Source organism: Nicotiana sylvestris, chromosome 10, assembly GCF_000393655.2.
Source record: "Nicotiana sylvestris chromosome 10, ASM39365v2, whole genome shotgun sequence".
NCBI lineage: Eukaryota > Viridiplantae > Streptophyta > Magnoliopsida > Solanales > Solanaceae > Nicotiana > Nicotiana sylvestris.
The window spans coordinates 59,785,971-59,858,059 of record NC_091066.1 but is presented as its reverse complement, the minus strand read 5'-3'; the positions used below and the strand labels follow the sequence as shown (position 1 = coordinate 59,858,059).

At 36.5% G+C, this 72,089-nt stretch overlaps 4 protein-coding genes across 4 annotated transcripts; 1 reads left to right on the top strand and 3 right to left on the bottom strand.

The window, feature by feature from the left end:
- Nucleotides 1-4,846: 4,846 nt before the first annotated feature.
- LOC138879401 (uncharacterized) lies at nt 4,847-7,937 on the bottom strand. The gene is made up of 4 exons (XM_070159011.1): nt 7,677-7,937; nt 7,169-7,630; nt 5,915-6,406; nt 4,847-5,170 (listed from the first exon to the last, which is right to left on the bottom strand). The coding sequence occupies exons 1-4, from the start codon at nt 7,935-7,937 to the stop codon at nt 4,847-4,849; spliced, it is 1,539 nt and encodes a 512-aa protein (XP_070015112.1).
- A 4,727-nt stretch (nt 7,938-12,664) lies between these two features.
- LOC138879400 (uncharacterized) lies at nt 12,665-13,279 on the bottom strand. The gene has a single exon (XM_070159010.1). The coding sequence runs from the start codon at nt 13,277-13,279 to the stop codon at nt 12,665-12,667; it is 615 nt and encodes a 204-aa protein (XP_070015111.1).
- A 24,372-nt stretch (nt 13,280-37,651) lies between these two features.
- On the top strand, nt 37,652-42,564 carry LOC138879399 (uncharacterized). Its single transcript, XM_070159009.1, has 13 exons — nt 37,652-37,787; nt 37,863-38,533; nt 38,617-38,763; nt 38,853-38,951; nt 39,526-39,667; nt 39,758-39,997; nt 40,078-40,306; nt 40,354-40,526; nt 40,645-41,047; nt 41,643-41,772; nt 41,875-42,105; nt 42,195-42,385; nt 42,468-42,564. Exons 1-13 carry the CDS (start codon nt 37,652-37,654, stop codon nt 42,562-42,564), a joined length of 2,889 nt encoding a protein of 962 aa, XP_070015110.1.
- A 1,944-nt stretch (nt 42,565-44,508) lies between these two features.
- LOC138879398 (uncharacterized) lies at nt 44,509-46,209 on the bottom strand. The gene is made up of 3 exons (XM_070159008.1): nt 45,434-46,209; nt 44,918-45,115; nt 44,509-44,851 (listed from the first exon to the last, which is right to left on the bottom strand). The coding sequence occupies exons 1-3, from the start codon at nt 46,207-46,209 to the stop codon at nt 44,509-44,511; spliced, it is 1,317 nt and encodes a 438-aa protein (XP_070015109.1).
- Between the last annotated feature and the right edge of the window lie 25,880 nt (nt 46,210-72,089).

Genomic DNA, 72,089 nt, shown 5'->3' with positions numbered 1-72,089 from the left:
AATGGGGTGGGTTGTGATATGGTTACTTAATATAAAGGGGGGACAAGACAAAATTTAGTGGGGGGAATCTTGCATTATTTTATGTTAGGCATGAGGGACAAAATATAATGGGGTGGTGTGATATGTTTATTTAATATAATGGGGATGAGTGGGAAGATAATGGGTTGGGTAGAGAAAAAGTATTGATTTAATTGATTAAAAGATTTATGGGATGGGATTATATAGATGAAGTCTTGAACACAAGACAAGGGAGACAGAAAAGAAAAAATACACATACGAGAGAGAGAAACGAATCTGAAGATAAGAGAGAGAAAAAAAGGGCTGAACATTTAAGAGAAAGAAAAATTCCGAAAAATATTTAAGCTTTCAAAATAAAAATAAAAACTAAAAAAAATCTTCTGCTTTCTTTCTTTATTTGAAATCAGTATTAATTGTTGTTGTTTCATTCAAAGCTTAAAGCTTTTGTTTTTGGGATTACTACTCCACCGGTCTGTTACTGGGTTGTTACTGTTGCTGGCAGTTGTTGCTGTATTGCTATTACTGTCGCTGATTCTCATCATCATTTTCTTTTGCTTCCAATATCAGGTACATATCTGTAAATTCATGTCATGAAAAGCTTCAACATGGCAAGTAAATGAAGTTTGGAATTATAAGGATGTCTTCTACTCATTTAAATTTTATTAGTTTAAGTTTCAGTTTTGTTTTAATTGGTTAGTATAGTATTATACTTGACATGATAAACTGTTAACTAATTAACCTTCTGGAGTAGTAAATTCCACGATAATCTTATATGTTTTGAGGACTAGTGATGACATTTACTGTTTGAATTGATAGGGAACATTGCAGAAAATTGGCCATTAATTAAATCTTGTGATATTGTTAGCTAAGTAAAGAATAGTACGGAAATACCCAGAAATTACATTACTAGCTTATTTTGTCAAATATCCAATTTTGTTTAAGGCTAGATGATGTCGTCTTATTAAATCAATTGGTAGATTAATTCTCTTTCTTAATAACAAATGGCATAGTTATTTTAGGAACGCGATCAACTCATTTCTTTTAATGTATGAAATAATGTCGATGATTTTTTTTACAAAATATAGAGTTAGTGTTTGCAAATATTCGCATAGGCAGAGAATAAGAATTGGTTTATTTATCTCAAACTCAATCTTCGTAATCAAAAATTAACTAAATAATTATAACTTTGGACTAAAAACAAGTATATGAGAAGGATATGGGATTTATAAGCACGAATTGCAACATTTTATGTCAAGGACATGTAGAAATAGAGTTCGCATTAAATATAACAATGAAAATTCTTCAGAAACTATTAATTTGTTTATCAAATTAATTCTTTTTCCAGTTTTATATGCGATTCGATTTTTGGATATATTAATGTTGTATCCACGATAAAAATGGTAGTATTTTTAGTTACATGTTGTTTGTTTCTTTTTCATATCATTAATTCTTTAAAATTTGAATAGTTTTGAGGTATATAATTCATACGCGTAAAATAAGACTTGCGGTCAACACATAATAACTTTGGAATTCTTTTCAAGAAAATATAGAGACGTCTAAATCAATGTTTCTCTATGGCTTTCATATAAAAATAAGTGGATGCAATAAACAATTTGTAGAGAATTTTATCAAGAATATTTTGTGAAATTAGGGATACGTTCGCGTGGCCTAAATTACATTTTTAAAGGCAGTTCGGATTATGCGTTCGCGCAACTTTGAGCCAAAATTTTAATTCGTCGGGGGATATTAAATTAATTTTATAAAACCCGAGATGTGCGGTTCACTATTTAAGAAAGGCGAATGTTCTTAATTTTATTTTTAAACACAATTTCGAAAAAATAATTATTTTTATAATAAATATATTATCAATATCATTGTGTACACGTACGCGTGACACGATTTCTCACGTTAAAAAATATATAATATATAAAACGAATACACGTACGCGTGATTCGATTCGAAGAAGGGTCTTTAATTATAAACAATCTAAACAGAAGCGGTAACAAAATCATGCAATAAAAATGTAAAATCGAGATAATTAAGCCAAGAATAAAAACAGTTAAGCGACCGTGCTAGAACCACGGAATTCGGAAATGCCTAACACCTTCTTCCGGATTAACAGAATTCCTTACTCAGGATTTCTGGTTCGCAGAATAATAAACAGAGTCATATTCTCCTCGATTCAGGGATTAAAATTGGTGACTTGGGACGCCTTAAAATTCCCAAGTGGCGACTCTGAAACAAACAAACAAATCCCGTTTCGACTGTCTTTTAATTGGAGAAAACTCCCTTGTACCCTCTCGGGTATGCGGAAAAAGGAGGTGCGACAGCATCAACTCAGGGATTAGATCCCTAATGTTGGCAAAAGGCGACTAGGGAATGGGGGCCTTATGTCTAAAAAGCATCAACTCAAGGATTGGCGCCCTAATGTTGGCAAAAGGCGACTAGGGAATGGAGGCCCTATGTCTAAATTCTCAACTTAGGGATTGGATCCCTAATGTTGGAAAAAATGTGACTAGGGAATGGAGGCCCTATGTCTAAAATCTCAACTTAGGGATTGGAGTCCTAACGTTGGCAAAAAGGTGACTAGGTAATGGAGGCCCTATGTCTAAAAGCATCAACTCAGGGATTGGAGCACTAATATTGGCAAAAGGCGACTAGGGAATGGAGGCCCTATGTCTAAAATCTCAACTTAGGGATTAGAGCCCTAATATTAGCAAAAGGTGACTAGGGACTGGAGGCCCTATGTCTAAAATCTCAACTTAGGGATTGGAGCCCTAATGTTGGCAAAAGGCGACTAGGGAATGGAGGCCCTATGTCTAAAAGCATCAACTCAGGGATTTGAGCCCTAATATTGGCAAAAAGGCGACTAGGGAATGGAGGCCCTATGTCTAAAATCTCAACTTAGAGATTGGAGCCCTAATGTTGGCAAAAAGGTGACTAGGGAATGGAGGCCATATGTCTAAAATCTCGACTTAGGGATTGGAGTCCTAACGTTGGCAAAAGTTGTAAAAGATTGAGATTAGGGATTCTAAACTATCATTTTGTTCTGATTTTCTTCTTCCCTTCTCTCTTTTTTTTCCATTTTCCTTTTCATTTCTTCTATTTCAATAAAATAGCAGGAAAGAATTTTGGAGGAAAACTTCCCTTTCGGATTGATTGTTTCTACGAAGCTGTTTCTAGCTTTTGTGCAGCTTTTCTTTTGGCTGCACCTACTTTTGCACGGTTGCCTTGGGTTGCACCTGTTCCAATTTTAAACAAAGAACAATTGTTATTTTGAAACGGTGGTTGGTTTTGTGATCTTGATTGTCTCGATCACTCGATCTCGGCCCGAACCTTTGTTGAGAACCTCTGTTGTTTAGTGGTTTTCTGAATATTAATCTATCTTTCAAACCGAGGGACTCAGCTTTTAAGATTTCATAACGGCTTACCCACATGGGGCTTAGACCCTTTCACTTTATTCCGCCTTTAGGCTTTTGCCTTTGGCTTTCTTTTCCTTTTCAATAACTTTGATTTCAAAGCATCAGCCATCATGGCCAGTCGGGATCGACTTGATGCACCCACTGAGGCTGGGTGCTTTTCTTTAGCTTTTGTTAGGCAGAACCCTGTAAAGACGGTCTTGCCACCTTTTCTTTGTACTAGTTTCGGAATAAAGTTAGACCGAAAGGGATTCAAGGAAAAGTAAATAAAGGACAAGAAAATGAATTTAAGGAGAAGTGTCCCTTTCGGGGAGGAGAGAAGGACTTATCTGGGGTGCATGTAGACTTCAAAAGACATGACATGCTTCTTGGACTGGATACCCGATCCGCATAACTATCCAACTTCTCACATACCCATTGCGACCTATGTTTTTAAACTGAGAAACCTTGACAGGACTCTTGCAATACCAATGGTGGTGAGGGGTTTCTTCTTTTCGATCGATAGTTCCCTTTTCGAGTTTTCGCCAATCGACCTCTCTCATTTCTCTTCTCACTGTCGCCTTATAGTGCTCTTTACGAGTTTTCACTAGCAAGACTCTCTCGGTTTTCATTTCTCTGCTTACCATCACCTCATGGTGCCCGTATGGGTTTTCACCAATAAGACTCTCTCATTTTATTTCTCTCGTTTGATTGCATCGGATCCAAACAACTGCGTTCTCCGATTTTGAAAACCTTTCGCCGATTGATCGAAAGGATTTGAACAAGGTTTGGGGTAAAAGAATTTGGATTGAATTACAACTTTGGAAACGTCCAAGCGGGATCATCGCCGAACCATTATAAAATTTGTCCCAGTTTAACTTTTAGGAAACTTTGAATTTTTATTTTGGTGTGACTGAACCCCAGAGAGGCTGCCTATGTATCCTTTCGGAATCAAGTTGGGCATAGTTCAGGAAAATATTTTGCTTTTGTTGTTGTTGTTATATATTTTTTTGTTAAGTTCCAAGGAGGGTAATGAAAGAAAAGTAACCGGCTCAAAGGGTTAGCAAAAGGACTGGAGTGTCTGGGGTAGCGAGAATGAAAGCCTTCGTCATCCCAATCGGATAGTGTTATTGCTGCAGAAGGGCTAGACATAGTACCTTTTTACCACATCTGCGGTCATAGCTGCCTCAGGATCATTTCCTTCAATATCTCCCAAGTACAATGCTCTTCAAGGCAATATCTTTCTGATGATGTATGGGCCTTTCCAATTGGGAGCAAACTTCCCTTTTGCTTCCTGATAATAGGGAAGAATACACCTCAGAACGAGTTTCCCCACTTCAAAATTTCTAGGCCGCACTTTCTTGTTGTAGGCACGGGCCATTCTTTGTTGATACAACTGCCCGTGGCAGACTGCGGCCATTCGCTTCTCATCAATCAGGGTTAACTGCTCCAGGCTGGCTTTTGACCCACTCACTGTCTTCAATTTCAGCTTTCATAATGATCCGGAGAGAAGGGATTTCAACTTCCGTGGCTATTACGGCTTCAGTGTCGTAAACCAAAAGGTACGGGGTTGCTCCGACTGACGTGCACATAGTAGTGCAATACCCCAACAATGCAAAAGGCAACTTTTCATGCCACTGCTTGGAACTTTGAATCATCTTTCTCAAAATCATTTTGATGTTCTTATTTGCTGCTTCAACGGCACCGTTGGCTTTGGGACGATAAGGAGTAGAGTTTCGATGTGTTATCTTGAACTATTTGCATATCTCCCTCATCAAATGACTATTCAAATTTGCAGCATTATCCGTAATGATAGTTGCAGGAATACCAAAACGGCAGATGATGTTAGAGTGCACGAAGTCTACCACAACTTTCTTGGTGACAGATTTGAGAGTAATTGCTTCAACCCATTTAGTAAAATAGTCGATGGCGACCAATATGAATCTATGCCCATTCGAGGCTTTTGGCTCGATTGGCCCAATGACGTCCATGTCCCAGGCGACGAATGGCCAAGGTGTTGACATGGGATGCAGTTCTGTGGGTAGCGCATGAAACAAATCCCCGTGCACCTAACACTGATGACACTTCCGAACAAAACTAAAACAGTCTATTTCCATGGTCATCCAATAATAGCCCACTCGGAGGATTTTCTTTGCCAAAACATACCCGTTCATGTGGGGTCCGCACACTCCTACGTGTACTTCATACATGATTCTTCCAGCCTCTTCGTCGTTAACACATCTTAACAAGTTAAGGTCCGGGGTCCTTTTGTACAAGACATCGCCACTCAAAAAGAAACCACTTGCTTGCCGTCTAATGGTTCTCTTTAGGTCTCCACTGGCTTGCTCGGGGTATTCTTTGGTTTTCAAAAATCTTTTGATGTCATGATACCATGGCTGAACATTTGGCTCTGCCTCAACTGTATTACAATAGCCATGCCTTTCCCTGATTTGGATTTCCAAGGGATCAATACGGGCATTGCCTAGGTGTGGCAATACCGAGGCCAAAGTAGCAAGCGCATCGACCAGTTCATTATGGCAATGAGGGATATACCTGAACTCTATTGACTTGAATCGCTTGCCAAGATCTTCCACATGTTGTCTATAAGGAATAAGCTTGACATCTCGGGTTTCCCATTCTCCTTGAGCTTGTCGGATAATCAGATCTGAGTCTCTCATGATTAACAACTCTTCGACATCTTGGTCGATTGCCATTTTCATACCTATAATGCAGGCTTCATACTCGGCGGTGTTGTTTGTGTAGAAAAACTGAAGTTGGGCTGTGGCGGGATAATGCTGGCCGGTGGGTGAGATCAAGATCGCCCCAATTCCAACACCTTTTGCGTTTACCGCCCCATCAAAGAACATTTTCCAAGCATGGGTGTCTTTAGATATTGGCTTAACTGAATTTACCTCTTCATCTGGGAAGTAAGTGGTCAAAGGTTGGTATTCATCATCAACCGGGTTCTCAGCCAAATGATCTGCTAACGCCTGTGGCTTTCATTGTTGTGCGAGTGACGTAGACTATGTCAAATTCCTTGAGCAATATCTGCCACTTTGCTAATCTACCTGTGGGCATTGGCTTCTGAAATATGTATTTTAAAGGATCCAACCTCGTCATGAGGTAAGTGGTGTAAGCTTGCAAATAATGCCTCAGTTTCTGAGCGACCCAAGTTAAAGTGCAACAAGTTCTCTCCAATAAAGTGTAATTGGCTTCATAACTGGTGAACTTCTTGCTCAGATAGTAAATGGCCTGCTCTTTCTTTCCGGTCACATCATGTTTCCCGAGGACACAACCGAAAGAATTTTCCAAGACTATCAGATACAAGAACAGAGGCCTCCCTGGCTCAGGTGATACCAATACCGGCGGATTCGACGGATATTCTTTGATTTTATCAAAAGCCTCTTGGAACTCATTTGTCCATTTGATTGGCGCATCATCTTCAGCAATTTGAATATGGGTTCACCCGTGGATGTTAACTGAGTAATGAATCGGCTGATGTAGTTCAATCTTCCCAACAAACTCATAACATCTTTGTTGGTTCTTGGAGAAGGCAAATCTCGAATTGACTTTATCTTTGCTGGGTCCAACTCGATGCCCCTCCGACTGACTATGAATCCCAAAAGTTTGCCGGATGGTACCCCGAATGCACATTTGGCCGGGTTCAACTTCAAATCATATTTGCGCAACCGCTCAAAAAAATATCTCAAGTCCCGAACGTGGTCGTCCTGAGTTTTGGATTTGATGATTACATCATCCACATACACCTCTATCTCTTGGTGCATCATATCATGAAAAATGGCAGTCATGGCTCTCATGTAGGTTACCCCGGTGTTCTTCAGACCAAATGGCATAACTCTGTAACAGTATGTACCCCAAGGTATGGTAAAAGCTATCTTTTCTGCAACTTCTTCATCCATCAACACCTGGTGATATCCTGCGTAACAATCGACGAAGGACTTTATCTCATGTTTGGCGCAGTTATCAACAAGGATGTGGATGTTCGGCAAAGGTAAGTTATCTTTGGGACTTGCCTTGTTTAAATCTCTGTAATCCACATACACTCGAATTTTCCCATCCTTCTTTGGCACTAGAACTACGTTGGCTAACCATGTGGTGTATCGAACCAATCGGATCACCCCCGCTTTTAACTGTTTTATGACCTCTTCTTTAATCTTGTCGCTGATATCGGTTTTAAACTTTCTTTGCTTTTGCTAGACAGGGGGACAAATGGGGGTAAGTTGGCAACTTATGAACCACCAAATCAACACTTAGTCCTGGCATGTCATCGTATGACCAAGCAAACACATCTTTGAACTCAAATAAAAGTTGGATCAATGCGTCCCGGGTTTTCTCATCTGTGTAAATGCTTATCTTGGTTTCCCTGATTTCTTCAGAAGTTTCCAAATTAACCGGCTTAGTATCATTTAAGTTTGGCTTAGGTCTATTCTCAAACTGTTCCAATTCTCGATTTATTTCCCTAAAAGCCTCTTCTTTATCATATTCCGGTTCTTGGTTCATTACTTTACAATTAGACAGCGTGTTTGGATTTGGGCACGATGTCCGCAAGCATATCATGTTATTTAAAGCCGCATTATTAGAACTAAAAGAAGAAATAAAGGAGAAAAACTACCAAATTAGAAAGAATAAAAAAGGATGAATGATGAAATATTGATTTCATTTCATTGAATTTGAAGATAACAGGGTTTACATTGGAAATTAAAAGACAGGAAACTAAAGGAAAACATCCGAGTTACACCCTGGAATAACTCGTGATGCAGAAAAAGTGGCAGGACAGGTCTACCGGGACTCCCGCCTGATTGGGAATGGCGTAGCCTTCCAATTCTGCAGTTTGGCATTAGGTCCCATATATAGCACCTCAGCGGTGCTTGAGCCTTCCCCTGGTTGAACCATGTGGGCTTCATATAGTATCTTCCTTATGGCCCCACAGATTTCTTCGATTTCTTCAGCCGTAAAGGCCTTACCCTCCTCTTCCTCATTGTATTTGGCTTGACAAATGTTTTGTATAGATGCGGCACTGGCTGAGGCAAGACCCAACCATCATTCTTTCTATCATTTGCCCATCTTACATCAGCTGGAGTGGGTCGGAAGCCTACCCCAAAGAACTTTTCACTGGCGGTCGGGGTGATAGGTTCAACTATTCCTTGCAACGATTTCCCAAGCCCTTTCCCAGATTTATAGCTGCGCCTGATCAGTTCTTTGGCCACCATTATTGATGCATTAGAAAGGAAGGGTTGAGGACAAGGTTTTCCTTCTTCGTACTGATCAGCGACCACGATTTCAAAGGCCTGATAGACTATGTGCTCACTTCCTTCTCTTGCTTCAAGATACGGGACTGACGGGTCCCGATAAATCAATTGCTCATCTTCCCTGTAAACTACAATCTCTTGATCCTCATGTTCGAACTTCACCATCTGGTAGAGAGTAGAAGGCACAGCCCCCGCTGCGTGAATCTACGGCCTTCCCAAGAGAAAATTGTAGGACGTGTCCATGTCTAGAACCTGGAAGGTTACTTCAAAGTCTACTGGGCCGATGGTCAGAATTAGATCAATCTCTCCAATTGTGTCCCTTTTGATACCATCGAAGGCACATACACAGACGTTGTTGGGTCGGATTCTCTCGGTACCAATTTACATACGCTGCAAAGTTGAGAGTGGGCAAATGTCTACCCCAGAACCTCTGTCCTACATAACCTTTTTCACATAGTACCCCTCGCATTTGACTGTCAGGTGCAGGGCTTTGTTATGTGCGGCCCCTTATGGGGGCAAGTCATTTTTGCTGAACGAGATCTGGTTAATTGCGAAAAGTCTTTCGGCCATTCTCTCCAACTGCTCTACAGAAGTCTCAACGGGCACATATGCTTCGTTAAGGGTCTTGATCAATACCTTTTGATGTTCGGTGGAATTCATCAACAGAGATAACAAGGAGACTTGTGCGGGAAATTTTCGAAGCTGGTCGATCACCTCATAATCCGCCATTTTCATCTTTTGAAAGAAGGCCTCCGCTTCTTTGGCACTTATGGGCTTCTTAGATGGGAAGTGCTTTCTAGTGGCATTGTTCACCTCTTCCAATTGCAATACTTTTCAGCGGGGTTATTTCCTTGAACTTCTCCCGAAATTTCTTTGCCTTTGTAAGTCACCACTGATTTATTGTAGTTCCAAGGCACAGCGGTAGGATCCGTCATGGGCTTTTGTAGTGCGCGGCCAATAAGCACGGGCTCACTCAGCCTTGGTAGATTAATTGGCCCCCGCATCACATAAGCTCATTTGGGCACACACATTTGGGTTATCTTATTCAATTCGAATATCCTGGAAGGACTCAAAGCCAACTGCTTTTCCTTGCGGCCTCGAGGGACATAGAGAACAACATCTTTGGGAGGCATTGCCCCCACTTCCACTTCAACTTTCTTTTCTAACTTTGGAGGGGTGGTTTTGTTCTTTTTCTCCCCTTTGTCTTGCTTCGGGGCAGCTTTTGGTTTCTTCTCTACATCAGCGATGGCAATGATGACCTTCAATGCTGGGTCAAATTCTTTGTCCTCACAAATCATTCTGATTATCGGCCCATTATTGTGGGCCGGTAGTGGGTTGTTAGTCACATTGGGAATATCTTCATCCCTTAGCACTATCTTCCTTTGTTCTATCAAGTTTTCCACGGCTCTTTTCAGAGTCCAACAGTCATTCGTGTCATGCCCTTCTGCCCCAGAGTGATAGGTGCATCGAATACCGGCTCGGTAAGCGGGTGATGTTGGGTTTTGCCTAGTTTGAGGAACAGGCTATAGCAGGCCCATTTGAACAAGCTTTGGTAATAGGCTGGAGTAGGGTTCGCCAATTGGTGTAAAATTTGGACTCTTGGGTGGTTCATGAGGGTGGAAATTGTTTTGTGGAGGTCAGGGGTTATAGTGGTTTTGGTAAGAAGGTTGGTTTCTAGAAAATGGAGCTTGGTTCCGGTTGGATTGTTGTTGTGACCGGACATAAGGTTGAGCATTCATGGTCGGGTATGGCTGAGGAGCATAGGTTATGTCTTGGTGGGGGTAGTAGTGTTTTGGGGTCCTTTCTGAGAAAAAGGATCTGGGAGTACGGTGTTTTCTTGCACCCGACGCAGCCATAGATGTTTCTTCCTTTTTCTTGCCCTTCGCCACTCCTCCAGACCCACCCTGAATGGATTGGGAGGTAGCTCTGATGGCGGATTGGCTTAGAATTCGGCCCGTTTTCAACCCATTTTCAACCATTTTGCCAATCTTGATGGCTTCAGTGAACGGTTTACCCATTGCGGACATCATATTTTGGAAGTAGTCAGCTTCTTGAGCTTGGAGGAAAACTGTGACCATTTCAACCTCATCCGTCGGAGGCTTTACCCTAGAGGCCTATTCACGCCATTTAACTACGTACTCTCGGAAGCTTTCTGAGGATTTCTTCTTCAAGTTTGTCAACGAGTTCCTATCTGGAGTGATATCAATGTTGTACTGGAATTGCCTGACGAAATCTCTAGCCAAGTCATCCCAGATGTGCCAGAGGGATATATCTTGGTCCATGTACTACTCTGATGCGATGCCGACCAGACTTTCTCCAAAATAGGTCATGAAGAGTTCTTCCTTCCCACCGGCTCCTCGCAACTGGTTGCAATATCTCTTGAGATGAGCAATAGGATCACCGTGTCCATCATACTTCTCAAATTTTGGAGTTTTGAATCCCGATGGTAGATGCACATGAGGGAACATACATAAGTCAACATAGGATACATTTTTCTGTCCACTTAAGCCTTGTATGCATTTGAGACTCTGTTCCATACTCCTCATCTTCTTCGCAATCTCTTCTTGCTCAGGAGTTTTGGTGATCTTTTCTTGCCCTACAGTGAATTCATGTCGGGGTGGTTGAGAGTAAGTATAAGTGGGAAACTGAGGAGGTTCCATTGGGAATGTGGGTGTTTGGAAGGTGAAAGCCGAGGGGTCAAAACCAGGCCTGGGCAGTGTAGGTTGTTCCGTGGCCGAGCAAGGTGGAGCAGTGAAGATATTTGAGGCTGCACCGAACATTAACACCTGGGGGCGAACCTCAGAAGGTGTTCCCACAAAACGGGCCGAGATAGTTGGGTGTCCTATTGGTGTGTTTGGATAGTTTATGGGGATGTTGGAGATCCCATTTGCCCTGGGAAAAAGCTCGGGAAATCCAGGGATTGTACTTGGTGGTTCTCTTCCATTTTCCCAGGCATCCCACATTTCCATCATGCGGAGACGCAGTAGCCTGTTTTCCTCGGCAACTGCCGATTTTGAAGTTGGGATGCCCGAGACCGGACTCTCATCTGCAATAGGAACTATTGGAAGAATCATTTCTGAAGGCATTTCAATGCTTCCCTTCGACCTCGTGAAGTATGGATGCGAAGCTAGACTACCACAAAACCAACCACTTTTCTATAAAACCTGAGCTAGGTGTAACATCAGCAAATGGTTAGTTTGGAGCAAATAACAGACAGGTAATCACACGTTGGGGGTATGATGCACCTATATAGTTAAATGTATTTCTACATGTTTCGCAACGGTTGCATGCTTCATTCTAGCTTTTCTTTTTCTTTCCCATTTTCTTATCTCCACTCCCACTCTTTCCTTTATCCCCCCCCCCCCCTTTTCTTTTGTTATGGTCGAATCCTATGGAGATTATCTACGTATCATGACCCCGTATGAATCAGATCGGGCGTAGTTCTGGGGATAACAAACAATAAAATATTTTGGGATTTTCAAATTCTTCATAAAAAGAAAATGCTTTGATTACAATGACTCAAAACTAACAAACTTGAAAAGGAAATCAACAGACTCTAATAGCAAGAGGACAATACAGACTCAAGAACCGACTAACAGACTCTGACAGAAAGAAAATATAGACTCGAAAATAGACTGACAGGTTCCAACAGAAACAGACTTAAAGTGAAAATCAGAAATTCATTAATGCTCCTGGGGCCCACGTGACATCATTCGGTCTCATCGCTGGCCTATATGCGAGATCCCCTTGCAGCCGCTCCAAATCACTCATTATCTGGCGACCGAAAGTCATCACTGCAGCGAAAAAGGTAGTACGAGTCATGTCCTCGCATGCTTGGCACTTCACGGTAATGTAGTCAGCAATGGCTCTGATCCTCTCTTGGATTCTGCCCTTTTCCTGAAGCAATCGCCCTATCTGCTGATTCCTGGCTTCTAATACCTGAGTGTCGTGATGGTTTTGATTTTGTAATTGTTGTATTTATTCCTCCATCTGAGCCATCAAAGCATAACAATGTTCCCTATCAGCTTTAAAATCCTTGGCCTGCTTGGCCGCCTCATTCTCAAGGGTAGTTAACTTTCTCTTCAGATTGGTGATTGTCCCTTCATATTTTCTTTTCATTTGATGCACAAACTGTGCCCGTCCTTCTGTGTTCTTTGCCAATTGGGCCCAGACTTTTGCTAAACTGGCTTCAAACTTTTCTAGGTCATCTTGACACTCAAGTGTTTTCTTTCTCATACTGCTTATAAGCTTTTCGTCCGCTTGGCTTCTTTCCGGGTTTCTAGCAGCTATTTTCATTTTCTGGATTTGAGCTTTGAGGGCTTCGTTTTCATGAGTTAGCTTTTTCTTTTCCCCTTCATCTGCGGCGGCTTGCAAACCTTTTTCAAACTGAAGGTCCATGACTTGCCTTTCCAACTGGCTTATTTTAGCCTTGTAGCTTTCTTCTCTTGCCAACCAGCCCCACTGCTCTTGCGAGTCGTTGGTGAATTGCTGAACATGAGCTCTCTTAGCAGGTCTCTCTGGAATTTGGAACCTTTTACCGAACCAAATAATGTACTTGGGGTCTACTTCACCTCTAGCTAGATTCCGCACCATAATCTTAGGTTCAAGAAATCTACATTCATTCCACACCTGACGAATTCTCCCTTCTGGAAATACGGCTTTTGGGCCCAATTCAATGACATGTTACTCAAATCTTCATCATGGGGAACGGCTTGAAATCTTCCCAATTGGCGCAAAACCCTGTGGGGGGCATACGACTGGATGCTCCGGATGCCCATCGGGAGGAGATAACACACTTCAGCTGACACATATACTGCTTCGGTGACAGGAAGCCATCCGAACACTCAATTTTATTGGAGGTCAAGGAGCTCAAATGTGCAAGCCAAGCTTTAGTACCCTCGGGGAATTTAATACCTTCCACTCGGCTTTCAAATTCTTCAATGCAGCTCAAACCGGTCAAATCATAATTCATATACCCAACCCGGTGGCAGAGATGTTCTTGCACCCATAATTGTAGTAACAGATTGCAGCATTGGAAGAACTTTCCCCCTTCCCGACAGATAGCCAAGGCTCGGTAGATTTCAGATAAGATCAGAGGAACCACAGTGCTATTGGCTTTCTTGATTGCAATATCGATCATTCCCACGAGACCTATCTCTATATTACCATCTTTTTGCGGACAAACTACAGCACCCAAGAAGGCTACCATAAAAGCTAAACCCCGCCTTGCCTCCCATTTGTCTTTATTTTCGGCATGTGTTAGACCAGTGTTCAGCTCTTCAAAACCTCGGGGGTTTACCATATCGATGATACAAGAACTGGAGCGTGCAATACCCTTCAGATAAGTTTCCGTCCTGAATATCCCGACTAATACTCAGCAAATCTAGAAATCTGTAGGGAGATACCGATCTTGGTGACAATGGATATCGACTTCTAAGGTTTCCATTAAGGCCCGCATAACCCTCAACTTTCTCCAATGTAGGTGTGAGCTCAAAGTCAGAGAAGCGGAACACATTGCGAGTCGGGTCCCAAAAAGGTATTAAAGCTTCAATTATGACCAACCTTGGCTTGACGTTCAATAATCCGATGAGGCCTCCCAGAACTTTTACCACTGTTTCTCTACTGACTTTTCCTAGATCATTCCACCACATGTGGAGCTTTAAGGGGATCTCATTAAGGACTGTGAAGGGTTCAATTTCATTTGTGCTCATCCTGCACATTTATTAAGGTGATTTAATGACTCATTTTGACCATTTTTCAAAGTTTTACTTCAAAATAAAACCCGGTTTTGCAGATATGGCCTTTCAGCACTTCGGGGAAGAAGATTTTAAGGATCTGCCCGCTAACCGTTAAAAATGACTCAAGGTGGTTGTTCTTGCAAAAACAGCCTTCCGGCATCCTTTTGGGGACATTCGGCTTATTTTAAATAAGAATTGCATCACCCGACTTATTTGTGACAAAAATTAAAATTTTGTTGTTTGTGGGCTATTTTTGCAAAAAGAAAAGTTGGACCCGATGAGGGTTGCCTACGTATCCCACATCCGGTGAGAATCAAACTGGCGTAGTTCGGGCAGATTTGACAAAACCAACTATTTTTGGAAAACAAAACCTTTCTTTTTCTTTCACTTTTTCTCAAAACATTCGGCAAAGTTTCAGTACCATTTGGACATTGGTTTTTTGTTTTAACAGGTGATTGACTCGCTTAACCCTAACATTGCTATTCTCTTTTCCAATCTCTCTCCCATTATTCACAAGCCGGTCGACATGCAAATCCGAAGCAAATAAATGCACAAGTAGCAAGTAGAATGCATCAGGATGGTCTTTTCATTTCAGGTACATTTGTCCTAGACAGACCCAACCCCTGTGTTGAGTCTCCTAAGTCAAATGCACGTGATGCAAACAAATGTTCCTATTAGAGATCCGGCATGAGTCTTTGTTATACTAGGTTTAAAACCTGAGTTTATTGTTCTAGACCTGGCTTACTCGAGTGGACAACTCGAGCCGGAGGGGCAGCGTACTGAGAATACAGAAGCTTCATCGGCTTTGCAACTTATCCGAACCTTGTTCTAAAATGGGATAAGACAATAGATAGAAGAGAAGTCACACGAAGTGCACCCTTCTCCACGATTTAGAAGACTTAGAGAGAAGATGGGTTTTGTAGCAATTTATATATACAATTCACAAAATATCAAAGCGGTAAAGCATTTAGCATATTAGGATGAAACATGTAGGAAAATCAGATAACAGATAACGGTAGTCATAACAGCTATTCTAAGCTTGAAATTCTTAAACCTTGAACCAGAGATTCTGGGTTCGATCCCCAGCAGAGTCTCCAGAGCTGTCACACCTCCTTTTTACACTCCCGAGGGTAGTACAAGGGAGTTTTTCCAATTTAAGTGACATTATTCGAAATGGGATTATTTATTCAATTTTATTCAGAGTCGCCACTTGGAATATTTTAATTGGTGTCCCAAGTCACCGGTTTATTTTAAATCCCAAATCGAGGAAGTTTCGACTTTCCTTTTGAAGTCTGCAAACCAGAAATTCTGAGTAAGGAATTCTGTTAACCCGAGGGAAGGTGTTAGGCACCCCCGGATTCCGTGATTCTAGCACAGTCGCTTAAACTATCATAATTGGCCTATTATCTGATTTTAATACATGTTTTAATCTATGATGCCATTTTAAACTTATTAACCGCTTTTGATTATTTTAAAGAAGATTTAACATCGTTTAAAACATGTCTTTGGATCGCGCCACATGAAATGCACCCTCAATCCGAAACACATTTTATTCAACGTTGTTAAGATTTGGATTTGGGTCACATGAAATGCACACCCGAGTTTAGGAAGGTAATATTATTAAAATAACGCGCCTAAAGCAACTACGCATTTTTAACTTTGCGAGGGCCATGGAGATTTGTTAAATGGCACGCCTCGAGTTCTAAGGATTTTTAAAATAATTAAATGAGGGCCACGCATTTGTGATTTTGTTTGGCGCGGCCAACCTCAATTCCATTTTAAAAGGATATTCTAACTAAATTTGGAGGGCCATAACTATTTGTTTTATCTAATATGGCTCTCCTCAAATTATTAAAGGAATCTAGTTAATTAACTAAAGGCCTAAAGTGATTGAAATTCCATCTAGGTAAACAAATAACTTAACCTCTAAGAATCAGTAAAAAGGAAGTAACATTTGGTTAATGTGAAATCCAATCGAAAAAAGGAAAGGCCCAAATCATATTTGAAGGAAGCTGTCAAGCTTGGGCTTATAAATGAGCCCAAATTCAAAGCCTCAACGCGTCTGAGTGAGGGATTCAATATCGAGTCCCTACAGGCCAATAACCAGCGAAATTCAATAAAAACCAGTCGATGGGGCCAATACATATACAAACAACCTCTGGACTCATTTCACTTAGCAGTAGGCAATTATACGGAATTTTAACAAATGAAAGCACTACATATTAAAAAACCATTGAAAATCCAAGTCTAACAATTAGCTATAAGCCAGCTTTAACTTCCAAATCTGAAAACTAACTTGAAATATAGACTTGAGGATTTAAATCTCAAATAGACCTCATATGAACAGAACCTTATTCAATAAACTAAAAAACTTATAATTTTTCACAGCCAACTTAAACATAAAATCTACGTTAGGGACACCGACTGATTTCAACAAAACCAATTTGTCAACTATCCTGAACACCTTAACAAGTTTGGCATCTCATCAAACCATGATTCGTTGCTTGAATCCTGATCCTTCAAATTACTAGATCTAAAGGAAGATGAAGAAAAAACAAAACTAAGATTCCTACTATAGGAAAGCAAACATGCATTAGCATTGAGACACGTGAAGCAAAACTCAAGTCCATATTACACCAAACTTAGAGTAAAACCTAAGCTAGTGTATACTTGATAACTAACAGATCTTGAATTGGCTATGTTTAGCACAGTTTGGACCTAGATATTAAAGCAAAAACAAATAACCACATGGATACATATAACCTAAACTAGAAGCAACACCATTCCTAAGCTATTATGTAATTTACAATGTTCAGAATACTAATCACTTGGTCACATGTTCAGGGGTAGGGGGGATAAGAAGCATAACTCCCTAATGACAATAGAAACAACTCGATAAACTACACACAGCCAGAATCACTACTCAAAACTCCATAACTCCATTTTGATTCCATGCCAAAAGCTTTACATTGAATGAAAATAGAGGAGTGTACCTGATTACAGTAGTAAACAAAGAAAATTATGAGCTTAGGTGACAACAGCAGCAGTAAACCAAAATAGTAGAACTCAACTGCAGCAAGAAAGGTCCCAAATTCAAACAAATACCCAGTGAAATCAACTCAAACACCAATGAAACAGTGACCTTGACCCAGAACTCAACCCCAGACTTTAAAAGAAGAACAAGTTCAACCCATTGAACCAAAGATTGTCTTAGCCGTTCTTTTTTTCTGAGTTTCTTAGCCTTCTCTAATCTGAATTGAGACTCAAGTAAGAATGCCTTTATAGGCAAGTTACTAGGGCAGCCTTAAGGGTTTAGTTTTTTTTCACTTTAGACCTTTCTTAGTTTTTTTTTTTTGCTAGTTAGTCCCTCATTTTCTAACTTGCTAGCCAAGTTATGCTATTTTCAGCTTTCTAAGAAGCTTCCTAAGGCAGGTACTGCAAGATTCCCTAACGCTAAATTCCAAATTACCCCTTGAACCCCTGCTATTTACTTCTAAACCAGACAAATATGGGTCAGATTGACCCCATTCAAAATATTATGGGTCTGTAAATCCGGGTTTGGGCTTCGAATTTTCAGGGGCTGAGTCCACTTGAACTCAGACAAACCCGAATTCAAAATCAACAATCAAAAATTATCGGCCTAAATGACCTACTGAATCATAAAAACTCATGAGGTCTTGGGCTGAAAAAAAATAGAAACAAAACAAAATTCGAACAAAACTTAACACAAAATAGAATTATGCTAATTAAAACAACTTAATACTGACATGCATAAAGAAAATGACCCTGAAGAACAAGAAAAATGAGAAAGAATCCAGAAGAAAAGAAAGAAACAGAAGATGAGAAAAAATGAAAGAAAAAGATTAAACCAAAGAAAAGGGAAAAATAACTACAATAGCTCGGACAGCAAAGAATGGAAAATGAGTCTTCAAATCTTCCAATTTTTGGCCAAGTTTGATGTTAATCGTGTGTTCTTATCAAGAACACATGAATAAAGTCAAACTAAACCTAAATCTTCACTGAAATCTCGATTTTGAGGTTTTTTGGGATTTTTAGGGCTCAAGTCAAATTTAAGATTCGAAACGTTTGGGACATATTCGAAGGAAAACAGTTAGAGATTTGGTATGAAGGAGTTGTGGAGGTTCTATGGTGCGAATTTGGGATCGATTGGGGGTGGCGCCGCCGGCGGGAGCCGACGGAAAATCATGGCGGCGCTAGGGTTGCAAACCTAGATCTAAGATCCGAGCAATTCTGGACGGATTTGAGAGGAGTTGTTTGGAGATTTGGGACGGGTAGGTGAAGAGGAGTCAAGGGTGTGATTTTGGTGAGGGTTGGTGGTGGCGCCGCCCGTCGGAGATGGTGGAATTTTGGGGCGGCGCTTTTAGGGTTAGGGGAGGCTGGGGTGAGAGAGATGAGAGACGAGGGGGTAGGGGGTGATCATTTGGACATATATATATATCGGAGGGGATTCAGTTCCGGACCGTCCGATCAATTAAGATCGACGGTCCTGATCAAGGGTAATTGAAACGACGTCCTTTGGGTTGCTGAGGGTTTGGACCGGGTAGGGAACGGGTTTTGGGCTGGTTTTGGTTGGGTTGCATTTGATTTGGGCTTGGGGAATTTGATGGATTTGGCCCAAAATTCCGATTCTTTTCATTCTTTTCCCTTTCTTTTTATTTCAAAAATCTTTTTCTTTTCAAAATTGAAACTAAAACCTAAATTAATCCCTAAACTAAATTATCCTACCAAATTAAATTAATTAACTCCAAATAATAATTACCACAACTAATTAAATACCAAATTAAAAGAAAAACTACCAAAATTCGAAGCTCGAAAATTAAAAATGCAAAATGAGCTATTTTTTGTGATTTTTCTATTTTTGTAAAACACTAATTTACTAATTAATCTAAAATGTAAAATTAAATCCTAAATGCAATGCATGATGTTTTGGTATTTTTCATGATTTAAATAAAACTTAAACGTGCACAAAATTACAAATAATTAAATAAAATTCTACAAAATTCCAAAAATGATAAATAATTAACAAAATCTGTTTTCTTGGGATTTTTATAAGAGTATTTCATATAGGGAAAAATCACGTGCTCACATCAGATAGTGCAGTATATTGGGCTTGTAGGCCATGTACTTATATTTTGTTAGCTTGTCAGTTGTAGTAATTATGATGGCCTTGCTGGCCCAGCTTTATGTTGACATTTAGTCAGCATTAGTCTCTATTCAGTTTTATATTTTTCATCACACATTATCTTGCAATGTGGACCATGGCCAAAGTATGGCATTACATGTTCAGAGTCTCTTAGTTGCAAGTGGTATGCAAGGATAGGTGAGGCACTAGGTACAGGTCCGCTCCCAAGCTCGGGGCGTGACAAAAGTGGTATCAGAGCAGTTCTGTCCTAGGGAATCTACAAGTCATGTCTAGTAGGGTCTTGTTTATAGATGTGTAGAGCACCACATTATATAAGTAGAGGACTATAGGACATTTAGGAGTTGGTTACCCTTCTTTCAAATCTAAATCGTGCTGTAGCACTGAGTTATAGGAAATTTGAGTAAAACTTACATGTTGACGTGTGCATGCACAGATGACGGTAACTAGGAAGACTACGGCTAGCCAGAGGAGAGAAACAGCAGTAGGTGAGGGGACTAGCAGGATTCCCCCAGTAGATGGGGCCCAATCGGAGTCCCATGGAGAGACCCCTACCCAGTAATTACCGGCTCCTCCGCCACCTGAGGAGATTCCTAGGGAGACCGCACATCCAGTTCCCCCTTCCCCCCGCTTCCATCATATCAGGACTTGAGAAGTGTGGTGCACTTGTTGGCAGCTACCGAGCAATATGCTAGGGTATCTGCTAGTGCAAGACCTTCTGAGGGATCTGGGAGTTCAAAGGTCCGAGAGTTTATTGCTTTGAATTCACCAGGGTTCGCGGGGACGGATAAGAGGGAAGACCCGCAGGATTTCATAGATTAGCTTCATAGGATCTTTTGGGTTATGCATGCTACGGAGAAAGAGGTAGTTGAGTTAGCAACTTTTTGACTTCGAGATATAGCCATCCTTTGGTACGAGGGATAGGAAAGGTCCAGGGGACGTGATGCACCTCCTGTTATTTGGGAAAAGTTTTCAGATGCCTTCCTTGACCAGTACTTACCACGAGAGATCCGATAGGCCCGACTCGATCAGTTTCTAGCCCTCAAGTAGGGCAATATGAGTGTTCGAGAGTATAGTCTCCATTTTGACTCATTGACCAGATATGTACCGTCCATAGTTGCTACTATGCGGGACAGGATCCATAGGTTTATAGCAGGGTTGGCCCCATAGCTGACTGAGGCATGTACCACCGCTGCATTACAGGATAGTATGGATATCTCCCGGATTCAGGAATTTGCTGAGAATATAGAAAGGGGTAGGCGTCGGCAGCAGGGTACGAAGAGGACTGAGTTAGGGTAGCGAAAGAGGATAAGATTTGCTAGATCTCAGGAGTAGTCTTAGGGTACTTACAGGCCGCAGTACTTCAAACAGCCACCTAGACCTCTGCAACCTCAGCTACAAGGTTACAGGTATGACAGCTACTCAGTTAGGACAGGTGAAAGCTCTCAAGCGTCAGGTTTGCAGCGACAGCGAGGTTCGGGGAAAACATGGCCATTCCCGTCGCGGTGTGCCATATGCGGTAGAGGACATTTGGGCCAATGTCGACCTGGTTCCGATGCTTGCTATACATGTGGACATCCAAGGCATATGATGCGAGATTGCCCAAATAGAGATTCTGGGGGTATTGCGCAACCAGCAAATTCAGCAACAAGATCGGCTATGTCCGTGCATCCTTTAGGGTGCGAGTCTCAGTATTCGGCTGGTAGAGGTCGAGGCAGAGGTAGAGGGCCCAACTCAGGTGGTAACCAGAATCATATCTATGTGCTAGCTGGTCGACAAGACCAAGAGTCCCCAGACGTTGTGACAGGTATGTTGACCATTTGTTCTCACGATGTTTATGCCTTGATAGACCCAGGATCTACTTTATCATGTATTACCCCATTTGTTGTGAGGAAATTTTGTATAGTGCCTGAAATACTAAGTGATCCTTTTGTGGTATCTACACCGGTCAGTGGATCGATTATCGCTAAATGCGTTTACCGAGATTGTACGATATCAGTTTGTGGTCGTCAAACCTCAGCCGACCTAGTTGAGCTAGAGATGTTGGATTTTGATGCTATCATAGGCATGGACTGGTTGGTAGCTTGTTATACCACAGTTGATTATCAAGCAAAGATAACCAGATTCAATTTTCCGGGTGAGCCAGTAGGTAATATAGTGACACCCAGAATCCTAGATGAATGTCAAAGAGTACGCGAATGTATTTCTAGATGAACTTCTAGGTATTCCTCCAAAACGAGAGATTGACTTTGGCATCGATTTGCTTCCAGGAACACAACCAATATCCATCCTTTCATATAGAATGGCACCTGCTGAATTAAAGGAGTTGAAGGAGCAGTTACAAGATTTACTGGAGAAAGGCTTCATCAGATCCAGTACCTCACCTTGGGGTGCACTGGTATTGTTTGTACATAAGAAAGACGGCTCGCTAAGGATGTGTATCAATTATAGGCAACTGAACAAGGTAACTATTAAGAATAAGTATCCCCTTCTAAGGATAGACGACTTGTTTGATTAATTGCAAGGAGCTAGATGCTTTTCAAAGATAGATTTGAGGTCGGGGTACCACCAGGTCAGAGATCGGGAGAAAAATATTCCCAAAATAGCCTTCAGGACCCGATATGGCCACTTTGAGTTCCTTGTCCTGTCCTTCGGGTTGACGAATGCACCTGCCATATTTATGGACTTGATGAATATCCTATTCCGGTCATATTTAGATCTATTCGTGATAGTCTTTATTGATGATATTCTAGTTTATTCACGTTCAAAGGATGAGCATGTGGATCACCTGCGAGTGGTACTCCAAACCCTCCGTGATAATAAATTGTATGCTAAGTTTTCTAAGTGTGAGTTCTGGTTGAAGTCCGTAGCATTCTTGGGGCATATTGTATCCGACGGAGGTATAAAGGGTGACACTCAGAAGATTAAGGCTGTGAAATCCTGGCCTAGACCTACCACTCCAACAGAGATTCGTAGTTTTCTAGTCTTAGCAGGATACTACCGGAGGTTCGTAGAGGTTTTTTCTTCTCTTTCAGCACCATTAACAAAGCTGACGCAGAAAGCGACTAAGTTTCAGTGGACAGAGGCCTGTGAGTAGAGTTTCCAAGAGCTTAAGAACAGGTTGACCTTAGCGCCAGTTCTAGCACTTCCAGAGGGTCCAGATGGCTATGCCATGTATTGTGATGCCTCAGGTGTCGAGTTAGGATGTGTCCTGATGCAACACGGGAAAGTAATTGCGTATGCTTCAAGGTAGTTAAGGAAGCATGAGAGGAATTATCCGACACACGACCTCGAATTAGCTGCGGTTGTCCATGCACTTAAGATATGGTAGCATTATTTATATGGTGTTCATGTGGATATATTCACAAACCATAAAAGCTTGCAATATATCTTCAAGCAAAAAGAGTTGAATTTGCGACAGAGGCGATGGCTTTAGTTATTGAAAGATAACGATGTTAACATTCTATATCATCCAAGGAAAGCTAATGTTGTATCAGATGCCTTAAGGCACTGATCTATGGGTAGCTTAGCACATGTAGAGGCCGAGAAAAGACAATTAACAAGAGAGATTCATCAATTAGCTTGTTTGGGGATTCGGTTAGTAGACTCTGGAAATGGAGGAGTTGTACTCCAAAATACTGCAAAATCATCTCTCATAGCTGAAGTAAAGGAGATGCAGTATGAGGACCCATAATTGGTTGAGTTGAGAGAGCGGGTTCCACAACAAAAGAATCCGTTGTTAGAACTCAAAGGATATGGAGTTCTCAGATACAGAGGTCGTTTGTGTGTTCCAGATGTAGCAGGGCTACGAGACAGAATTATGTCAGAGGCACATTATTCGTGGTACTCCATTCACCCTGGGTCGATGAAGATGTATCATGACATTAAGGATGGGTATTGGTGGAAAGATATGAAGAAGAACATTGCTGAGTATGTCGCTCAATGCCCTAGTTGCCATCAGGTGAATATAGAGCACCAGAAGCCCGGAGGGCTAATGCACACTATAGAGATACCGACATGGAAATGGGAGGCGATAAACATGGACTTTATCATGGGTTTACCTCGTTCTCAACGTAAGTTCGATTCCATATGGGTGATAGTTGATAGGCTCACAAAATCATCTCATTTCCTACCGGTCAGATCTACATATATAGCAGAAGCTTATGGAAAATTATATATTAAAGAGATAGTGCGACTACACGGAGTGCCAATATCTATTATATCTGACCCTGAGGCTCAGTTTATAGCACATTTTTGGAGGTTATTTCAGAAAGGTCTAGGGACTCAGGTGAATCTCAGCATAACTTTTCATCCATAAACTGATGGACAAGCCGAACGCATAATTCAGACACTCGAGTATATGTTACAAACATATGTGCTAGATTTTAAAAGGAGTTGGGATGAACATCTACCTCTTATCGAGTTTGCATATAATAACAGTTATCACTCCAGTATCTAGATGGCTCGGTACGAGGCTCTATATGGGCGCGGGTGGAGATCTTTTATAGGGTGGTTTGATGTTGGAGAATCTGGGTTACATGGGCCAAATCTGGTTCAGCAGGCCATAGAAAAGTAAAGCTTATTCGAGAGCGACTATTGACAGCTCAGAGTTGTCAGAAGTCATATTCTGACGTGCGGAGACGAGATTTAGAGTTTGGGGTTGATGATTAGGTATTCTTAAATGTGTCACCTATAAAAGGTGTGATGAGGTTTGGCAAGAAAGGCAAACTTATCCCACGGTATATTGGACCTTATAGGATCATTCGGAGAGTGGACCAAGTAGCCTATGAGTTAGAATTGGCCTCAGAATTGGAGTCTGTTCATCCGATTTTTCACGTATATATGTTACAAAAGTGCATTGGTGATCCTACCCGAGTGGTGCCCATGGATGATGTACAGATTACAGAGGACTTGTCATACGAGAAAATTTCAGTTGCCATCCTAGACCGACAAATCCGCAAGTTACGAAATAAGGAGGTAGCCTTCGTGAAAGTCTTATGGAGAAGTAGGAATGTGGAAGAGATAACGTGGGAAATGGAGGAAGAAATGAAGTCTAAATACCCCCCACCTATTTCAAACTAGAGATATGGCTCGAGATTTAAGGTATACCTCAGCAGAACTCTACTCAGGCTAGTAGGTCTCATCAGGTAAGCTCTCATTGTGACTGTCAGAATTTATGATGAACAGTTGTGTGAAGCCAAATGTTGCTATGTATAAACAGTGGCCATGTATGGCGTGTATAGTATATTTTCTAGCTGTGTACAGGTTGGTTTCAGTCTAATATACAGAGGAGACTCTAGCAAAAAAAATTTCAAAGTATCTAAGAGTAAACATTCGAGGACGAATGTTTCTAAGGGGGGAAGGATGTTACATCTCGCGTTTTTCGTACGTTAAAGTTTCGTCTTCAATTAATTGACGTATACTCGGGGATGAAATCTTGAGATTAGCATATTTGCTATTTATAACAAGCAATAAGTAAGAGCTATGAAGGATAAAGTTTCACAAATAAAAGAAAATAAGTTTTGTTGAAGGTAGGCGATGGGATAAAATACGGGCCGAGCGATACTACTCGATATTTATGGACTAGTACCATAAGAGGTACCATATGACCATGATAATATGATGTATAAAGTATATTAAAAAAAATATAACTTTAAGTAATTTGAGATAATTTTTAATTATACGGGAAATTGATTAATTACCGGGTAACGGGACATTACTTAATTACCTAATAAGTGATAAAGATTAAATAAAAATTCCACCCCACCCCAAGTGGTAGCAAGCCACTAACAATGTAAGTGACTCATCCTCACATTACATTTGGTGTCATCTTCGTAAAATAGTAGCAAGACACCTCCACCTTAAAACATTTAAGAGTAAACCTTGCAAACCCATTCCAAAAGTTTCAATATCAAAAACGTGAATCATTCTGGAAACTCTTAGGAAGGCATTAACTTAGGAGGAAACGTTGGACACTCTCAAATTTCATTATCAAAAGTCACTCCAAAAATTAGATTTTGATAGTCTCGCAAATTATGTATATTTTCCTAGTTTTGTTAGTTACAATATTGTCCTTATCGGTACTTCATATTCAATTAAGTATTTTCTTCTTCCAGTCAAGAGAGCAGACAGTTTATATATACAGTATTAGAGTATTTTCATTACCATCGAGCTATAATCGATAGGTAAGCCCCTATTGGGCAACCTCTGATCAGATGGTAAGTTATACACCGAGCCTACTGTGGCCGAATGCCTATGAGCGAGCCCAGTTGGCCGAGATACAGAGCCTAGTATGGTCGAGCGCCTATGAGCGAGCCTACTACGGTAGAGCAATTATACATGTACTGAGCCTTATAGGGCCGGACAACTATTTTACTTATTATATTGAGAGAATTGAGTCAGTATCAGCAGCTAAGCATATGTTGAAGTTATCAGTTTAGTTTCAGCTTTAGATATATTGCCTTACATACTCGGTACATTATTTCGTACTGACGTCCTTTTTTGGGAGCGCTGCATTTCATGCGTACAAGTTCGAACATACAGACGGGTAGACCTCATCAATAGGTGTTTGCCCGAGTTCAGCCTTATTGGTAAGCTCCCCATCTTTTGGAGTTGTCGGGTCTACCAGTTTGATGTACATCTTGTGCATATATATGGATAGGTGAAGGGTAAGTCGGAGCCATATTTCGATCACAGTACATCTATCAATAGAGGCTTGTAGATATATCATGTTAGTTAGTGCATCATGTTGGGCTTGTAGGCCTTGTACATATATTTTTTGACTTGCCAGTTGTAGTAATTATGACAGCCTTGTCGGCCCAGCTTTATGTTGATATTTAGTCAGCGTTAGTCTCTATTCAGTTTTATATTTTGCATCGCAATTATCTTGCAATGTGGCCCATGACCAAAGTATGACATTACATGTTTAGAGTCTCTTAGTTGCAAGTGGTATGCAGGGATAGGTGAGGCACTGGGTGCCGGTCTCTCCCCCAGGCTTGGGGCGTGACACGAGGCTATGGCGGGGCAATTACAATACAACATGTATACAATGTATAATAAAAACAAAATGAAGAACGGAACAAAATAAGACGGTAACTTACAAGGAACGAATACAGAACTCAATTATCTCAACAGAACCCAGCTATAACCAATCCTTAAGTGAGATGCAAAATTACATAATAACTTCACAGTAGAAGAAAGATACATAAACACATAAACTGATGTGACGTGCATCCCTATCCCACCATATAACCAATATCAATATGAATATTCACCCTTATTACTCCATATCAATCCACCCTTATTCCTCCTGTTGCGGCCTGCAACTCAATCCCATCATACAATATTAATTCACCCTTATTCCTCCTCAATATATCACTCTTATTCCTCCTGTTGTGGCGCGCAACCCGATCTCACCGTACAATAGCAATTCTCCCATATTCCTCCTTAATATATCACCCTTATTACTCATGTTACGGCGTGCAACCCGATCCCACCATATCAGTACCAATCACACAATGAGAACATAAATTTCACAATTTAGCTCAAAACTCTACACAATATTTAAATCTCAAACCAAAGCAAATGGAAAGCTATACAATTATGAAACTTCACTTAAATAATACTACTCAGCGAAACCAATCCAAAATATACCATAAAAGACCGATAAACCAAATAAAGCCAATAATATGAGATAATAAAATTACGGAATAGCTAATACCTTCAACAATGAAAAATAATGTCTGACAAGTAGCAATTAAGCATGGAAATATCAGTGAAATATGTAGCAATTAAGTCAGTAAACAGTATATTAAGAATGGGAAGAAAACAGGCAAAACAGATAAATTGGTGGCGCATAGGTACTTGTCACCTCACCTATACGCCACACACATGGGTTTTCACATAGCAATTAAGTCAAAGGTTCCTAGTCCCTCGAGTCAAAGTTAGACACAACACTTATCTCGATCCCACGGACAAACTCAAAGCTTAACCACAGCTTTTTCCTTTACACAAGCCTCCTGGCCAATAGAATCTTGCAATTTACCAACCAAACGATTCAATTTAAGCCTTAGGAACCACCCACAATAGCAAGGAATTCAATTTAGGCCATTTGTGAAAAAGTCAACACCCGGGCTCGCTTGGTCCAAACTCGAAATTCGGACCAAAACTCGATTACCCATTCACCTCCGAGCCCGGATATACAATTGATTTTGGAATCCGACCTCAATTTGGGGTCTAAATCCCCAAATTTCAAAATCCCTAATTTCTACCCAAAATCTCCAATTCCACCATGAAAACCTTAGATTCTAGGTTGAAATCTTGTAAAAAGAGGTAAAAGATTGAAAGAAACTAGTTAAGAATCACTTACTTTTGATTAGGGGAAGAAAAAGTCTTTGAAAAATCGCCTCTTGCGTTTTAGGTTTTGAAAAATTGAAGAATGGATGAAAAATCTCGTCCAAAATCATTTTTGACCAGTTGCAGGTATCGTATTTGCATTCGCAAATGCGAAGAGTGACTTGGGCCTGCTAACATCACATATGCGAACAATTGTTCGCAAATGCGGCCAATGCTGATTGCAATTGCGATCCTAAGCTTCGCAATTGCGAAGGTCCCCTCCCTGCCCTACTGCTCACAAATGCGAACTTTCTTCGCAAATGTGAGGCTCGCATTTGCAAGACAGACTTTGCAAATGCGAAGTCTGTAGACCTGAAGCATACCAGCGAAATTTCCTAAGTTCAAATCACTGTGTAGCATATTCGAAACTAACTAGAGCCCTGGGGGCTCCAAACCAAACCTGCACACAAGTCTTAAAACATCATACGAACTTGCTCGTGTGATCAAATCGCCAAAATAACACTTAGAATTATGAATTTAGCACCAAATCACATGAAATTCTTAAGAACACTTTGAAATTCCTATTTTATCAACCAGATGCCCCAAATCACGTCAAATCAACTCCAATTTTCACCAAATTTCAATGGCATGACTTGAATATTATTTTAAACTTGTACCAGGCTTCGAAATTAAAATATGAGCCCAATACCAATGAGATCAAGTATTAATCAAATTCTTTAAACCATTAGATTTTCAGACTTATAATTTTTAACAAAAAATCATTACTCGGGCTAAGGACCTACGAATCCAATTCTGGGCATACGCCTAGGTCTCATATTTCAATACGGACCCACCGAGACTGTCAAAATATGAGTCCGGATTTGTTTACTCAAAATATTGATCGAAGTCAACTAAATCAACTTTTAAAGGCAAAAAATATTATTTTTCTCAACTTTCCACATAAAAGCTTTCTGAAAATATGCCCGAAATGCGCACGCAAATTAAGGAGGAATAAAATGAGATTTTGAAGGCCTTGGAACACGGAATCGAGTTCTAAAACATAAGATGACCTTTTGGTCATCATATTGGCAGAGGTCAAAGATACAGGGGAAAGAAACCTTTTATGCAATGTGAACATTGTGGACATAAAGGTCACACAAAGGAGAATTGCTATAAAATTATAGGATATCCTGAAGATTTTAAAGGAAAAAAGAAGTTTAGTAACAACAACACTGGTGGACAGTTTCGTCGTGGTAATGGAAACTTTGGAGAACAGTTTGGAACTCAACAATCTATTAATGTCGTGAAAAATATTTGTGGAAATGCTGATGTTCAGTCCCAAAGCTCTTTAACTGTTGATTTACAGACTACTCTAGCTGGAAAAGGACCTTACTTCAATGAGGATCAATACAAACAGATCCTAAGACTGTTGAACAAAGACACCAATGATAGCCAAGATAACATGGCAGGTATTGCTACTTGCTTGATGACTAGTAGTTTTACATATGAATGAATTGTTGATTCTGGTGCTACACATCACATAATAGCAACTGGAAACTTACTAAAAGGTGGAGTTCATGCTAGAATATTTCTAAGGACAAAATACATCTGCCTACAGAAGATAAGGTTACAATTTCATGTGTTGGTGAAGCTTGCTTGTTTGGAAATGAATCCATAGGCAATGTGCTGTTTATACCTAACTTCAAATTCAACTTGTTGTTAGTGTCCAATTTAACTAGGGAACACTCATGTTCAGTCAATTTCTTCTCTAACTTTGTTTTGTTTCAGGACATTTACAGTGGCAAGGTGAAGCAGATTGGTAAAGAGAATGTTGGACTGTACATATTACAAAAAGCAATTGAAATAAATAAGGTCAAAACACATGGATTAGCTGCTGCAGTTACTGGAGAAGACTACAAGCTATGGTATATGAGGCTTGGACATCCTTCACCTACTGCTATGAAGAACATGAATTTAGGAAGTGTTGTAAATAGTGAATTGTTGAATAAGTGTCCTGTCTGCCCACTAGCTAAGCATACTAGACTAGTGTTTCCTACTAGTAACTCCAAAGTTGATTCTCCCTTCTCTCTTATTTATATGGACCTTTGGGGCCCTTATAAGATTGCAACTTTTGATAAGAAATATAATTTCTTGACTGTTATGGATGATTTCAGTCGATACACATGGATTCATTTACTACAGCTTAAATCAGAAGTCATAATAGCTATTAAAAACTTTCTTTCGATGATAAGGAATCAGTTTGGAACTATGGTGAAGATAATAAGATTTGATAATGGAATAAAAAAATTTAATTTTCTGTGTAATGAACTCTTGCAAGGTCTTTGTGTGATACACCAGAGTAGTTGCACTTACACTCCACAACAGAATGGTGTTGTGGATTGAAATCATAGGCATATATTAGAGGTAGAAGCAGCCTTAAAGTTTTAGTCCGAAATGCTATTAGGTACTGAGGCATCTGTGTCACCACTGCAGTATATTTGATTAACATGCTACCATCTGTAGCCATCAAAGGAAAGAGTCCCTATGAAATACTATACTCTTAAGTCTCCATCTCTGAATCACTTAAGAGCAATAAGATATTTGTGTATGCAGCTACTGTACCTAAGGGTGATAAGTTTGCTGCAAGGGTAAGGCATGTAGTTCTTATGGGTTATAATGAGAGACAGAAAGGCGTTGTTGGAATTAGATAGCAAGCAACTCTTTGTAAGTAGGAATATAGTTTTTAAGGAATCAGAATTCCCTTTTTCTGAAAATTTGAACACCGGTCATTCTTGGATTCTTGACATGCCTGATCTGAAGATACAAGATCAGGAGCTACAGAAAACTCACACAAATACTGATACACCTGATACAACTAATAATTTTGAGTCTGATGAACTAGTCATTGAAGGTGTAGAGCATGAACAAGTTACAATATCACAAGAAGAGGAAACATTATAATCAGAGTTAATACAAGAAATTCCTACACATGAAAATACCACACAAAAAGCATAGGCAATAACACCATCAGCACATGTCAGAAGGTCTACTAGGGAATCTAAAGAGTCTATTTGGATGAAAGACTATGTGGCACCAAACAAAGCTTTCAGCAAGTATCCATTGACAAATTATCTTTCGTGTGATAATGTTACTCCAACTTATGGCAGCTATCTATCTAAATTTTCCACCTTGGTAGAACCATAAACCTTCAAGCAAAAAGCCAAAGATGCTAGATGGATTCAAGTTATGCAGCAAAAGATTCAAGCTTTGGAGGATAATCACACTTGAAAACTTGTTGATCTACCTGCAGGAAAGAATACTGTGGACTCAAAGTGAGTATACAAGTTCAAGTATCATGCCAATGGGAAGTTGAAAGATTCAAGGCCAGATTGGTTGCCAAGGGATACAGTCAGCAAGAAGGTCTTGACTATCATAACTCCTTCTCTCCTATGGCCAAGATGGTCACAATGAGATCAGTGATATCACTAGCAGTATCTAGAGGTCGGTCTCTTTACCAAATAGATGTATATAATGCTTTCTTTCAAGGTGATCTTTGTGAAGAAGTATACATGGAACTGCCTAAAGGTTTTAGAAGGCAGGGGGAGTAGAAGGTTTGCAGATTACTGAAGTCTCTATATGGACTTAAACAAGCCTCTAGGCAATGGAACATTAAGCTGACAGAGACATTGCTTGATGCAGTCTTCACTCAGAGTAGTCATGATTATTCTCTGTTCACCTTAAGGAAGAAGGGTGGCATGGTGGTTATCCTGATCTATGTAGATGACCTACACATTACAAGTAGTAGTGCAGATTTGATCACTGAAGCCAAGCAAGTGCTTCATCAGAGATTCAAGCTGGAAGACCTAGGTGAACTCAGATATTTCTTGGGAATTGAGGTCCTTAGGTCCAAAGTTGGTGTTATCTTAAACCAAAGAAAATATGTGCTTGAGTTAATCTCTGATATGGGCCTCAGTGGAGCCAAAGCTACCATCACTCCTATAGAAACCAATTTGAAGTTGACTATAGTGGAGTATGACAAAGTCAATGGCATTGTTGGAGACTTGGAGTTGTGATATTACAGGATGCTACTCTGTACCAAAAGCTAATTGAGAAACTTATGTATGTTACAATCACAAGTCAATGCATCAGTTATGTGATTCAAACCATGAGTCAATTCATGCATCAGCCTAAAAGATCATACTGGGAAACTGCACTTAGAGTGGTTAGATAATTAAAGAGTACTCCAGGTCAAGATATGTGGCTGAAGACTGGGGTTGTGACTGAGTTAAGTTGTTTGTGTGATTCAGATTGGGATGCCTGCCCCAATACACGCAGGTCAGTTACAGGTTATGTGATTAAATTTGGAGATTCTTTGATCTCTTGGATATCCAAGAAACAACAGATAGTGTCCAGAAGTTCTGCTGAGACGGAGTATCAAGGCATGGCTTCAACTGTAGCAGAGATGACTTGATTGTTAGGCTTGTTTAAAGAGCTGGGAGTTGCCATTCAAGTTCCTGTTACAGTCTTCAGTGACATCAAATCTGCTACGCAAATAGCAGCCAATCCCATCTTTCAGGAACGTACCAAACATATAGAGATTGATTGTCATTTCATTTGAGATAAGATCAAAAATGGTATCGTCAAAACAGTCTATTTGAACACTCGAGACAAGTTAGCTGATCTGCCCATAAAAGGGTTGTGCCAAGCTCAACATTTGTTTCTTTTAGGCAAGCATGGTCCGCTAAACATCTTGCACCCTCCAGCTTGAGGGGAAGTTTTATGACTTGTAATTGTTAGTTTGTTAGTTAATCTTTAGCTAGCTAGCTGTTAGTTGTAATTGTTAGTTTAGTAATGATGATGTGGCAGTGTTTTATTGGTTAAGTTAATTAGTTAGTCGGTTAGTGGAAGTCTTGTATATAACGACCTTGCACAGTACCTAATGAAACAATAGCTTTCATTTTGCCTCTGAAATGCTCTCTTCTTCTCCTCTCTAGAAACTTCCTCTATTGAAGAACCTGTCAAGCTTGAGGCTTCAAGTGAAGATTAACACTGATTTTAGTACTTATGCACTCAGCTATTACATAAAAGAAACAACAAGCACTAGCCTTTTTTTTGTAGGCTTTAGAAGCGAAAAAATGTCTTTTGAAGTTCATTTTGACAACGTAATGACTATTTGTGCGCCAAATTTAAAAAACTGACTACACATTAAATAGCAGGGTCAAAACTGGCCACCTCATGCCACTTCTACCTAGAACTAGAAAATGCTTTGTTCTCAGAAAAGCCATGTGACTTGCGAGGCCCATAAACAGAGTTTTCAAGGGACTTAAGAGTTGAGCTTGGAAGTGGATTTTACTATAGTGCAATGTCTAGACTTAGGGCCCGTTCCCATAAAAAAAAATTCACTTTTTTTCGAAAATATTTTATTTTTCGAAATTAGTGTTTGCCCATGAAAATTTCAATTTTCACTTAAAGATGAATTTTGGAATTTTTCAAAAATTTGAAAACCTCAAAAAAGTTATTTTTCAAAATTTTCACTTCAGATCACTTACAAAAATTCAAAAACAACCCAAAATTGTATTCATGACCAAACATAACTCTAATTTTCAGCTACCATTTTTACTTAATTGATTTTTCCTCTTTTTTCCGAATTTTTATAATGCTTATGTCCAAACGCTCACTTAAACACAACAAGTAGCTTATCTAATAACATTGACGATAATCTTTAATGAACGGTGAGTAACTTGTTATACAAGGTTTAATTAGATCCATAGGGTAAAAATTCGTTATACCGTTAGGACATATAACTTAAGTCAATTGAATAATATCAAAAGACATTACCCATTAAATATCACATATACCATCCAGAATGCGAAAAATAAGTAGTTTCGTCCTTCTATATAAGTATGTACATAATCACTCATTAAAAACTCAAAATAAATATTATTTCCTTAATTGCAATACTTCCTAATATTTTACATTACAAAATAATAATTTATAGTATCTTTTTTCCTGTTGCTTAATATATACTCCGTAGTACTTTATTTTACATAAAAGATTGAAAAACAAATATGAATGCATTGACTTTGGTACTCCTAAAGCTGCAATTTTCTACTTCAGCAGTGGAACCTGCTTTTTCTTTTAGCTAAATTGCCATCATCCTAATTATTACAACGGGAAAATGGTCAAATATATTTTTGTATTATTAAAAATCATTTAAATATATTCTCCATTTTATTATCCGTTCAATTAAGACTTTATCATTATACTATAATACAAATATGCCCATAATTTAGACGGATGGACATGTCAAGCTGAGAATTAAATAACTCATCCCCAATTTTAGTACCCTATTCCAAGCTAAACCCACCCACCAACCTAAATGAGAAAAAAAAAAAGGAGAAATATATAAACAATCACTTTAAGTTATTTTCGACGATTAGTTAGACACATTAACTGAGTCCATTTTCAGCTAAACACTTCATGCATTCACGAAACAAGATCAACTAAACACCTGATCCTGTTAGCCCCACCGTGTGAAATGCACTCTCCAGGACACGAATTGCCTACCTAAAATTAGGTTTATCTTTTTATTCCCCCTAAAAACAATATGGACCCACCCGAAATCACCTTCTTCTTCAAATCTTTTCCACCCATCTCCAACTTAAACCACCATTATTATACACCAACGAAAAATGCACAAAAAAAACTCACCTTAAGCTACCATTTCTTATACTACCAATTAAGAAAATTATAATTCAAGTAGGACCTTCGACTCAACCGCTAGATATCAACAGGGGAAAATTTCCCAATTCTTTTCACCCACTTCCTTTCTCCCTTTAATCGAAGCAAAAGTGAAAGGATATGTAATTTCTGCTACTAGTGAATAACAGAGAGGAGAGTGTGCTTAAGAATTTCACAATACTCTCATTCGCTTGATTTTCAAACTGAAAAATCATAGAAAATCCTCTATGTAAAAACCCAAAAAAGATTGAAGATGAAGGAAATATCTATTTCCGCTCGCACATGGATGGCTATTTCTTCCGCCATTATTAAGCGCAACGAAAGAATTTGAGATGATAAAAGGAGATATTGGTTGGTGATTAAGAAGGAGATATATTGGAGCTTGTGCGGCGCTTAAGTTTCTTGACTGAAACGAATGAATTTCATTAGTGTTTGGATTCAGTGTTTGGTGGAGAAACGTTGATGTAGCAGTGTTTTACGATGGCTGGAGAGTGTGACTCAAGGTGTAGGGATGGCATTGGGGCGGGGCGGGTTTCGACTTAACCCACAAAATTTCAACCGGCCCGCATAGTATTTGCACCCGCCCCACCCCACTCATTTTTTAACTGAATACATTTGGAAAAAAAAAAGATTAAGAACAATTAAAACAATCCATTGCGGAATACTGGTTCAATTTTTATTGCTTTAGCTTGACAGTACCCACGTTTTACTTAATAAATATTTTATGCATCTTAACTTTTTATATTTTATATTATAAATCTTTATGTTATTTTCCGTGTATTCAGACTTATATTAGAAATTGGAAAAGAACGTATGTCAAGATCAATTAATGGATATTTCAGTTTGATAAGTAAAACAGATTTAGAATTAATTGAGAACTATATGTTAGATATTACAATTTTAGAATTTCCATACAAAGATGAAAATCTGACGTGCAAACATTTCTTTCAAATATTATGAAACTTTGTTTGTTATATTGCGTCGGTTTCCTCTCCTGAAAGGCTCAAAAATGAGTTTCCTTCTTTGATAAAAATTTTAAACCCGCACCCACAAAATATTTTTAAAAAATTATTTCAACTCGCCCCGCCCCGCAACCGCATATGCTTAAACCCACACCGTCCCGCACCCGCACCAGTACTGCCCCATTGTCATTCCTATCAAGGTGGTTTCATGGTTGTTTTGGGGTGAAGCCCGCGGCTATTGGAAAGAAGAAGATTTAATTTCTATTTTTTTAATAAGAGTATTTGTTTTAAAAACTTATGTGTCATTTAATGATTGGTCTGTTTGATACATCATTCGCGATCGTAACTCACGCATGAGGTTTATTGGATCCGATGTATAGAAGACATACTTTTGTGAATAAATGAGGTGTCTGGCTGAAAATAGGCTCATTTAAGATGCCTAACTAATTTTTAGTAACAACTTAAAAGGATCATTTATGTATTTCGTAAAAAAAAAAAAAAAAAAAAAGTTAAAGAGTTGAAGACATCTCCTATATAGGAAGTGCGGTAGAAATAGGTGAAGCTAACTGGACTTTGTTGACATGCCTTCTTAAATAGTGGGGTTATTTCGGTAATTGTGTGTGAAAGGCTTTTTCTGACTGGTCCACGTTAGTTGGTTGCATTTTTAGTGCACAGACATTCTTAGTAAAAATAGCGTGTAGTAGCCACTAATTAAGGGTGTTTTTAATTTTTATCCACTAATTATAATGCTCAACAAAAATAGCCACTACTAATAGGAAAAAGACAACTTTACCCTTTCTCAATGCATATATTCCGAAACCCTTGTTTTTTTCATTCAGAAGAGGGAAAATTTGAGAGCGAATCTTTCAGGGCAAGCTTCGTGTGTTCTCAGCATCTGTATCATCCTCGCATGCAAACGAGCTGCAGTTAATCTTTCTTCTTCTTCATCTTCTCTGTCATCTTCTCTGAATCGAACGATCGAACTAGTAATTTTTTTTTGTTTTATGCATTTTTGTTTTTCTATATGTGTAATCGCGATCAATGTCGTGTCAAGTATGTGTGAAATTTCAAAAATGATCATTATAAGTTGATTCAGTGTCGGAAAAGTAGCGTATTTTTATGATATGTTATTCAGAAATTTTTGGTGTTGAAATGTGAAATGTGTTTGTGGTTGATTCAATATATTTGATTATTTAAGGACATTTCATAAAAATAGTCGTATAAATTCATAAGCTTATTGTGTTTATGAATTTTTAGTTAACTGTGTTCATGAAAGATAAGGACCAAACGACATTAACTTTTGAAGTTGGAACTCAAAGTTAAGGACTGAGTGTCCTTAACTTTTGAACTTGAAACTTGAAGTTAAGGACCAAGTGTCCTTAACTTTGGAACTTGAAAGTTGAAGTTCAGGACCAAGTGTCATTAACTTTTCAACTTGAAACTATAAGTTAAGGACTGCTTGTCCTTAACTTTTTAACTTGAAACTTGAAGTTAAGGACCAAGTGTCCTTAACTTTTGAACTTGAAACTATAAGTTAAGGACTGCCTATTCTTACCTCTTTAACTTGTAAATCAAAGTTAAGGACTAATTGTCCTTTACTTTTGAACTTGGAATTCAAAGTTAAGGACTGCATATCCTTAACTTTTAAACTTGAAACTTGAAGTTAAGGACCAAGTGTCCTTAACTTTTGAACTTGAAACTATAAGTTAAGGACTGCATATTCACCTCTTTAACTTGTAACTCTAAGTTAAGGACTAAGTGTCCTTAACTTTTGAACTTGGAATTCAATGTTAAGGATTGTCTGTCCTTAACTTTTTAACTTGAAACTTGAAGTTAAGGACCAAGTGTCCTTAACTTTTGAACTACAAATTTGAAGTTCAGGACCTATTGTCCTTAACTTTTTAACTTTAAACTTTAAGTTAAGGACTGCTTGTCCTTAACTTTTTTACTTGAAACTTGAAGTTAAGGACCAATTCCCTCCAACTAACTGTAAGTCCTAATATTTATCTTCTTTTTCCTTCTTTGTAATATGATAATAGAAGGAGATCGTGTGTTCAAGTTTGATGTTTGGCGTAATTTTATGGTGTATTGGAAAGGAAATTTACAGTATAAGGAAACAATCAAAAGTTTTTTGTCAAATAGGCAGTGGAAGAAGTTGAGGGATGGTATTTTTGGCAACTTCTTCCAATTATAAAGTGTGAAGTTCTGTGGTAAACTTATTCACTGTATATTGCTTTCAGAAATTGTAAATAATGACCCTGATTCGATGACATTCAAGGTTTTTGACCATGAAATTAAGTTTACACATGACGCATTTCATATAATTACTGGTTTGAAGTGTTATTCCTCACCGGACATCAAAGGTTTACATGAAAAAGAGAATAGGCTTTCGAAAGTCTATTTCCCCGGAAAGGATAGAGTGGAGTTGGGTGATTTGTTTAATTTTATTACTAGTCACCCACATGGTACAGCTGCAGCATTTGTAGGCAGCGATGATGATGTTGTGACGTTGGCAACAATTTATTTTGTTGAATCTGTTTTGATGGGCAAGTGGAAGAATAGGAATGTGTCCGAGCAGATAATGAAAATTGTAGACGATGATGAACTCTGCTCTCCTTTCAACTGGGGTTCTCTTTCTTATGAAACATTATTAAAATCATTGAAGAGTTGTTTGAAGCCGAATGAGAATGAGACTGAGAAAGAGAAAGACAAAGATAAAGACAAGGATAGATACACTATACTTGGCTTTCCTTTTGCCTTTTGTGTTTGGATTATGGAAGTAATTCCTATTTTCCAAGAAAAACAATTTCTGAACTTCCAAGAATCTGGTTATCCTCGGATGTTATGTTATTCGGAAATAAAATCTCCACAGTTTGATTCTCTGTGTAAAAAATACTTCCATAATGAAAATGTAAGTCAATCTAATTACTAGCTATTTTTTTATTTATTTGTTTTAGTTCTGAAAACTTATGTTTATTTTTTGTTATATAATAGTTGTATAAGTTGATCGAGGTGTCACCATTTATTCCTGTTGAAGAAGATACAGAGCCTCTTAGTGTGGACGAGCCAATTTCTCAAGATCAAAGCTCGATGCCTTCTTCCACACAATTTGATGAAGTCATGCTTAAGGAAATTGTTAAAGTAGGTTTTCTACCTTTGAATAGCATTAGTTTTTTATTTGATTATTTTTTGCTTACGAGACTTTTTTGTTTTTATGTTTTTTGATTCAGAGATTATCAGAGAGTTTTAAGAAGGATCTGCAAGCTGAAGTTTCTAGAATAAATCAGAAAATAGTTGTAGCAGAAAAAAAGATTGAGAATGAAATCATGGTAATATCATCAATTTCAGTTAGTCCAAGTTCAGGACTTTGTGTCCTTAACTTTTGAACTTAAAACTATAAGTTAAGGACTGTCTGTCCTTAACTTTTTAACTTAAAACTATAAGTTAAGGACTGCTTGTCCTTAACTTTTGAACTTAATACTTGAAGTTTAGGACCAAGTGTCCTTAATTTTTGAACTTAAAACTATAAGTTAAGGACTTCTTATCCTTAACTTTTGAACTTGGAATTCAAAGTTAAGGACTGTCTGTCCTTAACTTTTGAACCTGTAATTGAAACTTAAGGAATGTCTGTCCTTAACTTTTTAACTTGGAATTCAAACTTAAGGACTGCATGTCCTTACCTTTTGAACCTATAATTCAAACTTAAGGACTGCATGCCCTTAACTTTTTAACATGTCCTTAACTTTCTAACTTAGTTTCTTTCTCAGGATTTAAAGAAAACTCTAGGATGAAAGCTTGATACTTTGTTGAAGATTTATGGGAAACCTGATGAAAGGAACATAGAGAGAGAATCTAGTGTTCCAATTACTAAAGATGGAGTTGATGATCACTGTCGTGGTACAGAGCCTACTATTTCAATTAACAAAGATACAAGGTGGTGGTGAACGTGATGAAATGGATGTGCATGCAGAAGTTCTATATGAACGCGATTTTAGAGATGCACATCTAGATGATGAAACTGAGAACGTCACTGATATTGGGAAAGGTTAGATATAGATTTTGAATTTTTTTCATTGAAATTTATATTCAATAGCGTAATACATATAAACTTTTTTGTGATTACAAATATTTGTAGAATCTATTAATGGAGTGGAAGTTCAAGGTGTAGGAGAATGTCAAGGCCAGGAAAATCTAAAAGAGACAGGAGTAATAGAAAAAAATTGTAAATGTGGATTGCAATATCAGGAGGATTTAGAAAGTCCATTGGGAACAAGTGTCAGTGAGATTGTATGCAAATGCTTAGAAGGAACATATGATCTGTCTACACCTCTGTCATATAAAGAAAAATTTGGAGTTCAAACTTGTGACAATCAAGGTTAGATAAAATTTTCATGATATATTGAATGTTAGTTTTAGTGAATTATTAGAATGGGTATTAATTGCGTCGCGTTACAGAATCTTTTGAAGCTGCAAGGGAAGAAGTTGGTGTGGAGTATCAAGAGAAAAGTGGAGTACAATCTCAAGACCTAGAAAATACCGAAGGAACAAGCAGAAGTGAGATTGTTTCCAAATTCATAGATGGAACATGTGATCTCCCTACACCTCCCTCTCTTACCGACAATATTGGAACTCAAGAAAATGCTAGTGAAGATAATAATGTAATTGATCTTGACTATTGCAAACGGTTAGATAGTGTTTTTTAATTTTATAAATTGTTTGTTTTAATTAAAGATTAGTGACAAGTACTAATTGTGTTAGTTGTTGTAAATATTTTGCAGAATCTTGTGAACTTGGAACTGAAGAATATGGAGAACAATTACAAGATAAAGAAAATGTGCAGCTGGAAGATAAAGAAAATGATGCAAGCAATATTTTATCTGAATTGTCTCTTGAAAAAACACAAGGTAGTGTGAACAAGACATGTAATTATTGTATCCTAAATATTATATTCATAATTGAAATTTTGTCTCTTCATTTGACGACTTGCAGCAAACTAATATATTTATATAGTGTTGCCTGCAGAGGAAAACAATGATGAAGATCCTAACCAATATACGAGGAAAAGAAAGAGAGATAGTATTGGTTATGATTGTCCGTCATTTTCTATTCTTACTCCTACTCCTCCAAGTACACGAATGAGCATTGATGGGGGTTTGCCTATGGAGGTTGAAGGAAATATTAAAGAAGAGCTTTGTCCAGGTAAAAGGAATAAGAAGCTTAGTTGGCAGTTGAAATCTCCTTTTGATCAGGAAAGAAAAACAGGAACATCGATGGCAGACAATCAAAATACTCCCAAGATTTCAGGTTGGATAAAATCAACATATACTCGTAGGTGTATCTTTCATTATGCCATAGATGATGCAAAATTATTGAAGAAATTCATTGTGTGGTTGGGCAAGGAGAAAAGGAGAGGTCACAAAAAAGAGTATGTCTCTTAATGTATTTCAGTATTGATATTGAAATTGCTAAAGTTAAGTGTCCTTAACTTCTGTGATTGTAAGTCTAAGTTTAGGACCAAGTGTCCTTAACTTTTGAATTTTAAAATCAAAGTTAAGGAGCTACTGTCTCCTTAACTTTTCAACTTGGAAATCAAAGTTCAGGACTAAGTGTCCTGAACTTTTGAACTTGTAAGTCAAAGTTTAGGACCATGTGTCCTTAACTTTCTAACATGTTCAAAGTTAAGGACTTCCTGTCCTTAACTTTTGAACCTGCAAGTCAAACTTAAGGACTGTCGTCCTTAACTTTTGAACTTGATACTCAAAGTTAAGGACAGAGAGTCCTTAAGTTTTGAACTTTGAACTCAAAGTTAAGGACAAAGTGTCCTGAACATTTAAACTTGTAAGTTTAAGTTAAGGACCATGTGTCCTTAACTTTTGAACTTGAAACTCAAACTTCAGGACCAAGTGTCCTTAGCTTTTGAACCTGTAATTCAAATTTAAGGACTGTCTGTCCTTAATTTTTCAACTTGAAAGGCTATGTTCAGGACTAACTTCTAACTTTGATATTTTCAAAATTTTCAGGGGACAAACTAATATATATGCTGATGATAATGGTATGAGAAAGAATCCATACAAATTGTATCATCAAAAAATCAGTAGCAAAATGTTCTTCCTTGAGCTTTTAGATAGTAGCTTTGTACTTGATGATAAGGTTAGATAATTTGCAAGGCATTTATTTTCTTTATTCTTAATTTATCATTTTTAATTATTTTATGACTGATGGATTTGTTTTATTTTTTGCCTTTTTATGAAGCATATTGACATTACCCTATATTATCTGAGAAAGAAGGAATGCTACCACCCTCACGACCATCCTTTTCGTTGCACAACTACTGGTATTCTTTTTGATAACTATATGGTGCTTGTGTATAAAGATTTTAGTGAAGATGCTACTGATGACTTTTGGTGTGCTGGTGATAATCAGTTGTTTCTGACACCATATGTATGGGGGGACAGTCGTAGATGTGGAATTGCTTGGACAGAGGTTGACAAAATCTTTTTTCTGTGTCGGCTTCCTTCAGAAGATGATAATGTTGTGACACACTTTCTTTTGGGGTATTGGACTTGAATCAGAAAAAGATTGATGTATACGATTCCTTATATAGTGAGCCATATGAGACAGGAATGAATCACATGGAAATGTATACACGCATGATCCCCCACTTGCTAAAGTTCTCACAGTTTGACAAACATCACAAGTCTTTTGGAAATGCCTTCAACAAATTTGATATTCAGTGGCAAAGATTACCACACCAAACTGGATCGTACATGTTGTTATTTGTTATATTATTTATATGTACTTTATATTTATTGTTTAATTCACTGCATATCTTACATTTTTCTTAGGACTGATTGTTGTGCATTCCTGATCAAGTATGTGGAGTTGTTGATGATTGGAAAGGATGTGGAGAAATTCCAACCTGAAGACATAACAAAATTTTAGAAAAGAACTTGCCGCAAATCTTTGGCCACATGGTGAGTGGAAAAGAAATTCTGGTTATGATACACCACCAGAAAATGTTGGCGATGACTATGAGAGTGAAAATGAAACTTGTTGTCCAAAGGAGTTGTAGTTTAGTTGTAAAGAAAGTTAGTTGTGGTTGATCTTTTATATAAAATTGTTGTAAAGAATCCATATGAATTCTGCAAGTTCAGAAAACTTCTGAAATATTCTGTAAATTCCTCAAAATGCACTTATATTTTGTTTGCATAGCAAAAAATTTTGTCACAGCTATGCAAAATTACAATTTCAGAAGTAATATCAAGGCATCATGTTATTAATTTCTTTGTTTCTCTCAAGTGTTGATTTGTCCATGGAGTTTGTTAGTATTAGTTCAAGAATAAGTGTAATTGAACTTCAAATTGAAAGTTAAGGACCAAGTGTCCTTAACTTTTGAACTTTGAACACAAAGTTAAAGACTGTTTGTCCTGAACTTTTGAACATGTAATTCAAACTTAAGGACTACTTGTCCTTAACTTTTGAACCTGCATGTCAAACTTAATGACTCCCGTCCTTAACTTTTGTAAAGTTAAGGATAAACAGTCAATAACCTTTGAACTCAAAGTTAAGGACTACCTATGCTTAACTTTTGAACGTGAAATTCAAACTCAAGGACTGTCTGTCCATAACTTTTTAACCAGCAAGTCAAACTTAAGGACAGGCAGTCCTTAACTTTTGAACTTTGAAATATAAGTTAAGGACTGTATGTCCTTAACTTTTGAACTCGTAACTCAAAGTTAAGGACTGCTTGTCCTTAACTTTTGAACTTGAAACTCAAAGTTAAGGACAGACAATCTTTAAGTTTTGAACTTTGAACTATAAGTTAAGGACTGTGTGTCCTTAACTTTGAACCTGTAACTCAAAGTTAAGGACTGTCTGTCCTTAACTTTTGAACCTGTAACTCAAAGTTAAGGACTGCCTGTCCTTAACTTTTGAACCTGTAACTCAAAGTTAAGGACTGCGTGTCCTTAACTTTTGAACCTGTAACTCAAAGTTAAGGACTGCTTGTCCTTAACTTTTGAACTTGAAAATCAAAGTTAAGGACTGTCTGTCCTTAACTTTTAATCTTTGAACTCAAAAGAAACAAAAAGAAGGTAAGCAGAAAGAATTTTGGTAAATTCAGACATCTGCTCAAATAAGAATAATCTAAATGAATCCAATTTATAGCAAAAACTTAAAGAGTCGATAAACATAAGTGGATATATCTACTATTCTCTATGCTTTCTTGAAAATGGATGGACTGTCGGAGAATATATATAAGCTGTTCTATTATGACCAATTATTCTGCAACGACCACATTTGAAATTTATTTTTGATGACTCCGTAGCTGGAATGTGCCTTTTCTTTTGCCTTCTACCTGGTGGCACTTTAAAATCTGGAGGTTTAACAATTTGTGACTTAACACTCTCTGGTACAATCCACGAATCAGTATGTCCTACAGGATGTATTTGTAATTCATATGTTTTCAGCCAAGATTCCTTTAAGTACCAGTGCGAACAAAAGTTGGACTTCTTGATGTTTCTCTTCTCGATAGCTGCAATTGTATGTATGCATGGTAATTCATCAAATTGAAACTGAAAACAATCACATGTTCTTTTATTTAAGTCCACAAAGAAAGTTATTCCTTCTTCTTCAACTCTAGAACGCCATGAATCAACGGGGAAGACCTTTAATGTTGAAAAATTATAAGTTAGTACATTATGTTAAATTATATTAAAATCATAAGCTAAACATAGAACATAATACTTACATTCAAAGTAAATGCTAAATCTATTTTTTCGTCAATTCCTCCTCTACCCAACAAGAAACATCATAAAAAGTTTCTTCTGCTTCGTTTCTTCTTTCATAAAACCAACGTTGTAGCTTCACTTGAATGAAATCCATCATTCATAATATAGGTAGCTCCCTTGCTTCTAATAGGATAGAATTCATTGACTCAACTATGTTTGTTGTGAGCATGTCATATCTTCGTCGTGGACTACAAGAACGTGCCCAGCTTTCCGGTGGTTCTTCCATCAAGTAGTCATAAGTTTTCTTATCTACTTTTGCTATATCTGACATGTATAGATCAAATTCTTTGCGCCTGTATACTCTTGCAGCACTTTGGAAAAGTTTTATGACCTCATTTTTCACCTTCCTTCGCTTTAGGTTCTGCTCCAATTGATAGATGCAAATCCCATGATGGCTTTTAGGATATACCTTTGCTATGCCATATGCAATAGCTTGATACCTGTCTGATAAAAAAATTAAATTCTCATGGCTCCCAATTGCATTGCGAAGCTGACTAAAGTATTACTCATAGGAATTGTTATTTTCAGATTTTGCTATTCCAAAGGCTAGTGGAAAAATTTGGTTATTTGCATCCTTTGAAACTGAAATCATTAACACACCACAAAATTTTGACTTTAAAAAAGTTGCATCAACAACAATCACTGGTCTATAATGATTCCAACCAGCTATTGATGTTCCATATGCATAAAACATATAAAGAAACCTGAAAATACAATATAAAACAAGGTTAACAGAAGTTAAGGATAGGTAGTCCTGAACTTCAAATTACAAAGTTAAAAGTTAAGGACAGACAGTCCTTAACTTAGAGTTTCAAGTTATAAAGTTAAGGACATGCGGTCCTTAACTTTGAGTTCAAATTTCAAAACTTAAGGACATGCAGTCCTTAACTTTGAATTACAAGTTCAAAAGTTAAGGACAACCAGTCCTGAACTTCTGGTTACAACTCAAAAGTTAACTGGTTAAAGACAGCATGTCCTAAATTTTATAAAACGTACTAATAAACTTTTTTTTTTTGATTTACCTGTTGTTGTCGTCTATCTTTATGTTAGTGTAAGTTACAGGGTTTTTACTTCTCATCAGATACAAGTATGAAGACAATAATTCATAATTCTCTTTGAGAGTTCCTCTTATTAAAGCAGAAGCAAGTTGAATAGCACGCCACGCCTTGTGATACCCAATATCTAGTCCATACAATTTTTGCATCTCTGCCATGGCAAAAGCTGGTGTAACTTCAAACCTTGGGTCTCGAAGATTGTCGATAATGTAACCACTAATCAACTTTGAAGTAGCATCCCTTTGATCAGCTTTCATAGTGTTAACAGAACAGTCATGCTTTTTCTCAATCTTTACTATCTTGAACAGTGTTGAATCTTTAATTCTGAAAGCACGCACACACCAACAACACCTATCATCATTGCATTTCAACGAATATCTTGTTGAGCTTGATCTAACAACCTTGAATTCAAAATGTCCTTTAATTGCTATATTCGAAAAAAAGTTAATTATACTCTTCTTCTTGTCAAATACTGATCCGACTTTTATTTCATCCAATAAAGTATTTTCTCTTAATATCGTAGTTGGGGATTCTTTTTGTTTCAAATTTGATCTTTGTCTAGTTAGTTGAGTAGAGGTTTTTTCAGCAACTTCTTCGATTACTGGTGCACTCTCTAAGACTTGAATTCCCAAAGCTTGTTTGTTGTCAATCTCTATAATGCTTTGTCCTTCTACTTGAATAGAATCAAATGTTTGAAGCACCTCTTCAGTTATTGGTTGAGCTTCAACCATATCTATTTCCATTATCTGTTGGCATTTGTCTTGATTGTCATGTTGAGTTTCTCTTTGACATGTGTTTGAAGCACCTCTTCAGTTATTGCTTGAGCTTCAACCATATCTATTTCCATTATCTGTTGGCATTTGTTTTGATTGTCATGTTGAGTTTCTGTGTTGACATGTTCATTGCTTGTTGATCCAAAAACTCTTTCCGAAATATCAACAACGACAGCCCTTGAAGAATGAATGAGTTTTTAGTAACTCTATACATATGTGAAGATCTAAATCTTTGGATACAAGCATTCCCTTGCTTGTTCCAAGGTTGATATCAAACCATATCACTGCTTCAAACTTGTGTCTATCCAATTCAATAACTTCAAAGATCTGTTTAATGAAATCTTCAAACCGAATTGCCTCAGGTACCAGAACAAGTTTTGTTTGATGGTCAAGATATTTATAGTCTTCAGTCCATCTACCATTAAAAGTAACTATAATGCATATTGTTTCCATCCTGCAAGTCAAGAGAATAGGAAATTCAGGACATATTTTATAATGCAATCCTTGTATAATTAAGAACATGTACTGTAAGTTCAAGACCAAGTTAAGGACCAAGTGTCCTTAACATTTGAACTTGGAATTCAAAGTTAAGGACTGCATGTCCTTAACTTTTGAACCTGTAATTGAAACTTAAGGACTGCATGTCCTTAACTTTTGAACCTGCAAGTCAAACTTAAGGACTCATGTCCTTAACTTTTCAACCTGTAATCCAAACTTAAGGACTTCCTGTCCTTAACTTTTGAACCTGCAAGTCAACTTAAGGACTCTTGTCCTGAACTTTTCAACTTGAAACTCAAACTTCAGGAACTAGTGTCCTTAAAAATTAGGACACCATGTCCTTAATATTATGTGCTCAATTTTATAAAATTAACTTGTAATTCAAACTTAAGGACTTCCTGTCCTTAACTTTTCAACTTGAAACCCAAAATTAAGGACCAAGTGTCCTTAATTTTTTCAATTTGAAACTCAAATTTCAGGACTTAGTGTCCTTAACTTTTTCAAAACAATTTGCAAAACTGTGACAGTATGTCCTTAATATACAGAAGAACAACAACAAAGTTAAGGACATTGTGTCCTTAACTTTTTCAATTCAATTTGCAAAATGAGGATACTATGTCCTTAATATTATGTACTCAATTTTTATAGAATTATCACAGGACGTGATGTCCTTAACTTTATCAATCCAGAAATTCAAAAAAATCAAATTTCTAATTACTGTATAAAAATCAATAGAAATCGGAAAGAGTATAACTATGTCGAAACAAAAATCAATAGAAAAACATAAAAGTAGAACTTACTATAAATTTATGTCGATTTTTGGATGAGAATGTTGAATTTTTGAAATCGGAAGAGAATCTTCTTCAATTTCGACGATCACAGTGTAGTTTTGCGCTGCTGCTGCTGCTGGTGATCGTTCTTAAAAGCGTATGTATAAGTTATAGCAGAAGGGTATTTTCGTCCAATCAGATATAAGTTTATTAAACCAGTGACTAAAGACTAAAAACATTTAAAACACTGACTTTAAAATAAAGATAAGTGCTGTTAGTGGCTATTTGTGCACATCGCCCACATTCTTACCTTTCGAAAGCTCACATTCTGCTTTAATTTTGATGGGCCCACTAAACCTGTGATAGCCACGTTAGCGGGAGTAACTTTTAGAAGAGGACTGCTAAAAGCTTACTCCATTCCAATTGACGTAAACTTGTTTTACTAGGTACGAATTTACGAAATTTAAAAAAAAAATGGGATTTATGATCTTAAATAAATCAAAAAGGATCCACAATATTTGTGTTGCTATAAAAGTTTTTCATTAACGATAAAATTATAAGTTTAAGTTAAATTATTTTTAAATTTAGAAATGAATTATTATTTTTGTACATATTTCCTATCTTGTCACACTGATTTCTCCATTTTACAATTTACACAAATTTTATAACAGCTCTTTAAACATTTGTAGTTTTGTTCCTACTGAATTTTAGTTTAACATCTTCATACGAATGCGACTACTCGGTTTACATCAGTAGTAAATTATTTGTGTTTGTTTCATTCAACACACGGTCATAGGAGAAAATTTAAAATGTTCAAGTCATTGTTAATCTTCATCCATTTTCAAATTTTATATCATTACATAAAATGGTGTATCAGGAAAATTTAAAAACTATTTTAAACGTAAAATAATTATTATGTACATGCTTAGGCTATTTTCTAAACTCATATCTCCTGCTAGTGGTGGCAAAATGAATAATAAAATAATTTTTTGATTATATTATTCATTAAAAAATGGGTTAGATAATGAATTTTTTAAATATGGATCAAATATGGAGAACTATATTATCCACTTAGAAAAATGATAACCAATGTATAACTAATGAGTTTAGATTTTACATTTGTAAAAACTCAAATTTGGGGTTCTCAAGTTTGAGAGACTAAGAATTCTTCCAAAAGCGATCATATTCAAGAAGTCATAGATAATATGGATATCCATATCTATATTATCCGCCCGTTAATCCATTTTCTATCCGTATTAAATATGAGTCGGATCGGATAATTTATTAGTTTTTGTATTACACATTTTTGACCCCATCCATATCTGATCCGACCCGCCTGTTTGACATCCCTATCTCCCAATATCAAACTGTATAAAATATCTCAGGGACTAATTACGTATATTAAAAACTACAATTATATCTTAGGGTAACTACAACTACCACAATAATTTATGTGGTAATTAATTTTTACTTGAAAATTTGTGCTAAAAAAGTTATTGATGTTAACTTATTTCAACAAAGATATTTTTCAAGAGCCAAATTATTTTACAGGAAAGATTTATCAAATTATTTTGTAATACCTTTTACAGTAGTTAACTCGGTAATTTCTAAAAACTCTTTAATTATCAAGTCTATCAAATACTATTTTGTTTAGCAAAACACTTGCACAATATTTTTGACTTGAAGTTTGAAATACTCAAGTTGAAGAAAAATAATCTTGCAAAAGACATATTTTCTTTTTTTTGTCGTATTCTTTGTTTAATTTTTCATTGCAAAGTTAGATGTCATTTGAAGGTCTTTTTGTCTACTCAAATTTTATTGAAAAGGTTTCCAAAGAAATTTGCCAGTGAATTGTGAAGAATAAAGAAGGGAGAAAGTAAATAAAAATAAAATAAATCAATATTTACTTATCAGTTAAACTACTAAGCCTATTTTTTAGAAAACAATCGGATAAATAGAGTACACAAAAAGCTATTAAGAGTTTATAGCTTGTAGCTACGCTCAAATAAGCAAGATAAAGTTAATGAAGAAAATAATATTTCAAAATACTATTGAAATTAGAATGAATAAGAATGAATCTTGCAAATATGCAATCCTGAAATTCTTATAACATTTATTGAGGAACAAAATAAAATATAATACTTATTGCAAACATAATAATTAAATTATCTATCTCAAAGGGGAGAAAGAATGAGGAAAAAAATTTACAATATTTATTGTATCAGAGCACTAGATTCCCTTAGGTCTCACGAGTCATGAGCAAGTCTAGTAGAGTCTCGCGGATCGGTACGGAGACGTATGTACTTATCTTCGAGAGGCTACAGGGCTATTAGGAGCACTTCCTTTCTTGATTTCCTCATTGCGCGATTTGATTCCTTTGAGTTTTATGCCTTTGTTCCCTTCGCAATCGATCTTATGCGATGCGAAGCGCTTATTAAATCAGAAATTGAGAAATTTTAAAGGTACTACAAAGGTGGTGCGGGATGCTTCTCCCTGCGTAGTTGATTTGACTATTGTTGTCGCCTTACGGAAGGATATTCTGTCGTTTCAGCTCAATAGTTGTACTTCTGAGAGCTCTGAGGCTAGGCACAAGTTGCCATGATGTTTATGAACGGTTGTCGCGCAGTATTGATGTGATGGTAGGATGCTTGCCAACGTGTCGGGGCAGTGAATGACTTGAAATGAGGTTTACTCAGTGCATGATTTAGAGATTCAATATTTTATTCCCGGCGGGGGAAAGGCAATCGAGATAAGAATGTTCAGATTTGGGTTGATGGAGTAACGAGGCTGGGTATTTGCGAGCATGGTGGAATTTTCATCTGTGATGAGGTGTCGTTGTCCTTGTTGAATGTACTAAGTTCGCCGGTGTTAAGACTTTCTACAATTCGCCCTTGGGGCAGGATATTGTAAGATAGTATTGGAGAAGCAGCTGTCAGAGATCGCGGGGTGTGGTAGTTCAGGATTGAATGCGTATTTCTAATGCTGACAGTTCGAGAGAGATGATCTTCGGAAAGGTTTAAAAGTTAGTAGCGGTCTATTAGTTCAAGTGCTGGCGAGATAGATTTTGATCTAAGGCATCAACGGAGCATTAAAGGATGAGGAACGACGTGTGGGAAGTGTCATGCGGTGGTTAAACTTCTAGAAGGCTAGGTGTATGAAGCAGAGGTCGAGTAGTTTCTTAAAGAAGTGAGTTTGCCCAAAGTGGGAGAGTGGCAGAGTAGCGTATGGGATCAATGGCGGGATAACTACACACCTAGAGGAAAAGTCTAGAGTGATTTGGGATTCAGGGTGGACAGTGACTGGGTCTACGGGCTTAATTTGAAATATCGGCTATTATACGGCAGGAGATTTGATACAACAAAAAGGAGTTGCTCGATATGAAGAAGGATACAATATGACCTTGGATTTGGAGGTGCCGTTGCACAATTAGTGATGTCCCTAAGAAGTGAACGGACTAGTACAATTGGTAGATAAGCACAGGCTCATGACGGGCTATGGATGGTGTGGTGATTGTACCTCATGCAACGGCGTTGAAAGATGTCGGCGTGTAATCTCCACAGGTGGGTTATCTCCTGTGAGCAGATCAGCATTCACGTGGTTGGCGAAGCTTCTGCGAAGAATCCTACTGGCTATCTGATAAAGAGGTCGGATATGTGAATGTTGCTAGAGATTCAAAGTATTCATAAAATGCTAAAGGAAGGATTTCGAGGAATCTGGCAGTTTAATTGCGCAAAGTCATGTCAATAAGAGATAAAGAATCTTGGTGGGTTCTAAAGTTGTGTAATAGTGGCTTCAAGCTAGTTGGAGAGTCCCACCACCTACGGTTGGATTGCCTGGTTGCCTATTTGTGAGATTTCTAGTTATCTGCATATTGATGGGTTACTGCGACTAAGGAAAGAGAACATCAGTAGCAATTTGAGCAAAGGAGTTGAAGAATGTGTTCTATAATTGGCACCATCGATTCATGTTTGGGCTTTGGGAAGACTCAGGAATTATGCTTCGCGTAGAAGTGAGTTGCAAGAAAGGTGATTCGGCCAGGTGCTTCTTTAAAAGGGTGGTCATGTGCTAGCGGAGCCTTGCAGTTGATTATATTCGGGACCATGTCAGAGTGGGTGACTCTCAATAACGGTCCTAGTGAATTCAAAGGCAAAAGATGCGGTGCCTAAGGGTTCAAGCCCGCAGTATGGTTAAGAATCAAGCTTTTGTAGCAGCTTATAAGAAGAGGCTCAGAATGTTTACTTTGGATTTGTAAAGGAATTATCAGAACGGATGTACCAGTTGAAGATTCGAATGTGCGTGCAAGGAGTGTATAAGACGATTCATAGGTTTGGAGACAGGATGGTCTCGTGGAATGGGGTCACTCAAGGTGAGTGCGGATTCAGATTGGTGATGCAAGGAATGGAGCTATTATTATCCCTAAGGCAAGTTAAGGATGAATTAGAAGAAGATAAATTGGTTAGTCATGGTTGAATTGGCATAGTGATGGCGGTGCGTGCGAGGCTCAACAGACTCCATAATTGATATTGTTTGGAATTATTCAAGTATTATGGCATGTTATGTGTAGGCGGATCCCGGAAGGGTTGTGGTGGTTTAGGCCACTACTTGAGGATTTGAATATTCTACGGTTATGAGAATTCACTCGTGTGCTGCTATGGCTCTCTTGGAATGAGTTAAGTAAAAATTTTCCATGTGAGGAAGTGTTTACCATGTCAGTGGTTCAGGAGTTGTGATGAAACTTTTATACTATCGCATGCTGGTTTGTTAGGTGCAGTGAGCGGTATAAAATTTGAAAGTGAGGATCAAGATTGTTATTTGGTGTTGACAAGGATGTCACGAGCTCGGATGAGCATGAAGGGGATTTGAATGATTAGAGTAAGCTGGCATCGTCTTTAGCGTCACCTGAGATCGGTGTTTTGTGAAAGAGGCTTTGCATCCTGGTTATGGATTCTTGATCGCTTTCAACGTTAGTGCGGCCGGTGGTATGGAGTGAAGACTTGTTATCTATTATGTAAGGTCGTGGGAGTGTGCCCCACTGGAAGATTGTATAAGTGTGGCATGTAGTTACTTTATTGATTGAAGAATAAAACCAAGTATGAAGATTGTGTTGATATCGTTAATTTGAGAATTTATGCCTGGAGGGCACTCGATTTATTGGGTCGTGGACTGTGGAGGATTACTTCGGTCATGATGGTTGTTCTTGTGTGTTATGGAAAAAGGGGTTATTTTGGACCCAGATTATTGGCCTCGTTTGGTACGATCAGAATCGGTTTGAGGTATGTGGATGGATTTAAATATGAATATGGGCTCTATATCGGGCTGAATGTGTTCATTTCAGCATAGCCCTCCTCAGGGAGGAGTATTCGGACTTTGGATGTTAATTCGTCGATGTAATGTGTTCGCGTTATTCGACCCCCTGGCAGTGCACATTTTATATATTGTTGGATCGGGCCGTACGACCTCGACATGATTTACGCATGCTTGTATTGCTTGCCTTAAAATTCATTGATGTTGATAATTGTTTCTCCCTAGCTTGAGATAAATACTTAAATGATGAAAATAAATCAGGAAATTTCCTATTAAAAAAAGAATCGATTACTTGCTTCATGCTATTGAGTTACAACCATTTTTATGAAAATCCTCGATTACTACATTATTGGTGTATTATTATTGGACACTAACAAGTGTCGAAGTCGGCCTCTCTGTCTCTACTTCTTCGAGATTAGACGGGATACTTGCTGAGTACACGTTGTTTTCGTACTCATACTACACTTGCTGTGCATTTTTGTTGCACAGGCACATGCATCTCTAGTAGCCTAGTGGGCGTAGCAGCATGGTTGATACAGAGACTTAGGTGCGATGCACTTCTCCAGACGACCCGCAGCCAACAGAGTCTCTTTCAGATTACTGTATTTACTTTATGTCCAATTTGTATTCCGGACGGTTGTTGTATTATATTGCTTCCTAGAGATAGCTCATGCACTTGTGACACCAGATTCTGGGATGGTTATGAGATTGTTTAATATTAAATTTGTTAAAAACATCATCTTATTTCAGTAAATTTCATTATTTATCGTTTAATGTATAAAATAAATAATTTCAATAAGTCCTAAAACGAGAATTTAATTAATTTCTTGGTGTTGGCTTACCTGGCAGCGTGTTCGGTGCCATCATGATCCTTAGTGGATTTTGGGTCGTGACATTTGCAAACATAATAATTAAATTATCTACATCTAAAAAGGAAGAAAGAATGAGAAATTTTTTTTACAATATTTATTAAAGCATTTTTTACTTTTTTCTGAGAAAAGTTAATTTAAAAAATTAGAATTAGTTGTCAGAGAGGTTTGTGTTAATTTCCTCACTTTCTTGTATCTTATTTTTTCTTGATTTTGTCTTCATATTCTAACAAGTTGACTATACAGAAATACAAATCATTTAGTTAATTGAGATTGAAATAGAACAACAAATTATAACAAGAAATAAATTAATAAGCAAGAGATAAATGAACTTTGATAGAATCATACACACGGGCAAAAATATAATCTACTACAGTTATGTGTAATTAAGGGAAATGAAGAAAGGGCTAGACTCGTTCAAAATCACCCGTCGTCATCGTCATCGTCATCGTCATCGTCATCGTCATCGGCGAACGCCTTCATTCTCCGCCAAATCTTTCATTTATTGTTCTTATTTTTTTTTGTCCTTTCTTTCCTTTTTTTTCTATGGGAAAATGCATAAGTACCCCTGACCTATACCCGAATTTTCAATTACACACTTTTTCTTTGCGGAAATCTTATTACCCCCTAAATTTATTTTAAATGGAATTATTTGCACCCTAAAACTAGACAACCAAACTCTTGGCAAGTGGTGAGCTACACGCGCCCCCACATGTATTTTAGTACTTTTTTTATTCTTTCTTCTTTTTCTTATCTTTTTTTCTTATTTCTTATTATTCTCATTTTTTTCGGTTATTTCATTCTCTTTCTTTTTGTTTTGGTCACCGGTGGCATAAAATAGTGGTCGTCGGAATTTCATAAACAACATTTTAATCGATGCGATTTTTTTTTTCTGTCGACGAATTTTTATCCTGATCTAAGTGTATTTTTTCGTCGGATTTTTCTGTCAGCGTTAAGGGTGCAAATAATTCCATTTAAAATAAGTTTAGAGGCGTAATAGGATTCCCGCAAAGAAAAAGTGTGTAGTTGGGAATCCGGGTATAGGTCGGGCTACTTATGCATTTCCCCATTTTTTATTTATAAATAGTTTAGTTTCGTTCTTTAATTCTTCAACCCATTTTTACTGTTAACCTTCAAAATTTTATAGCACAACTCCAACCAAAAACTTTGCTTCAGTTCACAAAAAAAAAAGAAAAAAAAAGAACAGAAATCTCAAAAAAGATACAATTTTTTCATTTTTTCTTTATAAACACGAGTTCAAACAAGTATACATAGAAGAAACAACCTTCAAAGTTCTAATTCTTTTTTCAGTTTTTTTTTACTTCCAAATTTCTCCCTGTTTAGCTTTCCAGAAACAGAAAATGCATTCAAATTTGAAAAGGTGAGATCAGAAAGATATAGAAAAGAGAAATTTTATTCTGATTAGTGATTACTAGGACAAAGCATCGAACATATGAATTGCAATCTTATGAAACCTCCTCTTGTACTTCTTCACTTGTATGAATACTTCTGGGTTGGTGGATTTCGTCTTCAATGAGAAAATTAAAAGGAAATTGAAACTTGAAAGGGAATGGGTCGGGTCACGGGCGGATACACCTTGCGGGTCATCGTGTGTGTGTCTATATATATATATATATATATATATATAGTGTATAAAATGAAAAAATTGGGTATAAATATAAAAAATGACACCGCTTTTTATTATAGTGATTTATTCATTCTTTTATTTTTTAAATTATAAATCCGGTTACCTAAAATCCTGCGTACGCCTTTGGGCAATGGGCTAAAAAGGGGTGCATTCGTAAAGGTATATCGGGTATTAAAATTGGGAATGGGTTATCTTAGATTTCAGCTTGTCATGTGTCATTCCGTCTAAATTTAGGGTATATTTGTTTCATACTACAGTCAGACTTATCTATAACAGCCTCATTTGTTCCAAATATTTGTGAATATTATAGCGAACACTACTAGAAATTCGGACAAAACCGTCCCAAAAAACCAACCAAAGTTGGTCGGTAATGGCCAATAACCGTCCAAAACGCGACCATTTACGTGTGGAATGTATTTTGAAGGTCAGAAGGGCATACCGACCAAAGTTGGTCGGAAATTACCGACCAACTTTGGTCGGTCAATTAACTTCAAAAAAAGAATTGCCGAAAATATCGACCAAAGTTGGTCGGTTTTTTCCGACCAAAGCTTGTCGGTATTTTAATTATGTAATTAAAAAATGTACTATTTAGGAATCGAACCGGGGTCTGTACTGCGGCAGGATACTATTCTACCACTAGACCATTTGTGCATTTTGTTTTAAGACTGTCTTTTATTTGATTTAAACTCTTTAATTGTATTTTCGCACGAAAATAACCGACCAAAGTTGGTCATTTTTAAAATGACCAGCCGAATTAACCGACCAATTTCGATTAATTTTTTTAATATTAATTTTAATTTATTTTAAATGAAAAACAGACCAAAGTTGGTCGGTTTCTTAAAAAATAAATTTCGTGAGACTCAAAACTAGTTTTTCGCATTTTTGCACTAAAGAAAACCGATCAAAGTTGGTCGGTTTCGTAAAAAAAAAATTAAAAAATAAAATATTTTACAAAACTGACCAAACCAAAGTTGGTCGGTCGACCTTGATCGGTTTTTATCGACATTCTAGTAGTGAAAGTGCTATTATAGAGAACATTTATTATAACATAACATAAAATTAGTTCCGAAAAAGTTTATTTTTTATAGTGAGGTGTTGTAATGACCCGGCCCGTGATCAGTTTTTATCGAATTTCTAGTAGTGAAAGTGCTATTATAGAGAACACATATTATAATATTGTGAGCATGTGATTTTTGCCCTATATGAATTACTTCCACAGAATCCAAAAAAATAGATTTTTCCAATTATATTTTGCCATTTTTATATGAATTTAGTGGAATTTTTATTAATTATTTGCATTTTTGTGCACGTTTAATTTTATTAAATCATGAAAATACAAAAATACCATGCATTGCATTTAGGTTTTGTTTTTACATTTTTTAGGATTAATTAGTAATTATTTGTTTTATAAAAAAATAAAAAAATCACAAAAATAGCTCATTTTATATTTTTTACATTTTAATTTTTAGATTATTGATTTTTCTCTTTTAATTTAGGATTAAGTAACTTTTATAATTTTTGTAACTAGATAATTAGTCTAATTTTACAATTTAGATAATTGAGGATTTTTAATTTAGGATTTCATTACTTAAAAAAAAGAAAGAGAGAAAAACAAATTGAAAAGGTCTAATACATTTTGGGCTGAAAATTCAAATTTTCGTAATTCCCCAGCCCAGAACCCGTCCAAAAGCTGCCCCTGACCCAAACCCAATTTTTCCTACCCGGTTAGACCCCTCCTCCCCAAAACGACGTAGTTGTGTGACAAAACTACGTCGTTTCAGTTACTCTAACCCATTAAACGACCCAAATCCCCTTTAGTCTTCATTAATTCAATCTAAGCCTGAAACCTAGGTCTCCATCTTCTCTGAAATCGCCGCCCACCTCCGCCGTCTCTCTGCCACCCGAAAATCGTCTCACGGCGGCGGAGCTCCTCCAAAAGTCCCCAATTTTTGACCATCCAACCTCCATCATCCTCTTATCCATATCCTGCCATTAGTTTCTCCAAAAGATTACTCGCTTTCTCCGAATTTAAGATCTAAGAAATAAAAATCTAAACTTTTTACTTTTTTGTTCGATTTTTTTGATCTGTCCCTCAATTCATGATGAAACCTGCTTGAGTTCCTCATTTTTCAACGCGAAGGGTTGTTTAATGTCCTATATTCACAAATTGGCCGGATTTCGGGCGAATGATCACTGGTTATCCAAGTTCGTTTGAAACCTCTGCCTCGTCTCTTTCTTGGCACATGGTGAGGATTGCTGCATGAATCATTGGCCATGGACGAAAGTTCAGCTAATATTTGTGTTACAATTCCCATCGTTGGCCGAGTCTTTGGTCCATCGGAGTTCAAATGGATTCATTACTGCCTTTCTTCGAGTTGTCGAAGCTTTTGGTGATCTTATCAGTATGTCTCTCCTCCTATATTCATAACCCCTCTTGCAATGACAAATTTATTTCTAAATAAGAGAGGAAATCTGTTTTCTAGTCTTGATTTAATTAATCAGTAATAACGACTCACTAATTAGATTAGTCATAGTTGTTAACGTTATTTTGGGTACATTTTAGAAAATGTGTTTTTCCAGTTTTTAAAACCAAGTCTGTTTTTGTTTAAATTTTTCTTTGGTTTTGATTCTATTCACTAGTTGGATTCAGAATTAGGGTCGTTAGTGCCAAAGCCTAATTAAGATGTCAGGCATGTTGTTTAAATGTCCCAGAAGTCCAGTTTCATTAAAAGGGTAAAAGGGGGAACACAGGGATGCTGGTTCGGAATTGGATAGGCTTGAATAAACTTATAGGAAGGTTCTAGAAAAGAGCCGACAGGGATCATCCTGGGGCGAAAGGGGTTTTAAGTTAATAAAATCAGAAACTTAAGGGTCCTTTTTGAATTACAAGAACTGGTTTGGTTGCTCTAAAATCCTTTCTATATAAGGACTCTCTTGCCAATGATTAGGGCACAGAAAAAGAGTAAAAAGGAGAAAAACGGCTGAAAACCAGCTTTCCAAAAGCATTCTTAAGAAATTTTTGAGTTTTCTTCTATTTTTGAGGTCTTTTGCTGGGAGTTTCAGAGGTTTAGAATAGAATTTTGGGTTTCTTCATAGCTATTTTAGTTGTTTAGTCTCTCCATATTGCTACTGGTTCTGTCTTGCTGTGGTTAAACTTTCAATTTTGGGATCCAAGTTAATTCGGCTGCTGTTTGTTGGTGGTTGCTCTTTATTTCTTTCAAGATTCAGAAATCTATTTTTCTGTTCTTTTGGTTTTTGTTGCTACTGCTGCTGTTAGGTACGCCCAAACACATCTGTAGCTCTTTTTGGAATATGAAAAATGAAGTTATTCAGCTTATTGATTCCCTGACTATGCCTATGTTTGATTTTCTTATGTTTGTTTGCTGCATATGTTTGCCTGTGGTCTTTGTTAATGTCAGCAGTCAGTCTCATCTTCTTTGTGTGTCTGATCTATGTTGAAATTTTGGTAAAAACCATCCTTAAACTGATTCATTTGCTAGTAATATTTGCTTATCTTGCTAAAAGCATGCTAATAATCGACATTTAAATCCCTCATGAATGTCATCTGTCGAGTTCGTGGGAATTTGTACTTACTTTGTCACTGGTGATGAACTTAATGAGAAAGCATGAAGGCCTAGAAAGCATGAGAGATTGCAAGCCCTGAGTATGTATTCCATGTGTCAAAATACAGTAGTAATTCCAAAAATAGAAGTTTCATGTACATGAGTGATTCATAGTGAGCTATGATATTGATATGATGATGTAAAAATGGGTTGATTATGTGTTATTAAAAAGAATTGGTCTGTAATTAATTTTATTGTTCATGTTAGCAATATGAAATCGTTTTCTTAATGCTATTCTTTGTTACTGATGGTTGTAAAATTTCAAAAGAAAAATACTAAAGTTTACTTGTTATGGTCATGTTATGTGTTTCTCCTCAATTTAGTTCTTTAATATGCCTAATACTTCCTGAAATAGCTATGTTCATTTATTGATTTGTGAAATCTAAAGTTACACTTGAAAGTGTACATATTAATGAGCCTATGTGGGAAATAAGAGTCAAATGGACTCCATAGCTATATGGCCCACGAATTGGAGGTCTACATGAGACCCGTGGACATATTTGTAGTTTGGTTTCACTTACTAAATGCTTAGTCTTCGACCTAGGCCCATTTGTGTTCATTTGTAACTTATTTTATGTGATGAATCAAACCTGTGTCTGGGAACAGAAGTTTAATCATTATATCGAAAAATGACTTTGGGCAATATCATGTGGTTCCAGCAATTCGATTTTAATTAGACAGGTATGGCTATTACACAAGAGAATTTCATAACGTTTGAACTTCCCCAATAATCCAAAACTTAGAAATAATTAACTCATTAAATAGTTGTAGTCTGCTTTAGGCACGCAATTAAAATTATTACAACTACGGGTACGACTACCGTGACGTGGTTGTGATACTTAATTCTAAATTATATTAAGAAGGAGCATCTTTAGTTTGCCTTTTAAAAAAAAAAAAAATCTCTTTCTTTTAAAAACAAATTGAGCGTGCCATCTATAATTAAACTCCGTAATTAATGGCACTCATACTAATACCAACTAGTATAGAAAATACTTTTGAATATTCCGTAGTTTGCTTTAGGCAGACAATTAAAATTATTACAACTACGGGTACGGTTCCCGTGACGTGGTTGTGATATCTAATTTTAAATTATATTAGGAAGGAGCATCTTTAGTTTGCCTTAGAGAAAGAAAAATATATAAATCTCTTTCTTTTAAAAATAATTTGAGGTGCGCCATACACAAATAAAATCCTATAATCTATGGCCCTCACATAAATACAAAATTAGTATAGAAAATGCCTTGAACTTTCGTAGTTTGCTTTAGGCGCGTTAATTAAATAATTATCATAGCTACGGGTACGGTTCCCGTGGTGTAGTTGTGACGCTTAATTACTAAAATTCGGGGGTACATTTATGTGATCCGGCCACAATTTAATCTTTAATAAATTAAATATGTTGTAGATCGTGGGTACGGTTCCCGTGATCACTACTACAAAAAAGATCTTTGGCGGCAATTATTTAGCGGCAATTAGGTAATTGCCACTAATGAATTATTTAAGCTAAAATATTAGCGGCACATGACCATTAGCCAGTAAAAGATATATTTTAGCGACAATAAAAACAATTGCCACTAAAAATCCCTAATTGAATTATATTTTTTATAATTTTAACTTTCCCTTCGCACAATCTTTCCCTCCAATTTTTTGGGACAATAAATTACATTTCCTCCAATTAGAAAACTCTACAATTAAAACAAAAGGAAAAACCAAACCCTGTAATTGGAATGATACAGAAGACGCCTGTAATTAGAACGATACAGAACGACGGAAAACCTACGGGTTAACAGCATCGCTGCAAAAGCCTCCGCCCTGCCACAGTCTCCGGCCATCCCAGGTCGTTCTCAATCGAGTTATATATAATTTTGGGTTGATGTTGCTCGATTATTATCAGTGTTCTCTGTCAATCTTCTCCCTCTCATTCATCTTCAATTTCTGTTTCGTGTAGGTTTCAAAAATTATTGCAGAAAACCTTCGTCTCCTTCAATTTCTGCTCTTAATCGGCAAAAGTTTTTGCTTACCAGGTTCAAATTTTGATTTTTGATTTTTGATATCGAACTACGGCCTTTTGGGATTTGTGAAAGTATAGCTTTTTCTGTGTTTACTAAGTCGTTTGTGATATCTGGTGGTTGTTAGATTGATAGTCGATTGATTGAATTGATTCCTCCTCTGTTACTCTCTTGTTTTTGAATTGGTTCCTCTGTTTTCAAGGCACTGTTATTTTTGTGATTTTTCAAAAATTTTCTAAGTGTCAGTTGATGCATATTGTTGTTTTAGTTGAATGCATTCAACCATGTTCAAACTTTTTGCCCGAGTATTATATATATATATATATATATATATATATATATATATATATATATATATATATATATATATTGTTTTTACTCTGTAGCAGGCTGCCAGATGAATTAGTTGAGTGCGTGCAAGCCGTCCGGGGACATAAACGTCATCAAAATATCTAATGCACTCTAGGAATATCATAGTGGTATTAAATACTTCCCGAATACCTGCCCAATCTTTATACCTTTTTGGTCCTATGTGTAAGCACGTGATTTTTTCCCTATATGAGAATTACTCCCAAAAAATTCAAAAATAAAATGATTTTTCTTTGGTGTGCAATTTTGTGATATTTTGTGATATTTGGAAGAATTATTTGTATTTGTCTGTGCGTGTTTATTCGCTAAATTAATAAAAAATACAAAAATAAGTCGCATTTTGCATGTATGATTTAATTCTACAATTGTTAGTAATTAAAATTGTTTTACAAAAATTAAAAATTACAAAAATAGGCATCGTTTGCATTTTTAGCATTTAATGTCCAAATATACAATTTTATGCTTAATTAATACTTAATTGTGCGTTAATTGTTATTGGGAGTTAATTTGCGCCTTTATAACTTAATTTAGTTCTTAATAATAGTTTAAGTATTTTTATAATTTAGTTTTAGAAAAATAAAAGAAGAAAAGAGAGCGAAAATATAAAGAAAGTCGGAATTGGGCCTCTTCTTCAATTTCAAGCTATAGGCCCAAAAAATGGCCCAATCTTCCCTACGACCCAGTCCATTTCGAACTGGGTCGACCCAGTCCATTAACCCAACACCCCTTCTTCATTTTTGTCCAACACAAAACAAAACCAAAAAAATAAAAAAATAAAAATAAAAAGTGAATTATCACTATTAATAGTTTTATTTTTTGTTTTTTTTATATATACAAAAAAAAATCCGAAAATATTTTATTTTATTTATTATTTTTATTTTAATATATATATATATATATATATATATATATATATATATATATATATATATATATATAGTAATTTCGGAAATGATTTTAAAAAAATAAAAAATAAAAGTAAAAGAATGTAGAAAATTTTTAAAAAAAAGTAAAAAGTTTTAAAAAATTTAAAAGTAAAAGAAGGTTGGAATTAAAAAATAAATATAAAGATATCTGAAAATGTAAAAAATTTAAAGTAATTGAAAGTAGCATTTTTAAAAGAAAAAGAAAAGATAGTGGTTTATTTTTTAAAGAAAAGTTAAATAAAGTGAGATTCTCTTTTAAAAAAATAAAAAGTGGGATTTTAAATAAGATAAAGTAATTAAAGTTGGAATTTTAAAAATAAAAGTAAATAAAGGTGAGATTTCTTTTTCTAAAAAAATAAAAGCAATTTGTAAGTGGGATTTCTTTTAATTAAAAAAATAATAAAATAATAAAAAACAAATCTGAAAATTTCGAAAATTTTGCTATAAATAGAAGAGAAAATTTAGGAAGAAGGGTGGAAAAAAAGAGGAAAAACTAGATAGAGAGAAGAAAAAAAGAGGGGGCGGAGTGAGAAGTATACACCCGATATACATTCTGGATACACTGAATATACAGGGGCAGAATTCATTTTGGAGAGTTTTGAAGTTGAAAAAGAATAGTTACTGTTTCATTGCCTCGCTTAAGATCTGAAATAGTCAGAACCTTCCTGCCTTTTACTTCTTCTCTATACTTGGAGTCGTTTATAGTCTCCTGGGTTTTCTACTATTCCTACTGTTACTGGTCTATTCCTGTGTTGCTGGACTGTCGTTGTTGTGCTACATTGTTACTACTGTTGCTGCTTCTCAGCTTCATCTTCTCTTGTTTTCCAATACCAGGTACACGAATGTAATACTAGTTATTGCAAGCTAAAAATGTGGAAGCATGAATACATATGAAGAATCGAATTTTGAAGTTTTAATTTCGCTTTTTCTCTGTTCCTTTTATTGATTGTATTTAGGCTATTTTATGTATTATTGAATAATAATTGGAATAAGAGAAAATAACATAAGTTAGTCTTTAATGAATCGGCTTGGCAAAACGGGTTAATTCACTAGCTATGAAGGTTCTAAGATTATCAACAGTAGGTTAATTGTGAACAAGTACTTAAATTTAGCTAAGGCATGAATTTGAACTAAATTTCGTGAATTAGGTATTAAGGCTTGATTTGAGTTCAAACAAAATTAGAAGAACGTTTAAGTCTAATAAACTTTCTATTAAGCTTTAGTATTATGGTTAAATCCAGTTTCAAATGGTTGTGAATAATTAATTTCAATAGTTTTTTTTATATATATAACAATGCGAGCTTCAATCTAACTATATTTGATTCTTTTGAATATTAGTTGTCAAATTTTTATTTTATTTATAATTTCGAATTTTTTTAGTAAAATTCTTGTTCATCAATATTTGTATTAATATAGCAATTAGTATGCCATGCTTTCTTAAATAAAAAAAAGCTCGTAATTAATTAGGATTTTCTTTATTTATTTTAGAGACTAATTTTAATAGAAAAGATGTAGTCGCTTTAGGATTTGTCCATTTAAAATAAATGAGATGAGCCTCGCCTAGTAAAATATATAGATTGCGGGGCCCTCACAAATGTATGTGTTAATTACTTAGAACTCGGGATCGGCCGCTTAGCGAACTTCACGGCCTTTTCTCAAAATAACCCTGCGCTAGTCGCTTTAGGCGCGTATTTAATAATGTTATCTCCTTAAACTCGGGTGCACATTTATGTGACCCAAATCCAAATCTCAACGAAATCGAAATGTGTCTCTAATCACGGGTACATTGATTGTGACGTGGTCTGAGATGTATTTCCATGACATTGCAAATTCTTTTTAATAATGAATGAGACGAGCCTCGACAAACAAAAAATGCACAAGCTGCGGGGCCCTCTAAATGTATATATTAAAATACTTAGAATTCGAGGACAGGCCGTTTAGCGAATTTTACGGCCTTCCCCAAAATAACAAGACGCTAGTTGCTTTAGGCGCGCCTTTAATAATTTATTTTCCTTAACTCGGGTGCACATTTATGTGACCCAAATCCAAATCTCAACCGAGTCGAGATATGCCAAACAACTACGGGTGCATTGATGTAACGTGGTTCGAGATATGTTTCCACGACGTTGCAATTCTCGTAAAATAATAACAATAAGTAAGAAAGCGGTAAAAAGATAAAATTTTGCACATAAGTTCATATTTGTATAAAATCAGATAATCAAGCCGAATATAACAGTTGAGCGACCGTGCTAGAACCACGGAACTCGGGAATGCCTAACACCTTCTCCCGGGTTAACAGAATTCCTTATCCGGATTTCTGGTGCGCAGACTGTAATATGGAGTCATTCTTTTCCTCGATTCGGGATTAAAATTGGTGACTTGGGACACCCTAAATCTCCCAAGTGGCGACTCTGAAATAAATAAACGAATCCCGTTTCGATTGTCCTTTAATTGGAAAAAACTCCCTTGTACCCTCGCGGGTATGTAAAAAGGAGGTGTGACAGCTCTGGCGACTCTGCTGGGGACTTGGCCCAGAACCACTGGTTCAGGGTTAGAAATTCGAGCTTAAAATAACTGTTATAGTTGGCTTTATTTATTATCTGATTTTTACATGTTTATGCTTAATATGCTAAATGATGCTTTTACCGCTTTAATATTATCTGAATTGTGTATAAAACTGCTACGAAACTCTTCTTCTTTCTGAGTCTTCTAAATTTATGGTGTACACGTGCGCGTGACCCACCTTTCTGTTAGAAGTCATACCAAATAAGACGAAGTTGGGACAAGTAACTAGGCCGGGCAGACTTTCGTGCTCCCGGTACGTTGCCCCCATTTCGGCTCAAGCTGTCCACTTGGGTAAGCCAGGGCTAGAACAATATGCCTCAGGTTTTTTTTCACTTAGAATAACTCAGCTTCATGCCGGATCCCTAGTAGGAACGTTTGTTTGCATCACGTGCATTTGACTTTGGAGGCTCAACACAGGGGTTGGGTCTGTCTAGGACAGGTGTACCAAAAAATGAAAATGACCATCCTGATGCATCTTACTTGCTGCTATTTGCGCATTTATTTGATTCGGACTTTTGTGTTGACTGACTTTTGAATATCAGGAATAATATTTTGAAATTGAAAAAAATAGCGGTTAGGGAATTGATTGTTTATTTTTGAAAAAAAAAACAATGCCCAAATAACTGTCAAAACTCTGCCGAAATTTTGAGAAAATGAAAAAAAAATATTTTATTAGTTTGTTTTATTAAAAGCAAAGGAAAAATAGAAAGAAAAAAAAGAGTCGTTGTTCTGTCTTGTTTTTAAAAAACAAATTAGAAAAAAAATAGTTTGTCTTGCCATAAAAAAAAATGAAAATGAAAAAAAGTCTTGTTTTAAAATGAGTTTTTATTTATTTATTTGTTTAGATACCAAAATAAAAATAACTAATAAAATAAAAAGAGTCGCGTCGAAAGTGGTTTTATTATTTGTTGCAAATATGTATATATATAAAAATCCAAAAAAGTTGTTCTTTATTTCCAAAAAATGTATATATATCTTTATTTGTTGCAAAAATATTTGTCGTGCCAAAAGTCTAGAAAAGTTTTTTTTAGACTCTCAATTTTCAAAACAAAAAAAAAATCCAAATTTTTTTTTTCCGTTATTGACTTCTTTAGAAAGTCTTTTTAATTATTAAAAAATATATATATAATAAAATAAAATAAATTCGAAAATATTTTCCTTCTTCTTTAAAAATTGAAAAGAAAATTCAAAATTCAAAAAATATTTTTTTAGAAAGCGTTTCTTTTATTAAAGGTAAAATTCCAAAAAAAATATTTTCTTTCTTCTTAGAATAAGAAAAAAAATATCTTCCTTTTACTTTTGAAATTCTCAAAGTTCAAATCAAAAGAAAAGGAATTCTTAGAAATCTTTCTTTCAAAAAGAAAATCAATCAAAAATCCAAAAAAAAATATAAAAATACTTCCTTTCTTCTTTTAAAGCAGTTCTTTTACAAAAAAAAAATCATAATTTAAAATCAGTTTATTTACTTTATTCATGACCGGCCCGAACTACGCGGGTTTGATTCTCACCGGATGTGAGATACGTAGGCAACCCTCATCGGGTCCAACCCCCATTTTTGCTAAAATAGCCAAAAACCAATAAATAAATAAAAAACATGTCAAAATTTTAATTTTTTTTCATAAATAAGTCGGGCAGTGTCCAGCCTCCACTTTTTGCTAAAACAAAATAGCCAAAAAAAAATATGTCGAATTTTAAGAGTCATAAAGAAGTCGGGTGACGTTGTTTTATCAAGACATAGCCGAATGTTCCCGAATGGGACGCCAGAAGGCCGACTTTGCATAAACAACCACCTTTTGGGTCATGTTTAGGATTTTGGTCTAGTTGACCCACACAGCCTTAAAAATCTTCGTCCCCGAGGCGCTGAAGGGCCGTGTTTGCAACACCAGGTTTTTATTGTAATTTAAAAAAAAATAAAAATAAATAGTCGGCGGTCAGGTGAATACCGTTTGAATTTTGTCATAATAAGCCGAGCCAGCTTCGGCCGCGTCTTAAACCGTTCTTGCCGAAATAGCCTCAGAGTATCTTTCAGTTGTCGAAAGGCTATTTTCGTAAAAGAACGGACAAGTGTGTAAAGTGTCATAAAATAATCCTCTCCGGCCTCAAAATTTGGACGGGGCCACATTTGCAAAAATAACCGTTTGGTTGCATTTGTCAAACGGAGAAAGGAAGCTGGCCGTTTGTTTTGGAGTTTGTAAAACTTTTGATTATAATATGTGGGTCGTTTGATTTTCTAGTTTGTAGGTCATTTTTAGCCAGTAAAATATTAGCGGCACATGACCATTAGCCAGTAAAAGATATATTTTAGCGACAATAAAAACAATTGCCACTAAAAATCCCTAATTGAATTATATTTTTTATAATTTTAACTTTCCCTTCGCACAATCTTTCCCTCCAATTTTTTGGGACAATAAATTACATTTCCTCCAATTAGAAAACTCTACAATTAAAACAAAAGGAAAAACCAAACCCTGTAATTGGAATGATACAGAAGACGCCTGTAATTAGAACGATACAGAACGACGGAAAACCTACGGGTTAACAGCATCGCTGCAAAAGCCTCCGCCCTGCCACAGTCTCCGGCCATCCCAGGTCGTTCTCAATCGAGTTATATATAATTTTGGGTTGATGTTGCTCGATTATTATCAGTGTTCTCTGTCAATCTTCTCCCTCTCATTCATCTTCAATTTCTGTTTCGTGTAGGTTTCAAAAATTATTGCAGAAAACCTTCGTCTCCTTCAATTTCTGCTCTTAATCGGCAAAAGTTTTTGCTTACCAGGTTCAAATTTTGATTTTTGATTTTTGATATCGAACTACGGCCTTTTGGGATTTGTGAAAGTATAGCTTTTTCTGTGTTTACTAAGTCGTTTGTGATATCTGGTGGTTGTTAGATTGATAGTCGATTGATTGAATTGATTCCTCCTCTGTTACTCTCTTGTTTTTGAATTGGTTCCTCTGTTTTCAAGGCACTGTTATTTTTGTGATTTTTCAAAAATTTTCTAAGTGTCAGTTGATGCATATTGTTGTTTTAGTTGAATGCATTCAACCATGTTCAAACTTTTTGCCCGAGTATTATATATATATATATATATATATATATATATTGTTTTTACTCTGTAGCAGGCTGCCAGATGAATTAGTTGAGTGCGTGCAAGCCGTCCGGGGACATAAACGTCATCAAAATATCTAATGCACTCTAGGAATATCATAGTGGTATTAAATACTTCCCGAATACCTGCCCAATCTTTATACCTTTTTGGTCCTATGTGTAAGCACGTGATTTTTTCCCTATATGAGAATTACTCCCAAAAAATTCAAAAATAAAATGATTTTTCTTTGGTGTGCAATTTTGTGATATTTTGTGATATTTGGAAGAATTATTTGTATTTGTCTGTGCGTGTTTATTCGCTAAATTAATAAAAAATACAAAAATAAGTCGCATTTTGCATGTATGATTTAATTCTACAATTGTTAGTAATTAAAATTGTTTTACAAAAATTAAAAATTACAAAAATAGGCATCGTTTGCATTTTTAGCATTTAATGTCCAAATATACAATTTTATGCTTAATTAATACTTAATTGTGCGTTAATTGTTATTGGGAGTTAATTTGCGCCTTTATAACTTAATTTAGTTCTTAATAATAGTTTAAGTATTTTTATAATTTAGTTTTAGAAAAATAAAAGAAGAAAAGAGAGCGAAAATATAAAGAAAGTCGGAATTGGGCCTCTTCTTCAATTTCAAGCTATAGGCCCAAAAAATGGCCCAATCTTCCCTACGACCCAGTCCATTTCGAACTGGGTCGACCCAGTCCATTAACCCAACACCCCTTCTTCATTTTTGTCCAACACAAAACAAAACCAAAAAAATAAAAAAATAAAAATAAAAAGTGAATTATCACTATTAATAGTTTTATTTTTTGTTTTTTTTATATATACAAAAAAAAATCCGAAAATATTTTATTTTATTTATTATTTTTATTTTAATATATATATATATATATATATATATATATATAGTAATTTCGGAAATGGTTTTAAAAAAATAAAAAATAAAAAAATAAAAAAAGTAAAAGAATGTAGAAAATTTTTAAAAAAAAGTAAAAAGTTTTAAAAAATTTAAAAGTAAAAGAAGGTTGGAATTAAAAAATAAATATAAAGATATCTGAAAATGTAAAAAATTTAAAGTAATTGAAAGTAGCATTTTTAAAAGAAAAAGAAAAGATAGTGGTTTATTTTTTAAAGAAAAGTTAAATAAAGTGAGATTCTCTTTTAAAAAAATAAAAAGTGGGATTTTAAATAAGATAAAGTAATTAAAGTTGGAATTTTAAAAATAAAAGTAAATAAAGGTGAGATTTCTTTTTCTAAAAAAATAAAAGCAATTTGTAAGTGGGATTTCTTTTAATTAAAAAAATAATAAAATAATAAAAAACAAATCTGAAAATTTCGAAAATTTTGCTATAAATAGAAGAGAAAATTTAGGAAGAAGGGTGGAAAAAAAGAGGAAAAACTAGATAGAGAGAAGAAAAAAAGAGGGGGCGGAGTGAGAAGTATACACCCGATATACATTCTGGATACACTGAATATACAGGGGCAGAATTCATTTTGGAGAGTTTTGAAGTTGAAAAAGAATAGTTACTGTTTCATTGCCTCGCTTAAGATCTGAAATAGTCAGAACCTTCCTGCCTTTTACTTCTTCTCTATACTTGGAGTCGTTTATAGTCTCCTGGGTTTTCTACTATTCCTACTGTTACTGGTCTATTCCTGTGTTGCTGGACTGTCGTTGTTGTGCTACATTGTTACTACTGTTGCTGCTTCTCAGCTTCATCTTCTCTTGTTTTCCAATACCAGGTACACGAATGTAATACTAGTTATTGCAAGCTAAAAATGTGGAAGCATGAATACATATGAAGAATCGAATTTTGAAGTTTTAATTTCGCTTTTTCTCTGTTCCTTTTATTGATTGTATTTAGGCTATTTTATGTATTATTGAATAATAATTGGAATAAGAGAAAATAACATAAGTTAGTCTTTAATGAATCGGCTTGGCAAAACGGGTTAATTCACTAGCTATGAAGGTTCTAAGATTATCAACAGTAGGTTAATTGTGAACAAGTACTTAAATTTAGCTAAGGCATGAATTTGAACTAAATTTCGTGAATTAGGTATTAAGGCTTGATTTGAGTTCAAACAAAATTAGAAGAACGTTTAAGTCTAATAAACTTTCTATTAAGCTTTAGTATTATGGTTAAATCCAGTTTCAAATGGTTGTGAATAATTAATTTCAATAGTTTTTTTTATATATAACAATGCGAGCTTCAATCTAACTATATTTGATTCTTTTGAATATTAGTTGTCAAATTTTTATTTTATTTATAATTTCGAATTTTTTTAGTAAAATTCTTGTTCATCAATATTTGTATTAATATAGCAATTAGTATGCCATGCTTTCTTAAATAAAAAAAAAGCTCGTAATTAATTAGGATTTTCTTTATTTATTTTAGAGACTAATTTTAATAGAAAAGATGTAGTCGCTTTAGGATTTGTCCATTTAAAATAAATGAGATGAGCCTCGCCTAGTAAAATATATAGATTGCGGGGCCCTCACAAATGTATGTGTTAATTACTTAGAACTCGGGATCGGCCGCTTAGCGAACTTCACGGCCTTTTCTCAAAATAACCCTGCGCTAGTCGCTTTAGGCGCGTATTTAATAATGTTATCTCCTTAAACTCGGGTGCACATTTATGTGACCCAAATCCAAATCTCAACGAAATCGAAATGTGTCTCTAATCACGGGTACATTGATTGTGACGTGGTCTGAGATGTATTTCCATGACATTGCAAATTCTTTTTAATAATGAATGAGACGAGCCTCGACAAACAAAAAATGCACAAGCTGCGGGGCCCTCTAAATGTATATATTAAAATACTTAGAATTCGAGGACAGGCCGTTTAGCGAATTTTACGGCCTTCCCCAAAATAACAAGACGCTAGTTGCTTTAGGCGCGCCTTTAATAATTTATTTTCCTTAACTCGGGTGCACATTTATGTGACCCAAATCCAAATCTCAACCGAGTCGAGATATGCCAAACAACTACGGGTGCATTGATGTAACGTGGTTCGAGATATGTTTCCACGACGTTGCAATTCTCGTAAAATAATAACAATAAGTAAGAAAGCGGTAAAAAGATAAAATTTTGCACATAAGTTCATATTTGTATAAAATCAGATAATCAAGCCGAATATAACAGTTGAGCGACCGTGCTAGAACCACGGAACTCGGGAATGCCTAACACCTTCTCCCGGGTTAACAGAATTCCTTATCCGGATTTCTGGTGCGCAGACTGTAATATGGAGTCATTCTTTTCCTCGATTCGGGATTAAAATTGGTGACTTGGGACACCCTAAATCTCCCAAGTGGCGACTCTGAAATAAATAAACGAATCCCGTTTCGATTGTCCTTTAATTGGAAAAAACTCCCTTGTACCCTCGCGGGTATGTAAAAAGGAGGTGTGACAGCTCTGGCGACTCTGCTGGGGACTTGGCCCAGAACCACTGGTTCAGGGTTAGAAATTCGAGCTTAAAATAACTGTTATAGTTGGCTTTATTTATTATCTGATTTTTACATGTTTATGCTTAATATGCTAAATGATGCTTTTACCGCTTTAATATTATCTGAATTGTGTATAAAACTGCTACGAAACTCTTCTTCTTTCTGAGTCTTCTAAATTTATGGTGTACACGTGCGCGTGACCCACCTTTCTGTTAGAAGTCATACCAAATAAGACGAAGTTGGGACAAGTAACTAGGCCGGGCAGACTTTCGTGCTCCCGGTACGTTGCCCCCATTTCGGCTCAAGCTGTCCACTTGGGTAAGCCAGGGCTAGAACAATATGCCTCAGGTTTTTTTTCACTTAGAATAACTCAGCTTCATGCCGGATCCCTAGTAGGAACGTTTGTTTGCATCACGTGCATTTGACTTTGGAGGCTCAACACAGGGGTTGGGTCTGTCTAGGACAGGTGTACCAAAAAATGAAAATGACCATCCTGATGCATCTTACTTGCTGCTATTTGCGCATTTATTTGATTCGGACTTTTGTGTTGACTGACTTTTGAATATCAGGAATAATATTTTGAAATTGAAAAAAATAGCGGTTAGGGAATTGATTGTTTATTTTTGAAAAAAAAAACAATGCCCAAATAACTGTCAAAACTCTGCCGAAATTTTGAGAAAATGAAAAAAAAATATTTTATTAGTTTGTTTTATTAAAAGCAA

Coding starts and splice junctions, on each gene's coding strand:
- LOC138879400 (XM_070159010.1), bottom strand. CDS start 13,279: ATGGTGCGGAATCTAGCTAGAGGTGAAGTAGACCCCAAGTACATTATT.
- LOC138879401 (XM_070159011.1), bottom strand. CDS start 7,937: ATGAACCAAGAACCGGAATATGATAAAGAAGAGGCTTTTAGGGAAATA. Junction 7,631..7,676: donor CAGGACTAAGTGTTGATTTG/GTGGTTCATAAG, acceptor CCCCCTGTCTAG/CAAAAGCAAAGAAAGTTTAA. Junction 6,407..7,168: donor TAGAGGTGTATGTGGATGAT/GTAATCATCAAA, acceptor TGAAAGCCACAG/GCGTTAGCAGATCATTTGGC.
- LOC138879399 (XM_070159009.1), top strand. CDS start 37,652: ATGATAATAGAAGGAGATCGTGTGTTCAAGTTTGATGTTTGGCGTAAT. Junction 37,788..37,862: donor GTGGAAGAAGTTGAGGGATG/GTATTTTTGGCA, acceptor TATTGCTTTCAG/AAATTGTAAATAATGACCCT. Junction 38,764..38,852: donor TGCTTAAGGAAATTGTTAAA/GTAGGTTTTCTA, acceptor TTTTTGATTCAG/AGATTATCAGAGAGTTTTAA.
- LOC138879398 (XM_070159008.1), bottom strand. CDS start 46,209: ATGGAAATAGATATGGTTGAAGCTCAACCAATAACTGAAGAGGTGCTT. Junction 45,116..45,433: donor AAGATAGACGACAACAACAG/GTAAATCAAAAA, acceptor TTGTATTTTCAG/GTTTCTTTATATGTTTTATG. Junction 44,852..44,917: donor GAAAATAACAATTCCTATGA/GTAATACTTTAG, acceptor TTTATCAGACAG/GTATCAAGCTATTGCATATG.